The 60948-nt window shown below is 40.0% G+C and overlaps 2 protein-coding genes across 2 annotated transcripts; one reads left to right on the top strand and one right to left on the bottom strand.

Moving 5' to 3' along the window:
• Positions 1-9490: 9490 nt before the first annotated feature.
• On the top strand, positions 9491-42753 carry LOC118786500 (neuroendocrine convertase 2). The gene is made up of 12 exons (XM_036541579.1): positions 9491-10050; positions 11865-11969; positions 21111-21224; positions 21626-21734; positions 22183-22220; positions 26567-26643; positions 28103-28191; positions 29637-29812; positions 31862-32077; positions 34291-34391; positions 35705-35932; positions 41833-42753. Exons 1-12 carry the CDS (start codon positions 9868-9870, stop codon positions 42317-42319), a joined length of 1923 nt encoding a protein of 640 aa, XP_036397472.1. The 5' UTR covers positions 9491-9867; the 3' UTR covers positions 42320-42753.
• A 2837-nt stretch (positions 42754-45590) lies between these two features.
• LOC118786510 (filensin-like) lies at positions 45591-52445 on the bottom strand. The gene is made up of 8 exons (XM_036541592.1): positions 52075-52445; positions 51243-51303; positions 50807-50902; positions 49336-49428; positions 48558-48671; positions 47973-48193; positions 47112-47203; positions 45591-46561 (listed from the first exon to the last, which is right to left on the bottom strand). The coding sequence occupies exons 1-8, from the start codon at positions 52443-52445 to the stop codon at positions 45591-45593; spliced, it is 2019 nt and encodes a 672-aa protein (XP_036397485.1).
• Between the last annotated feature and the right edge of the window lie 8503 nt (positions 52446-60948).

Genomic DNA, 60948 nt, shown 5'->3' with positions numbered 1-60948 from the left:
CACGAGATTCAAACGACAGAATGGCAGCGAGCAGGCTTGGTAGAGTTGTAGGAAAACAATACCTCACAATGAGGCAACAGAAACTCAGTCCTTATGTAGCCAGGACGTGATTGAGGAATGATTCACAGGTGCGCTTGATGAGTGGGTGAGGTTGAGCCGGGTTAAACTAGGTGTGGCTGAGCTGGCTGACTGGGAACGGGTGTGACAGTAAAATCTACATTAAAGTATCAAGCTTTAAAAAATATTACATGTTTTTTCTAAAGGTTACGTCTCAGTAAATAAACAAGGAATTTAAAACCAGTTAAAATAAAAATGAGCAGCAGTACATGCCAGCAACAAAAAAATACAAATTTTATAGGAGGAATCATACAGGTTATTGGAAAGATATATACAAGAGTTAAGTAAATGGACATAATGAAATTAGATCTACGCAGCTGAGAAATATAGAGTGGGCATCATTCATTGTTCTCTCTTCTAAATGAATCACTGTTATAATGGTCACAACATAACCAGGTCTCTCTTTGAGTTTGCAATTAGGACCAATGAAACTGACAGTTAAAATTGCCTGTATATTATAACCCCCCCCAGGCAAAAAAGAGAACTGGATGTACTCAGAGCTCTTAAAGCATAGATGCAATCAGGTAACAAAAGCCCTCAGAGGGCACAAAGATGCGACCTAGAAGTGGATCAAGAGGAGAGAGTAGTTCTGGTGCTTCCTGTGAGCCAGTGTATAACCATATAAGTAATGCCTGCTGAAAAAGTATGTTATATGTTGTACTGTCTGGTGGTGGTTACAGAAACCTGATGATCCCAACACACCTGTGTGTGTGGAATACTACTCAGTGAGATCAGTGCACATTTTATAACAATGATAGTCGACACAACCCATCAGTCCAGCATCAACATTACTGTAAGTGAGGGACCTGCGAGAGCAAGGTACAGGCAGCTTAGTGGGGGGAAAGGATTCCATTTAGATGATTTCGTTGTTTGAAAAGGAAAGATGTGAGTTTGTCTGAACCATGATCAGGTCTTAGGAGACACTGGTTTCCTAGGAAACAGAAGTCCTGTTTCCAGATCCCTCCAGCTCAAACCAAAAAGAATCTGCCATTAGAAAGGCACAAAGAAACACTCCACTATAACCATCCATAAAATATCACCGAACTGTAAAAAACTAGACTTAGACAGGTGGAATGTATTTCTATGGTCAATAGATTTTGAAGAATTTTCAGCTATTTGCAATCGTGTAAAATTAGTGAGAAAGCAAAAACAAGCTTATTTTTTTACCAGCAAAAACATGTGTCGGCAAGCAAAGGGAAGCAATGACTCACCGTAATGGCAGCATAAGAAAGTTTGTAAATATTTAAATGTGACATTTATTCCATAAATAATGCAGGCATTGTGATACATGTAAATTCAGTCCTTGTTTTTTGTTGGTACTTCTTTTACAGCAACGGCCTAAAATATATATATGTATATATTATTCAGTGATAGATTTTAAATTGATCTAATTGGAAATACTAGATGAAACTCCTGTAGAGAAAGATGCACTGTTAATGGCAGAGTCGTCACGAAATTACCAAAGCATTTTTAATCTACTGTGGTGAGAACGTTATCCTTGGAGTCTAGAGGGCGGAAATCCGATGCAATCTTACAGGCCAGTAAAGGTCTGATAAATGCACCCTTCATTTTAGATGACAGGCCCAGACCAGCCAGGAGATGTGTAATCCTGGCCATTGATTTACCCACTGCTTGCCCTCTGATAGGATCGTCTTCCCATTTGTGGAGAGATAGGTGCAGGAGAAGTAGTGTAATCCTTTGGTTCTGTCATCATGAGGAACATTTCATTCCAATGCAATCACTGTTCTCCAATTAAAAGGATTGTAATCAAAAGAAGGATGATCATTTTTTCAGCTTTTCACTCTCTGCTAAACATCACAGAATGGAGATCAATAGTTGCAATTCAAAGCAGCCATTCCATGTTCTTTACGGTTTTACAATGAATTTACAGTGAATTTTTTAGTATTTAAGCTCGTCATTACCGTCTATTCCCAGATGCTGTATTGTGCAAAAGGTAGTGCAAAGCTTCATTGCATCCCTAACACTTTAGTTGTCTTATGGTATTATTCATTAAATTGCCTCTTGCACCTATGTGTGATTTTTCTTTGAACACAATACAGCATTAAATGTTTTGTAAGGGTCTAAGAGATGGAGGGTGCAAAGAGAGAATAAGGGGATGTAAATCAAAACATTTTTGTTTTAAAAGAAAACTTTACTACCCGTACATAGTTCAATGCACCATGCACAAGACAGTCAATGCATTCCTGTGCTATAATTAAACCAAATATAGATTTGTATGTTTTTTTTTTCATTCTATACATCATAATATTTCACACCTGTTGTCATACCGGCATCAAACATGCAGCCAGTGTTACTGTAACAGAAATAAATCAATAGCATATCACTCTTTCAGTTAATCAATCAAGAAACTAATCTATCGCTCTCAAACAAATTGTCACCTTGTGCTGTGCAGTCTACAGCATAAAGATGGCAGAAAGAAAGAAAGAAAGAAAGAAAGAAAGAAAGAAAACACATGGTATTGGGGAAAAATGCATAGGCTTAGTTTACAATAAATATGGATGGACATAATGTGCTACACCATAAGCATGGATTATAAACTTTTGATGTCTGATATAGCAACTTACCATATCTTTAGGGTTGCTTATAAGGGATGAAAAAAACACAAATGCCCACAAGCCCTTGTTACAGACAAATACAATTATGCCCCTAAATATATTGGAAATGTTCTGTCTTTTCAAAGATTCACTTCATTTCCCTCATATTAGAATGCAGATATCCATAGTTACTGGGGAACATTATTAAAATAAGGTTCACAACTGAGGTCGTGTATCTAAAGGACAGTTATTATCAGGGGTAGGTATTTGTTTTCATATTCTTCATGAGTCGATGTGAAGTACAAACCATAATTTTTTTCTGACATAAAACAGTACGAGTTCTACAATGTGGAAATTAGGTCGACAGATTTAGCCTGTCTCAAGAGCAGCGAAAAAATCCATTTGATTCCCACGCAATATTATTGCCACAAGAGAAAAATGAGTGCAAGGATATTACATTTGAAATTATTGTAACCCTTTCTTACCCATGTAAAAAATCACATAAGCAGAATCTGTAGGAAACTAGCTACATAAGCATCTTCATTCTTCATTCTAATTGCAGCTGGTACATTCTGGTACAGTCTGTCAGGCTATACAGTGCACCCACATAGAGACTTGTGTTTTAGGTTCCTGGAGCTATTACTCACTTTCACAAGAACACTGACACATTGGCAGCACTGATAGGCCAGCATTGCCGGGTACTGTCCCCCAGTTACAAATGCTGCAAACATTCTTATAAAGGTCATTTTACCTTGCAAAATTCAAAAGCATTGATTTAAACATGCCATAATGCAGACATGCTTTATTGTTTAGCAGTAGAGTGAAAATAATCACTGGAAATAACCACATTTAAGTGAAAATTATGATAAAATGGTGGCAAAATAATGACAGACAGCATAGCCTGTAATATAAATAAGCAAAATGAAGCAGATGGAATGCACCGAGCTGATACATTTGGAGCTCTGTGATTGGCTGACTTGACCAGTTTACATGATTGAATGCTGGTTCTGAAAGTGATATTGCATTTATTGTATTTCTAAAGCTCTGAATGCATAAAATCCAAGCATTTCCTCAGGACAAAATCATGCAAATATGTCTAAAATTGCTGGAAATTAAATCCAGCAAAGTGATTCAAAATGCTGCCATTTACTGGAAACTGGTGCGAATGTAGTTGTTCTACAGATGTCCCATCTAATCATAGTTTCATTCACATGCCCCCACCACATATTTCACAGCTACCTGGACCTAAAGAACACTGCTGATTTTATCATTGAGGCATTAGATTTCATTTTGGATGTATCTCACCTTGAATACAGAGCATAAGAACTCTGACTAACAGGAGAGATAAAGGTGATTGTTCTATTTCTTTTGGCACCTTGAATATTTTATGTTTCTGTGAGCCTTAAAGAGAGTCAAATAATTTAATAAGTTTCTTCAAAAAAGGCAATGATGAAAACAAGAAATTAGATCACTATAGGGTTTTGCACAAATATAACACCCATTGCATTGCAAGCCACCCCGTTCCTCAACAAATGAAAATGTAATGGATACAGATTGAAAACAAAGACTATATCAGTGGTTAAGAAGGATATGGAAAAAAATTAAAACAGAGTGGAGGTATGGAGGAAGCTGTACCTTGGACAAATATTGGCTATTGTTTTCTCTGTCAGGTCAAAAGGGAGCTTTATCACTGTATGCCATCATGATGATTCAATGCACATGCATAAAACAGTATCAACTGTAATTGCCTGAAAAACATAATGGCATCTGAAAATGCTGTTACTTTTTTTTTCAAGATTTTTTTCAATCCTGTGTCTTATTTAAATTATTTTTGTCATAAGAGCCTCTTCCACCTTTAAATACACCGTAATATGATGAACTATTAATGTCATTTATAGATTATTATCATTTTATTTTGCAAAGGGTTATACAAAGTACTGTACACTGTGCAATTCTCTTATTAAAAATGTTATTTAAAACATAAATTTCTATGTTATCCATTTTAGCTTGACCCTTAAGAATTTTATGTGTTTTATGTGTTTATAACGATCATATCATCCCAGACAGATTCATTTCTTCTAAGCACATGATAGTGCATTTGGAATGGGAAGTTATATGCAACACTTCGGAAAATAGCCATGATGACTCTATTCCATTTCTGTCACAGGCTATGGATTCCGAGGATCCAGTCTGTAACAAAAAAAAGAAGAAAAAAACGAAAAAGAAAAAAAGGGGGTTTCTGAAACTATTTAGAGGGAAAATACCCAAGTTAGGCACAAGCCCCCACTGGTACAATCACACTGTAATGATGAAGTGCTGTTTTCAGCAGAAGGTTAAATGAATAAAGATGATGTGCATGATGTCATTATCCTGCCAGAAACACTAAGATGATATTACCTCCTGGGTAAAAATGCCTGCAACAGCTGAGAAAAATGATTTTACAGTTTACCATTAACCATTTCTTCTTGTTTTGACTGTAGCTCACGTTCACTGGCAGTGTTCTTTGTCCACATTTTAGTTTTAGTTATTATTTTTATTTTATGTTTTCTTCAACAGCAGGTGGAAAACAATCAAACAAACACATTTTAGTAGTGGCATCGATAAAGGCATCTCATGCTTCAATTTGTACTCAAAGTTAAGGAGCAAGGCCACGATGGTTAAATTCAATTAAGGGTGTATGTCTATGTGTTTTTAATATCCAAGAAAGAAATATCATGATACTATACAGGGAAATATTAATATTAATTACTTACATTAATACATAGTTGTTTTGTATGAATTTTGTTTTTTTTTAATCCTGTTATCACATTCCTGACTGAGGATCACTAACAACTGCATGGTTCATTCAAACCAAGGTGACACTAGCGACCAGCTCACCTGCAGTAACTGACCAGATACAACCTGTTGCATCAGCTCCTGTAGAACATGTCATATTCCCAGAACCTCATTGAATATTATAATGCTGTAGTACTATCATGCAGAGGTCAGAAGCTGTGATCCAATTTTTTCGCTCCAATCACTAACAGTCCTGATCCAAACATCACAAACTCTGTAGAACTATAACTTGTTATCTGCAAACAGGAATCAAAATGTCCAAGAAACAAGAGACAAAAGCAAGTTGCTGATTCATAAAACTGATTATGGAAAGTACTGCTGTGTGTTAAATTTCCTGCACAGTCCAGCAAGTACATGTGCCAGTCCCATCCATATGTTTCAAATTTTATTTGCCTGATGTGAAAGTCTTTGGCAAGCTTGAGCCTTTGCAATGTCATCCAAGCCAAATATATTTTAATCCAGCATTTGGGAGTCCGTTTTACAAAGAATACAAACAGTGAAGTTCATTGTTTTGCTCCATTACTTTCATTTGTGGGTTTTGCATGAGGAGTGGTGGCTGCAAGTATGTGGCCCGTGAAATAATTTCCCTCAGGAATATGTAAGTTAAAGTTTTTAATGCATCCAATTTTTCATCGCATGAAAGATTTTGCCCTGATGTCACTCAGTTGGAATCTCTCACAACATATGCTTGTGAAGAACTGAATCAACTTTCTAGAATTAAGCGATGGCGTGCAATTTCACATTAATTTGATTTATTTGCCTTTGTGCGTTGGTTGTACATACACGTGTGCACATATGGGATAATCCCATCAGAAGGTTGCTGCCAAAATAGTTTGTGCAGTTGATATTTTCTCTCATGTTCTATGGGCAATATTTCATGGCATACTGAAAACAGGGGGAGGGAGCTAGCTGTAGTTTTCCATCCAGGAAACATTTCTAACTGAATATCATCGTTTGCTAACTAGTTACTCTCTACTACATCCTAAACAGCAGCATTTATCTGCATTTCAATAGCTAAAGTGAGAAGGACACCCTTTTCTGCTAACTTGTTATGTTTTTCCAATGGATTTTGTTAGGCTCTTCATCAAAAATGCCATTCATTGCTATCAAAGAAAGCTATCAATTACTATTATAAATCTAGGTAGCGAGTGGCATACATGCAGTGCCAGTGAGCATGCAGTCACTGGCTTGTAAGATAGCTACAAGGTATGTAAGATGTGGTATTCACATGTAAAGCACAAATATTAATGCATGCGAGACTGTGCTGTACATACTGCAGTCAGCGTTTTTAATATTGTCAACTAACTGGTTAGCCATTTTGCATTTCCTCAGGTTTTCATTCATTACCTCAGCAGGCAATAAAACAATAGTTCATGATGAACTCTTTTATGATTATCGCTAACAACTGACAGCACTTATATCAAACATGATAAATCATTATGAGTGTATTATGAATATTTCATTGATGTTTTAACTGAGATACATACTGCTTTGTCATCACATACATCATTGAAAGTGTTTCCAATCCATGACTAATTCATGCCAAAGAAGTGTGCAAAAAATGTTGTAAAGTCATGCATTACTTTACAGTATTTTCTAAGGTTTAAACCCATGGTATCCTCATATAAATCCTTTGATTTATCTTTGAATTATATGCCTTTCCTGAAAAGAGTCTGAAGGTTTTTATCCTGTAAAGAGTCTTTGCTGTGGTCTCTAATCCAGATTAGATAATAAAGACATAATCTAAAACATGCGATCCCATTATGTGAGATCAGTTCATCTCATTCTAAAAGATGACTTCTTTCACATGACCGTTGCCACTTATCTTTGGTTTGTGAATGAGAGAGAACATCGAGGGGAAACATGAGACGGCGAACTGTGGAGACGCTACCGTTATGAGATGCAATCACACATCTTCAGAACATTTCAGCTGCTGATCTTTTTACACAAGAGGACTGATGACCCGGAAAGGACCGCCTCAGTTCACACTGTGGTGTCTTTCATTTGCATGAACATAGCTAGCATATTAAGGATCATACCCATGTTTTTGCCAGATTCTGTGCGCGCAGCTACGCCAGCATTGTAAGCTGTTGTAGCCATTGCAGATCTCAGACAAACATCTGCTGCCATCCTCCCAGAGCTTTGTGTGTCGCCCCAAACAGACAATGACTGACAGAGCAGCAGATACTTAATTGGCTTAATAGATGGCAATTTAGCACAGAGAAAAGCAACACCCAAGCCATGGAAAGCAGCAGTGATTCTGATTCAGCTGACGGCTCCAAAGGCAGATGTGTAGCATTGCGTCTGGAGTAATGAAAAATCTGAGATTAAGTGTCATTTACTGTAACCTCTCTGCCGCAGGAATCGCACATTTCACGCACCTTGTCTGACATTTTACTGTGTGTGCTGCAGAAAGGATCTGCTATTCATATTGTTGGAAAGGTTTAAAAAGAGAAATTTTCCATTTATGCTATTGTGTATGAAAAGAGTTTGACATTATACGTTTTGTATTTTTCAAGCATTCCTCTGTTCCCGAGCAAACAGCTGCTTGTCTTTTCACTGAACAGGGTACCACTGCAGATCTACCTGATAAATGTAAAAGTTGTATTAGCATCTACTGTTCATTTTTACTTACTTTTGTTTGTGTTTATGTTGAATGCTTAGCTATAAGCTTGTATTTAAATCAATGATGCTGTACTTACACCTGGATATCTCAACTTTGTTGTGAATTGCAGTTACATCTTATAATGCTATGCACTGATGGTTACCCTAGATAAGGATATCTCTTGATAAATCTCTTGATAAATCAAATCAAAGAATACTACTTCTGCTGCTGCTTCTTATATTAATAATAATCATAGTCAACATTTCAATAATCACCATAATCATTGTTATTGTTGTTGATGTTGTTATTATTATTAACAATGACAATAATGATAATGATAATGAAAGAACTTCCTGCAACAGGCTTTTGCATCGCCCACACCTGTGAGATCCAGGCACAGGCAAATAGATGGCACATCTCATAAATATTGCCTGACTCAAGATGTGCCTCTCTTTCCTGCTTAAAGTGAAGCCGAGGGGGAAATGGGAGACCCAGTCTCCAAAGCTGGGGGACTTTGTAAGGGCTCAGCCACATTAATGTCATGTAGGAGACCTGCTTGCGGAGAACACAAATCCGCCTGACGACCCAATTAGATAATGTGAGAATGAATTGTTACAACAGATACCTCAGGCGGACAGCAACCCTCTAATTTTTTTCCATGATTCACCCTCTGTTTGAGGATTTTGTTGGTGAATGCAGTTCAGCGAGTGCTTGCTTCAATTATATTGCTGTTATTGTTATTGCTGCAATTATATTTATGGAGGAAAGAAAAATAAGAAAACATCAATGCTTGGAATTCACATTCGGTTTCTAAGAGACTCAGATTGAGAGACTCCTCCAGTTTGGGTTTGTTGCTCACACTCCACCCACACACACCCCCACACACATACATGTTGAACTGTTATTTCATGCTGATGTATTGTCTAATGTTTAAGTTTGTCTGGTGAAGTTTACTGTTAGCTTTCTCTCTCTCTCTCTCTCTCACACACACACACACACATCTATCTTTGTGTTCTAAAAACATTACAATTCAAAACTGAGCTCAAAAGCCAGGATTCACTAAAATAAATAAATACATTTTTTGTTATAATCTTTTGTTGATATCACATTTTATATTTAACTGCAATCATATCACTAAATCGGCTACAACAATATGTTTCAGAGTTTTTTTCTTTGTCTTTTACTTATTGTTCTTGCATTTATTTGGTCTGTAAAATCAAATACATGCCCCCGACTGCTTAAACATGTCCGTCACAACCATTAGGCAGTGTAGCCCGGTGAAAGTGATGTAACCACTGTACAGTTCAATGTTTGGGATTTCCATTTTTTCGCCCGTCAGGCGAGCCAGTATTCTGTGTGAAACAGAGGAATTCTCCAGGGTGCTGAAACTACTCTCACTCCTCGGCATCCTCAAGTGACGGCTCCATCTAAACAAGGGGGGTGCACAGCGGACACACCCGCCAGAGCTTATTGGGCAATATTCAGCGGAACGTCACACGGAGAAGACCTTCACGGCCGGGCAGATAAATTATAGATGAAAGGATATATGCATATTTGGCACCGAACGCAAGCTACAGCCTCTCTGCACGCACAACGCAGCGCCGTCGGACCCTCCAACTTCTGTTAATCCTCATCCACAGTCGAGGACGCGATGTGTCCCCAGCGCTGTTAATTCAGTACAATTCGTTCCCAGAAGCATCCCGTCTGTAGAAGTGGAATCCTACTCCAACGCCACCCTGACACAATCGAGGCACGATGCTTGAATTTAGCAGAGATGGAGCTACAGTCATCTTAATACTGCTGCACGCGGTGGTTGCTGCAACGGGAGCCGCGAAAGAGGGCATTTTTACAAATCATTTTCTGGTACAGTTACATGAAGAGACTGATGATGCAGCCCGCCAACTTGCCACGGAGCACGGGTTTGACAGTGTCCGAAAGGTAAGATGACCCTGCAAATATTCTTTCCGCTGAACGAAATCGTTTACACAGCAAAATTAAATTTGTTAAGTTATCGTATCTTTATTTGCAATAAAAAGAAATTTAAAAGAACATTGAGATACATATATGAATTTGTGAATTGATTGCGGCAGCTATGTTGTTTTATGTTTTATGTTTTATGCGCTGCTGAAGAATAAGTAAAAAATATTTTCTTATATTATTGTACTTTTTGCACATGTAAGATTTGGAGGAAAAAACGAATGCCACAGAAATTCCATTATTATGTCTGTTCAGGTGCAAAAATGATTCCTCTCCAGGATCAATAACACGAGTGACATAACTGATGACATTATTTATATAGATTTGTTTTAAATCGTGGCTTGAATAAATTACAGTATATAATACTAGAATATTGAATAATATAACACTGGGATTACAGGAACTGATGGTCACATTTGTGTAGTTTAAAAAGTTTTAGACAACATAATAATTATTTGTGTATTTATATTTAAATGCAAGTGACTCCAACCATATAAAAATGAAATGAAATGCTTAATTGATATGTCAGATTAGCAAATACAAGACTGGAACTGTCAAATTGTCATATGTACATGCTTTGCAAATACACTTCAATTAAAATAAGATTGACTCAGCTTGTAAGCTATGACATGTCTGTAGACTTTAGACTTTGAATACACTAACAGATAAAAAGAGCAAGCAATGAGCTGAAATACTAACAATACTGTTCTAATACTGTAGGGAATCAGAGCCTTCTGAGTCAACAGGTTTTTAAAGATCCCCGGGGGATGATTCCAGTCCAGTCAGATAATGGAAAACTCACAGCAGCCTACTACAGCCTACAGCCTTTATATATGTACATGTTATATATACATGCTCCTGGTCATAATAATATGAGATGTTGTACAAGACTTTTTTTTTCCTGACTTTGAGACTTAAACTGTCTCATTCTATTTGAAAAGGAGCTCATTTTTAATAACAACCTTTAAAAGGCCTCTTTCCACATGCTTTCTTTAAGTGTGGCAGCAATGATTCTACTTTGCCCTCCAACCCCTTGTTAAAGTTAATTCAGTGTGCTCCTTGCTAGTTTAATAGAATGCAATTTACCAGAATCTAATGTGTCCTTTCACAGAAGGTAGATAGCAGTAGGAAACACCCATCATCAGGTACCTTCTGTTGAAAACAACTCCTAATTGAAAAATTGAATTTTAACACATATCACTTCTACCAACATGTTTTGGAGATGAAAAATTTTCTGGAAAACATTCAAAAACAACATATACAAATTCCTCAAAATGACAAGTTTTTATCTATTTACAAACATGGTACCGATTATTAATGTATGAGCAAATTCTCTGTTTGTATCCATGTGTCAAAAACCATAAAGTTAAATTTGTAAATGAATATGAAATTATCCCTCAGACAGACTTGATCTTTCAAATGTCAGACAATACATAATGTATGCACTGAACTGCCACATTATCCAAAGTGTGAGATGAGCACAGTTAGGATTCTAACGTAAAAATCAATTGAACTGTTTCAAATGACAGTTCATATTAATTACATTCAGATTAATTACATTCAAACCTATGACCTTGCTCTCCTCACCTACCAGGTATCACAGCATCATGAGGATAATTTTCATACTGTCAGAGTTTCCAAGGCAAACCAACTCATTGTTTTCCAGGGTGATTCATTGAAGTTGATGTGCTGCCTGGAGACGGTTTCTGTGCAGTAGGGATTTGTGCCTTCCCCTGAATGATGCTGAAGTCCTGTCTTCCTCTCTCTCTCCATAGCTCCCCTTCGGTGAGGGGCTTTTCCACTTCTACCCAAAGGATATACCCCAAGCCAGGAGGAGGCGCAGTCTCCAACACAAACAGCGTCTAGAGAAAGACCACAGGGTGAGTCTACCTCATATCCGGTTCCCATAGAAACGGGCCTGTGTATGGGCTGGTTTGAAACCTGTTGCTACATATCTTGCTGACAGAATAGTACTTTAAACAACATTAAATATTTATCTGAAAATGTGTTTTAAATCATATTATGGGCTGCTACTGGAGAGAAAGCTAAAATCATGGCCACAAAAATAAGAACAGCAAGAAAAAGAATAACACAGAGGAGTTGTACATTTTTTTATCATGACTGTGTGAAAATTGCATCTCAGCTTATAACTGTAAAAACACACACTGAAACTTTCAGCATATTTTCAGAACTTGTAAGGGAAAATATGAGTCCAAATAGTCATTTACCTGAAAAATCCAAACCTTCATGAGTGCCTCTTTGAACAAAATTTGTTGTTCTGTAGATGGATCTTCTGAAGCAAAAGATTTTGTTTACAAATATGGCTTACAATTAAAACAAACAAAAAAAAATCCTTCAAAATGAAAGACTGAGGTGCATTTTGCTGGCAATGTGTGTACAGGATCACAGTTGGTCAAGTGTGGAATTTACAGTAAATTGCTTGCAAAATGTATCCACCTTGAAATACAACAGATAATCTAATGCAATTACAGACTATCAGAGTAACATCTTCCTGAGTGTGTTCACAACACAGAATTGATACAAATGTTAACAACACTGTCATATAGTTTCACAACAAAATAAATTGTAATGAAATATGTAATAAACTATATTGTACTGCTTGATCAGGGATGATATATACTGGATAATCCTTTCCGCACAACATACTGTATTTAGCAAAGAAAAATACAGTACTGCTGAGGCAGGTGGCAAGGTTCATATATCTGCCAGATTCAGGGTCAGGGAACTATCCTTTATTTTGTAATTATACAAAATCCGTTACTGATTGTTTTGCATAATTAATAGATAAGGATCCCCCATTTTTCTTGATTGAATCTAATGGTAAGTCTGACTATGAAATCTTTGTAGTTGGAACAAACAAAGAAAAATACTTTAAAGTTAAATTTAGACATTCAGTATCTTTGATAAACTAAAAAAGAACAAGTCTTTTTGGCAATAATTACAATTATTTGCACAAAGGAAAGGCCGTTTCATTAGACACAGTTACATAAGTCACTCTGGAAAAGTGCATCTGCCAAATAAATAAATGAAATAATTCAAATGGAAACAGCAGCTACTATGTGAGCCTTCCAAAAATTAGCAAGCTTTTAACCCCCTAACCCCACAACAAAAGACCATTAAACATTTAAAGATTAGTCCTTTAGCTTTTGAATATAGGTAGGCCCTGCTGTACTACATTCATTCAAAAGACACATATTTCATTGTTTGTTCCCACGTGTAGCATGTGTACAGGAGTGGTTAGTGGCACATCAATAGTTGACTACAATCACCTCTCAATGCTCTCCAACAGAGCAAAGAGTTTGCATTGATACCTGCCTGGAGATTGAAGGTTTATAGCTGTCACCCTTAGCACCAAGCCGCCCCCCTCTAGACAGTGGGCAATGCCTCTAATGTCATTAATAGACATCCAGGGATAGATTAAAGGAGTCTTCCAAGATGGATCACAAATGTTCTCATGTCTTGCAATGTTATTGACAGCTTGTGGCCACAAAATGAATGATGATTGTGATGAGAATGAATAATATGACATACATCTATTCTCAGTAGTCACATGATCCCAGAGTGGGTTGTCATATTAAGTCCATGCAGCAAGATCCAAATTCAGATCTGGGACCATGGAGCGGGGAGGTGACAACGTTTGCCACTGCCCAGCCCATGCTGTATTTTCAGTTCATTGAGTCACATACCGTATTGTTTTTTTTTTTGCACAATTTAGGCCTATAGCCCTATTAATGGCCTTTCGTCAAATCTTGCTATAGTGCATTACCCAAACCGTGTGTTACTAAAGTGTTTGATAACTATGTCTGACTCACTGAAAGAGATTCAATGCAAAAACACATGACGGTGCTTTAATGGAAGGTGAGTTAAGAATGATGATAATGATGTGACTGGAGGCAGTAATCAGAGAAAATAATCTTTGATTCACGCGATTACTCTTGCTGCCGCTCCTACATAACGTTGCAATGTTTGTGCTTGGTTTGTCTCACACATTATTGCATGCCATCATTACTGATGCTGTAAACATCTGAAAATTGGCAAAACAGGAATCAGCTCATTCACTTCACACACGTGTGCAATAAAGACACCCATAACATCCCCAAAACATCCCATAGCTCCCATGTCATCTCATCAGCCTGGTTTTTCAAAAGCTGGATTTGGTGAATGCATGGACACATGTGCGATATATAATCTACTCTTGTTTTTCTGATGCTTGTCTGATTTTATAAATAAATGTCACCCACTTTGCCTTGCTAATATATTTAGTGGATTTAAAGTAGAATAAACATGAGAGGGTCTCTCACAGGAGTGCCCTTCTTGATTATGTTTAATCAATAAATTTGCATGCACATATTCTTTTTTTTTTGTACAAAGAGACTGGATGTGTTAGCTGTGGAGGGCTTTTGTTTATCACTGTATAGTAGAGTAGACCACATATCTTCCAGGTGATTCAAAATAATAAAGTAATAGTACATGATTCACTCAACATTTTCTACACACAAGTATGATGCATTGGATTATGCAGGACACTAGTTTTGGATTTAAATAAACCAAAAATACTTAACAAATCAATAAACCAAAATACTTTTATTTTTTGATGTTTTTTTCTTTGCTTTTTATCTGTGCATTTATTTCCTCATTGCTATACATGCAAATGATCATAAAACAACTAACCTCTGAATTTAACCATGTGCCTTTCATATCACAAATAGTGACATCATTACTATGCCATTTTAGGTGTAAACCAAAATAACCAGTTGAGTGGAAATCATGACAAATACCTCTTGACTCAGTTCAAATACACTGATAGCTTTGATTCATAAATAAATGTAGGTGTATCTCAGTTTCAATACCAACAGATTATTTCCTTTTTTTAATTTTGTTGATTGCTGAACTTGTCAAACTGTGATTGTGAGGAAGAAAGCTAATGCTTGCATTTATTTGTAAGTGAGAGCTAAGGACAAATTTTGCTTGAAACCAGGGGTTAGAGACAGATATCTGAAGGTTGGAGCCATTATACTGTATTACATCGAAACAGTATTAGCAGCTTTTATCTACTCTTTTTTTTTTCATTTCAAACCTGGAATAAAATTTGCCTCCTTGCTCCAACCCTGGCTCATTGAAGCGAGCCAGTCGATTGGACCTGCAATTTCTAAAAGCAAGTTTGGAAGCATCTTTGTTTGATTCCAAATTGAAATAACTGTAAAATTGATCTCAATAAACATAATAAAATGAAGGCACAACTGCCATGCTTTCTGAGTGAACACAGGTTAAAGAGAAAGAAGGAGCTGTCTGTGCTATTCAGGGAGCAAGGCGTATTGATTGAATTCCTGTTTACTTCCAGGGCTGGGTAAATCTTACTTCCGCAGAGCTCAGATTAATTATCTTGAGTTGCTGTGGTTTTGAGCTGAGTTGAGTTTCTGCTTTCAATATTGACATAACAGGCCTTTGCCGTCCTTTTAAGTGTTGCATGATGTGGCCATTTTCAGGGTTGCCAGAGATGAGCGTGACTATCCGTCCAGCCCTTTGAGGGTGAGCAGGATTAGGGACTTGTTGGCTTCCATTCCCTCTAAAAACACATATGCAGGATCAAGTGCCTCCTTGTAAAAGCTGGTCATGTTCAGAGCGGTTCGAGGGCCTAGGGGGAAGACCAGATTGCCACCTGACATGAGACTCAGCAGGGGCAGGGGGCCGGGGGGTTGGGCATGTTATGAAGAGAGACAGGGCCATTGATGGTCTGATCATGCTTGTTTTCATGGACATACTTAAATTTAAAGCACTGAAGAACAACTATGAGGTAAGAGCAGGAACAAATGATTTTACTGAGGAAAATCCAGCTCCTATGACTGTTATTTTCTTTTTATCTTTTTATATTATTTTTATTTTTCTTATATTATCTTTTTCTGAAACTTTTTTTTTTTTACTTTTTCTCTGCTTGTATTATATACAACAGCACATATTTCTGTGTATATATACATTTTCTTTCTGGATTGTGGATTTAATGGCTCTGGATTTAACATGCAAGATATTTCTGACCCTTGATTCATTCAAAGCTCTCATGTGTATTGCTGAGGTTAGCAGCATGTTATATTGAAAACTGTGCTCTCGACTGTTTGAATTGAATGGGCTGGTGAACAGGCCCGGTGATGATGATTCTCACAGTGAATACATTACAGTCAGAGTGGGATCTTTGCGTTTAAAATAAAAAACATGTATGATGGATATTGCCTACAGACTGAGATGATTCAATTTTAGCTGACACAGATGATTCCGTGCTTTAAATGTATTTGCCAGTAATATAATTTGATTCCATTTATAACTTAAAAGTCCATTGTTGAAATGCAAAAGCTCTCCACTGCTGAAATGCATAGATGGCTGTGGCTGTTACATCCTGTTCAATAACCTCTGGCTCTCTCGTTTCTCACTTAAACATGAACATGTGGTTTTGAAACTCGAAACAAAATCTCAATATGACCTTCTTTCCCCGGAGCATAGGGGGGTCTAACTCCACCGCCTTTGACTGTTTTAAATAATTCAAGAATGGCACAGGAGTGGTACACTCCCATTGTAATGCCAGCATTGTCCCCTCTCTGAATGGCGCACGGGTAATTACCAGCCTCTATCTGCAGTGGCAAAACAAAGGACCGGAGGAAGCTTATCTCGTAACCTGTGCTGCTCTGCATGTCTCAAAGCTTAGACTGAAAGAAAACATGGCGGGTGATCCCTGTTCTGATTTCACTGATAAACCAAGAACAATGTGCTGGATATTTAGAAGCTTGAGACAAATGATCATGATCATTTGCTTTATATGGCTAGTCATGTTTGTTCATAATTTTATTTGTTCCAAAGCTGTCAGTGGAAAAGAAAAATAATTTTTCAACATATTACATGACTTTAAGTTATCCTTTGTTAAGGTATCATTTAAACTACTGTACTTGTATGTCTCCACAGTAGTAAAGGGGCAGGCCACCTTGGTCATGAAGCGACTGGAGATTCTACTAATATTATTCTGTCCGGGCATTGTGGATTGATGAGTAAAATAAACGAGCAGCTGTAAACATTTTCTGGGATCACCGTTTACAGTGGCATGAAGCATACAAAGCAGAAAAATCTAGATGTTGCATGCCTTCCTCAACAATAGCATACTTGTTAGAGTAAGTAGTGTGAATAGGTCAGTCTGTATTCATGATATACTGAACATGTTATTATCAGTATCTTCAAAAAGAAACAGATATTAACCAGCACTAGGTACCTTCCCATCACACTCAGAAGTAAAGGTCTGTGCTAGCCTGCCAACAAGCTATGAGATATTGGACCATGGTCCAATTTTACTCATGGTAGAGCCACAATCCACTTTTGGTACTGAGCAATTCTGTGGCCTCACAAAGTTCATGGGGTGGTGGAACCTCTGACATAACAAGTGGAGACTTGTGGGACCAATTTAATTACATTTCCAAAGATGTTCTTATTACCTGTCATGGTTTTGTTTAACAGTTCATTCTAATAAAAATGAAAGCACTCTACACCGAACTAAATACTTTTTTTTCCACATATTTCTCATATTTGTAATTTTGAAGATAGGATCCAACTAAATTAACCACCTGTACTGTAGAACACACAGTTATATAGCCACATTAATGTCTATCAAATGCCACATTATACAAGGTATGACCTGCTGTATTACTTGGTTGAATACAGTTTCTGGAACAGTGGCATCAGCCCTCCACCCTTGTCATTCATCCATGAAAAACAAATAATGCATATTTTATTCCTGATGGTTCGGGGCATTTGACTTTGACTTTTATTTGAACTCAACATGAATTGTAAGGTCTCTGTGAAAAGACACTTAGCAATTGAAAATTAATCCCGGTTTTTGTGCATAGACATATTAAGCAGGCACAGTATGAATGGCCCTAGCGAGATTCTTTGATAAAGTGATTTCTCCAGTCTTTCCGAGGGGTCATGTTTTCAGACGCTGCTCTCTATTTGCGCAATAAATTCCATTCATTGTCTTTAAGAGATGTATGTATTTGGCATGAATGACGTGTGCCATATGCTTATGTGCTACAATATCTCATCACCTACACATCCCCCCGACTTCCCCGCAAGCGAGAATCTGAAACAACGGTTCTCTATGTGATCAAATTATTGTTTACTCTGCTCTGTGTAACGTAACGTAACATAACATCATTATGGTCACTGTGCTTCCAGAAATAACTTAGATTTAATAACAGCTTATTAGAATTGATGAGAGCTGTTATGTAGCTTCAAGGTTATTCCAAGGCAGATGTTTCATAAAGTAAAATTAAATCTGAGTCGAGTGAGGGGGTCACATTGTTTGCATCACTTCTGCATTTTTGCTTATTCTTCATTGTTCTGTCATAAGAGAGACTGGTAATTTAATAAACAAAACAAGACCGTGCGTGAATAATTGAATTTGCAGTGTAGCACTTAATAGAAGTCATTTTGTACCTGCAGCTGCTCAACATTTCTTTCTTTTTTTGTGAGGCTGTCGTTCTTAACCCTATTCATTTGCCTGACACATCTCTCCAAATCGGCTTAATAATTCCCCATAGAATTTGTCCCTTTGTCTTTTACTGTGGCTGAGTAGTAAAATGTCTATTTCATACACTCTGTCCTCTAAGGGTTCCTCAATTTACAGCAGATACAGAAAATCTGATCTGTTGTTGAATACATTATCCATCCATCAGCAAAATTTAAGATGTGTCCTAATTGAAGGATGGAATCCTCTCTTGGTAGAGAGAGTTTTAAGGAAATGATTTGTTATCACAATGACCAATATTTGTATACTTCAACTGGATGCAGATTGAAAGTAGTGTGTACACAATAAGAAAAGGAACAGTTTCACAGTCTGTCATTCAAAGTTAAGGCCAAAGCACAAAGCAGGAGGATTCAATTCTGTTACTGCTGTAGTGCACTCAGAGTCACTCAGATCCCCATATTGGATTGAATATAATTTTGCATTTTGTTCACTTATACTCGGTTTATCTCACATTAAATCATTTCCTATAGATTTGTTGTGATGACTTAATATGATTCACAGATCTTGGGATTATTTTGTACAAAGGGTTTACTGGCTGTAAAACAGCTCAACTGTAGCTGGCATTCATATGATTGTGATTTTGCTGCTAAAATGTGATCCTGGTTCCCAGATTGTTGCATGTCATGGGATTGAAAGACTGTAATTGTGTGAGCGGTTCCAGATAAGACATTGTTGTGCACTGAAATGCACCAGAAGCCACCAGACTTTTTTTTTTTTTTTAGAATTTATTGAAGTTAATGTAACTACAGAAGTCAACATATTGACTTTGGCCAGATGTTTCCTGATGGCTATTCATTTGTGATACTAGAAATAATGCTGGAAGGTAAAATTGAGCAATATCCATTTTTGCAGATGAGATTATTGAAAGGAACAGTCTTTTTCATATTATACCTAACTGCTCTGTCAGGCTCCTTTTGCGTTATTAAATAACTCAATTTAAGATGCATTACAAATTATATTATTCCCTCCCAAAAATAATATATTGACAATAAAATAATCCAGAACATCCTGCTGAAATCAGATTTTTTTTTAACAATTACAGAAGTTGCTCTAAAATACGTGGCATTTCTTTTTGGGGCGGCAGTGTAGCATAGTGGTTAAGGAGCAGGACTCGTAAACGAAAGGTTGCTGGTTCAGTCCCCGCTGGGACACTGCTGCTGTACCCTTGGGCAAGGTACTTAACCCACAATTGCCTCAGTAAAATATCCAGCTGTATAAATGGATAACATTGTAAAGAAGTAAGTCGCGTTGGATAAAAGCGTCTGCCAAATGAATAAATGTAAATTTTAAATGATCACTTGGGTCATTCATAAATCTCTTTGTGGTGTGCAAGCCACAAGAGGTAAATGCACAATGACAAGCTTTCGGGAGGGTAGCATTCTTTGCTTGTGCAGTGGTGCCACCAAATACATGTGGTCTAAAAACGTACTTACACAGATCTCAAAACTCAGCTGCCATCCTGTGGTGCAATTCAGACAAATGAAGAGCAAGGCTTTACACAGTATTGCCAGCAGAAGAATAGCATAAGATGGATGTCATTTCAAATAGAAGGTGTGTTGATAAATTTGGATGGATACAAACTTTTATATTTTGCCAGTTCAAATCAGACATTGATCTATGGGATATATTTTTGATCATCTCTGAACAAGAAATGAAAAATCCCTATTTCATCTTCGTTGTGTTCTTGCTATGTGACTGACACGCTGCCTCTTGAATTGCAAATGTGTTTTTTAAAATAAATAAATAAATAACTAAAGGTGAAATAACTCAGGCTTTTTTGATGCAAATAGCTGTCTAAGACATTTCGTCTATGAAAGGACATAAGACGTATGTCCAAATATTTTTTTTTATTTAATTTCAGAGAATGCTTCTGGATGACAATCTGTAGTTATTGGTGAATTTGTGTGTGCATATTGTGTATTTTACAAAGCAATTCAGTAAAGTCATTCATGATTTAGGCTATCAGTTTGATTTGGTCCTGGCGGCTTATGCCACATTTCCACACATGAGGAAAAACAGTGTGACGTTCACATCTGCTGAATTTGACCTACTGTGCCAAAGGTTATTTTTAGTTTTACAACTCTTTATGTATTGTTTTGCAGTGTAATCCACCCATCTTCCTTATTGCAGTGTGGATCAATAAGAGTGAAATACAGTGTTACTGTCAGACCAGTGCACTTGTGACTTCCTCTCAAACCCCACTATTGCTCTTGTCAGCAGATGCATGGGGAGATGGGTGTGTAGGTCTTATGTGTCAGCGAGTAATATGATTGGAACCAGTGTGCCAATACCTCACTGGCTCACAAAGGTGTATGAGCACAAGTCGGCAGCTCACCAGAGTTCAGCAAACCATTTGTAGGATGAAGGAGCCTTTATTGATAAAAGAGTACATGATGTACTGAGAGTCTCTATTTATGTTTATGTTTTATGTTTCTGGCAGGTAAAAAGTGTATTTGAGCAAGAGGGATTTGGCCGGAGGAAGAGAGGATATCGAGACATCAATGACATTGATGCCAAAATGAACGACCCATTATTTACTAAACAGTGGTACCTTGTGAGTAACTATCACTCCTTTCATAGAAATTGTATCATTCAATTTAATTTTCTCACATTGTAGCCATTTTGTCTGGTTCTGCACATCACTGTAACATTTTGTATATGCAATTATTGCTTTGGATTAAACACACTTGACATGTATTTTTCCTCATTAGTGAAATTTGTTAGGATTTGCTTTTTCAATATAGTAAACCTCACAGTGACGTGTGGCCAGTCTGACTTGCGGAATATTTGTTAATTTATTTTTTTATTTAGCCTCTCAGTTTGAACTCTCCCCAGGTGGTCCGTAACCACGTACACTGGTGGTGACATTTATATTCCGTGCTCCACACTAATTTGTAATTTATGCGTATGGGGCTCTGCTCTCATGTGGCGCGTCCATATTGTCTGACTGATTAGATTAATACAGGCCAGGCGGATGGCACCCCTGGACTGGACCTCAATGTGGCAGAGGCGTGGGAGCTGGGCTACACTGGGAAAGGGGTAACCATAGCGATTATGGATGATGGTAGGTGCCCCCTTGTTCAATATTGCAATTATGTGAAGTGATATGTGCAATTATGAGTGTACAGACAGCCCCACAAATGTCTCATTTTAAATTGCACTTTCATTGTCCATCTATCGTGGATGCTGAGTAATTCCATTTATTTTCCATGACAACAAATAAAATACAAATGATCTCATGAATTAAACTAATTGGGTTAGGTTTAGTTGGAGGGCCTCAATGGAAATTTAAATTAAATTTTTATTATTGTTGTTATTGTTATTATTAATCACTCACATCTGGTCTAGACCTGATTTGTGAAAGCTAACTTTACTGGTAACATTAAGCAATATACTGGACTGATGCTAATTTCACTCAGCTGTGTTTATTTTTAAACCTTCTTTGTGACTCTACAACACAATCATTGGTTCTATTTTCAAGACGGCTGAGATGTTTATTTTTATCTTTGCAGGAATTGACTATTTACACCCAGATCTTGCCTCAAATTATGTAAGTATGCGGCATCCTCTCCGTGGAGCAAGCTCGTGCATTATTCCTCACTGTTTTGCTGATGTTGCTGTACTGTGAAAATAGAGAACACACTAGCGCAGAGCCTCGGGAGACAAGTGAAGCTGACTTCCAGTTTGATTCCAAACGCCTCTGTCAGTTGTCCAACCTCTATGCATCCTTACAGACACCTGGCCAAGCAGGCTGGTAAGACCATACTTTATGCTCATTGCAGCTTCCAGTTGAAAGTAAAGGAAAAAGGAATTCTGATATTGAAAGGACAGACACCGAGTCTGTCTGTCCAGCGGCATATTGCAACACCATGCTTACTCTTTGATTATGGTTAAAAACATACAACTGTACTTCAATTCTTGAAAGAATCTACTATGTTTCTGCAGCTCAGAAGATGTGCATTGGCAGAAAATGTGTGGCTGCAATTCTGCTGCTGAAACAGAGGTTTTGCATGTCTTACATAACACACCCCAGTCATGTGACCATGTAGCTCTGAATATTAATGAGGGGCTGAGCATACCAGGGGATGTGTGACGAGGTACCTTGGCAGTAAAGAAAGATATCGCACAAGTACTGGCTGAGGAGATCTGTTGGCATCCATGTTGTAGGGAGTACATGAGCCCTGCATTTTGAACAAAACCTGCAGAAATATGAATTATGGTGCACTGCTTTTACAAGACTATTTGAGAATGCTGGGAAGAAAAAAAAAAAAAAAGAATATGATTGATCACCGCCGCTGCAGGGGAACTGAGGCAGTAACATTGTGCTGTTTTTAAATTACCTGTATCGTTATTAGGGGCTTTGCCCTTGTCATGCTTCTGGATGCAAATGACAAGCACAAACCTAAAAATAACTACCCGTGGATGCATGTCCGTGCACCATGGGGTCGAGCTTCCCAGCGGTGCAGGGCTGAAAGGCTCATTTACAGAGCCAGTGCTGCTCTCAACACTCCACACAATACCCCCCCCCCACGTCCCAGAAATGCTGCAATCGGCAGCTACTAATTCCTTTCAGCGTGTGCCCGCGTGTTTGCCAGGTACTGAACATGTGTGTGAGATGGTGCGTGCAGCCGGGGGCGGGTGTTTCAGGAGGCGTCTGTGAGTCAGAGCATCTGTCTGCACGCCCCTAACGAGGGGAATTCTCCCAGCTCATGAGCGGCATCGCGCTCGCTCCGAGCCTATTTAATGGGCGGTTTAGCTCGTGGCGCGATGAATAATTTACGCCGCTGCCACCCGGTTTCTCCAGCGCTGCATTTGAAAGTTCATTCTTGGCCCCCGCTGAATGGCGGCGAGGCCCAGAACAAACACATTCAAGTTTCTTCCGTCTACGATCAGTGCGTTATTAAAAAAAAAGAAAACAAGCTTGGTAGTGTGAAAAAACGGAGTGTGAGAGGTGCAAGAAAGTGCAAGGTGCTGTTACTGTAGATTAGCAGATGGAAATTAAAGCCAGAGAACATCTGTTTTTTTTTTCTCCTCTGCTTTAAAAATCAAAGTGGTGTAATGCATTTACCTCTCACACGACTCAAGTTAAAGCTGTCTTTCTTTAATCAGCAGGTTTGCAGAGGCGGGGTGGGAGTGGGGGCTGGTTACATTTACCCTGTGTTCTTACGCTGCCTAGCGCTCTCAAGGGCCAAATGCTGAAAAATACACAGAACCCAACCAGCTGTCATTGGCCTTTATACTGTTGTTGGCATACGAGTCCCGTTCTCCATCATAACAGAGTTGCCGTGGCAACAAGGTGATGTCAGTTCTTCGTATGACCCACATCTTGCGCTATCCTATGAAGATGTAAAGTGACTCCAGATTAATGTGGTAATTCCATGTGTAGCTGTTCAGATTCATCTTGAGGGAAATTGAAAGCAAATACATTGTGAGATATTTTATACAGGAAATTACATGCAATAGAGCTTTGTGAAATAGGCCTAAAAGTCCACTTGTGTTGTCTCTCAGAATTGTCCTCAAAAGTGTTTGGTTGCAAAATGCATTGCCTGTTGAAAATGAATTCATTACTAGCATCTGTCCTGCTTATTGTAAAAGATGCAAACCCTTGATGCTCAGGCTTCTCTTCTGTTATAAAGTCTCTTTTATCCGACAAACATACTGTATTTAAACAAGTATTAGGCTTTAAATATTTTTACACAGTACCTTATCTTCAGTAAGTAACCACTAAGCCTATGACTGTGGGAGACAAGGCAAGAAATAAACAAAGAAATAAAGCAAAACAAGAAACAACAATCAAAAAGCCTGCTTAAATTATGCAATTACAGTAACCAGAGGCCTAAGGCAATGGGGCAGAAACAGAATTGTATGTTATCACAAACTAGACCTAGCTCTTAACCCACATATAACACAAATGGTTGTGTTCTATGTTTTGGTCTGGTAATACTTTTCTTACTTGTCTTTTTAAATATGTATCAGGTTTCATCAACTCATTATTAACCCTTGCTAGCTCAGGCACCTTACAAATGCACCCCCCACCCACATATTTTACATATGTTCACCCGATCTACATGGTTTTCAGGTATGTGTGGATTTTGAATTCCCATGACTTCCTTTGAGGAACCTCATGACAAGCTGAAGGGCAACATTGTATGAAAGCAGTGTTAACGAAATAAATAATAAAAACGAAGGAACCATCTTAAGCAATGAAGATGGATTGCAGGGGGAAAATAAAGTAAGACAAAGAACAGAGCATGGATTTGCATATGTGCTATTTTTTTTTTTACTCCCAGGAGGATTGAAACTGGAAGTCTTGAACTCCATTTATTCTGAAAGCAAGGAACTCCATTTCTAATCTCACACTGTTCTCTGAAGATTGATGAGAAGGAGCGGAGAAGGACAATTCCACTTGAAAACCTTCTTAGGGAATCTAAGCGCAAGTTTCAGGGCATTTTTCTTCCTGTGAACGTCACTTTAACTTTTAAACACAAGCAATCTTCTCCTTTGTTCTTTTTTATTTGTCTAATGTTTGTGTTCGTCTGCACGATTGGTATTTTCCACGGCTCGGCTAGCTTTTATGAGCACATGTGTCCCTGCATGCCCTATACATTTGTATTTGAAAGCATTTATATATTTGCTAACATGTGTGAAGGAGAGGTGAAATGTGGGAACATTGCACAGATTACGCTGGTCACCATTTGGTGTTTAGTCATCGATTTCCCTGTAGCACTGCTCTCGGGCAGTACTGCGGCAAAGGCCAGTGCCCATTGCAGAAATGATGACGTGCGAGCGCACAAAGGCTGCCCTTCTAGCAAACCTGATGAACCCATCCACCCACACTGCCAGAACCACTGAGCAAGATGGGAAGGCCTGGGGATACAAAGGCGGACACGGGGAGAACATGCGAGCGCCGCGCTCCTGATCGCAGATCTTCCTGCTCCACAAGCCAAGGTTATAGGGTTAAACGTCACTCCTCTTGATCGTGGCCATAAGACATGTCATCGTGCTGCCCCGGTGAAAGCCACTCTGCCTGTCCTTGGGAATCTATCTACAGTGCATTTCTGATATGAGATTATGAGCCGTAAAGGCAGGAAGAGGCAGGAAACGCTAATGGTCTACATCTTCCTTAAATGAATGATTCAGAAATGCCAGCCTGATCTACAGCTCAGGGCCACAGACACCACACTGCGAATGGTTTCCCCTGTCCCGTTGAACGTACAGGATTCCGTTCTGTGCCACTGGCTACACATTTGTCAACTGCGATGGCACTGGGGGAGAGAATATTGGCTCCCATCACTGGGAACAGCGCTACAGAGAATCCCTGAAGTTCACCAACGAGCCTGCTCACAGCGAGGCTGGCTCCAACCCGACCCAGACCGCGTTCTGATGGGGCCTGACGAATTGATAGCTCCCCGACAGATGTTTACGGCTCCTTTCGTCCGCTCTCATGGCTTTTTCGCAGTTTGCTTTACTGTTATCGCTTTTCAGATGCGTGAAATTAAACACCTTAAATAATTGAGGTATCAGTCCCTCTGCTGATAAGCCATGCCGTGCCAGTGCAGTGCTGCCTGAGTAAAGCGTAAAAAAAAAAAAAAAAAGTAAAAGCTTTTTTTCATTATTGTTATTTTCACAAATGGTTACCAAAATTGTTTACGAGGGATAAATCTGACTGTGGAATGTGTTCAGTTTGAGGCCAGTTTGAGATGATAAATACATGAGCTCTCAGCCTTCTAATAGTGTTTTTGCTGGGCTTGGCAAGGGCTTGATTTGCTGACGGGAGTAATAGCCTGTGACGGGGCCGGCTACGTGGGAGAACTTCAAATGTTTGCACTTTCAGTTTTTCTTCCATTCGGCATTGTGTGTTCCTCATGTTCGCTGCTGCTGTTTTCTGCTTTTCAGAATGCAGAGGCCAGCTATGACTTCAGCAGTAATGACCCCTATCCTTACCCCCGCTATACGGATGACTGGTTTAACAGGTAACAGAACAACTGTGTTGTTAGGGGGCCACCTGAGGGGTGGGTGGGGGGGGGGGGGGAAGCAGGATCCTATGTTCTTTGCCATTGTACACATTGTCAGGATAGGGGATGAAAAGAGCTGGAAAGCTTAGGAGACTTGGAGAGGTGTTATGGCAATATAGCGCTTAAAATAAAATGCTTATTCCTCGAAAAATAGCTTTGCTCTTGTTTCAAAGAACTATTTTTAATCACATGGAGTGAATTAAAACTCATGTGGGTGCAGACAGCATTAATCACATCTGCTTGGTCATAGAGTGGATTGGTTTGTTTGCAGCCGTTAATAAAGACACCACAGAAAACTGACACACTTTACAATTATGGTACTATCAAGTATTTAGAACTGAGACAGAAATATTTGCAGAATTTTTCCTACATTTTATTCACCAGTCTATTCTTTGTACAACACCAGCACTTCTTAGGGGATGCCTTATTTGACATGCACCCCCCCCCCCCCCCCCCCCCCCCGCAATGCACAGAAGCCTGTTTGGTGTCATACTCAGCAGGTGAATGTGGCAGCCAAGTGTGCAGCCGGTTACCTTCCGTCTAAGATTGCATTATCTGGCCCCCATCGCTGCCGTCGACAATGTGATCCACTTCCTTCAAGGGCAGCTCAAGGACGAGACGGATTCATTTCCGTGCTTTTCACGCTTCCCTCCGTGCCTCTCCGCAACGACTGAGTCAACAGGAGGCCGATTTGAAACTGATTAATAACATCGCCGTCCCAGCTCCGCGGCGTGTGTGGAGTGCAGGCTAATCGTCTGATTATTTATAAATAGCATCCCGTCTGCGCCCGCGTCTGCCAGGATGAGAGAGCGCCACAATCGCTCAAAGCGCATCTCCCATTGCGCCTGGCTGCATTTGTGGTGTCCCTGCTTTAAGTCCCTCTAAACCGCTTCTCTTTTATGTCCAAATCAATGAGGTATGATGTCTAAGAAATACTAACCCATTGTTCATTTTTAAAGAACTAAGTCATTCCCAGATAAATTAGACAAAAGATACAAGTGTGACGCCGGCACATGTTCAAACCAATTATTCAGGACTGAAGCTCATGGGTTTTATGCAAATAGGCCGCTGATTTCTGGTTACAGATGGCTGTATGCTTCATGGAGCTTTTGGCATCCGTCTGTCATACAAATGTAAGGATATTTTTGGTATTAAATGATTTTACAGAGAATTAAGAGTTTTTATATAATAATCTTGATTGATACTGCAGTCCAAATGATCTTTTCCAGCAGCTACAAATCCTACAAATCCTCATGTTTTATAAAGCATGAATAAAAGGGGTTATGTTTGCTCAGACTTCGTTCGAACAAGAAATCATACTTAATAATAGTTACATTTGAAAATAAAGGGGAAGGTTTCCCATACGTTTTTTTTTTCCTACTGTTAATGTATTTTTTTTTTTTATGATTTCAAAAAGTCATGGAACCAGGTGTGCAGGGGAAGTGTCTGCAGCAGCCAATAACAACATTTGTGGTGTGGGCGTGGCCTACAATTCCAAGGTAGCAGGTATGTCTTGTTCTCTCAGGTACACACTCGCATGTTGACATACACCGGGATTGACTTCACGATCATGTTCAATGTCTTGCAATTACTCCTGATGAATTTCCCCGCTGTCTCTCTGTCCATGGGCAAAAAATTATAGAGAAGGGCATTGGCGGGATTTAAAGGCATCAGACGCTGATTGGTTACATACAATCTCTCCATCCCTGTACTTACTGACCTTTAGAAACTGGCTCTGTAAATTACAGCTCAGAAAAATAAGCACTGACAACTCAATATCTTTGGCCTTGTTTCTTCTGCTTTGCCTCTTGACTTGGTATGAGAGTGTGTGAGCGGGAACCCAGATCTCTGCTGCTGGAAGCTTTTACCAGGCTCAAAGGAAGTGGCAATGACAGCAAGAGGAACATAGGAAAAATAATGTGTATTTAGTGGGAGAATGAGCAGGCTGTCATTAGACCTGAGAACCCTAAGAAAGAGTTTTTTCCGCTCGCATTATTTAAAGAGTCAGATCTCAGCTTCTTACCTCTTGAACTGAAAATTGGCTGTTGAGATAACAGCTACTGCCAATGCACGCTGAGTCCCACAGAAAAGCCAAACAGGGCTGTTCCATGAAAGAAGTGGCCTTTTCGAGTCTTGGCGTAACACATCATCGGGTAGCAATTGCCATACTACACTAAAGCATCATAATTTAGGGTGAGCGCCTCCTCTTCTAAAATTGCAGCATAATGTCACGCTGTTGATGCAAAGCAGAGGCCACTTGCCGTAAGCCAACAGGTGCATCTCATTTGTCACTGCAGACTGCTGCTCAGGGTGCGTGAGAACTTTACATTTATCTTGTATATATTTAATTAGACATCTGAATTAAGGTTGTGTGTATAATTGACCATGGCAAAGTTACTTAGCTGGAGATACCAAGCGTACAGGGGTGTCATGGGGTGGCAGTTTAGCATCGTGGTTAATGAGCAGGACCCGCAACTGAAAGGTTGCCGGCTCGATTCCCTGCTGGGGCACCGCTGCTGTACCCTTGGGCAAGGTACTTACTCACAATTGCCCCAGTAAATATCCAGCTGCATAAATGGATAACATTGTTAAAAAAAAAACTGTAACTGATGTAAGTCGCTCTGGATAAGAGCGTCTGCTAAATCCCGATAATGTAATGTAATAATGTAATGTGCAGTAAGTCAGTGAATTTTGTATGGCTACTATGTCCAACTATACAAGGTTTTTTTTTCAACCAATTCATTCTAGGAGACTTTTGCCAGAATTTTGAACTTCTGAGATATGCTCTGGGATTGGCCTTCACAACACAAGCCAACACAAAGTGGAGCCTTTGATCCAAAGGAAAGCTACCACTAGGCTAACATTGCTTCATGAACTTATAATAGCGGGACATGAGTGCTCTCTTGTTTTTGTGATTTTTTTTTTTTTTTTACTCTTCCTCTCACCTGCAGGCATTCGCATGCTAGATCAGCCCTTCATGACAGACATCATTGAAGCCTCGTCCATAAGCCACATGCCGCAGGTCATCGACATCTACAGCGCCAGCTGGGGTCCCACCGATGACGGCAAGACTGTGGACGGACCCCGCGAGTTGACCCTGCAAGCGATGGCCGATGGCGTCAACAAGGTATCCGGCGGAATTACTTTTCTCCCTCCCCTGTCCTGGGAGCAAGTCATCCTCCATGCAAAGTCACGTCATCTGTCAAGGCACGTTACATGTCAGAGAGGTGTGCTAAGACCGCTGCCACTGGAGTGCACTGACTTCCATTTTTTTTCTGGCTTTGTTTTGGATTTTTCTGAATTTTTTCACCGCACAAATTTACATAATTGGGCCCGGCTAACTGCTTTTTTTCCCCCCGTATCATTCATTTTGCAGCTGACGACGGCAATGCAAAGCACCCCCGCACATTCTGAGCAACTTTTCACACAGACAATAGGAGAACCCGGAGCCAGCCAGCAAAGCAGACGATGAAATAAAAAAAGTAACACTGTGGTTCCTGATTATCCCACGCACGCACTCGAACATGTTTGTGGTGACAATTTTAATTACCCTATTGATTAATCATCAGGCTAGCTGCAGGGAGGTCTGAGCTGAAAGCCAGCGAGAGTGTGCTGCCGAGCAGTTGCAACACGCACACACACACAAATGGATAAAATAAATGAAACTAATCAAGCTGAGCTGTGTTCTGCCCACTTGCAGGGTTAATCACTTATGTAAGCAGCCTGTACCCTTAAATCCTGCTTCAAAGAGAAGACGTGTCCAATTAGAGCTCACTGTTCAAGCTTTATTCTTGTCCCTCTGTAGTTTGGCACCACTCGCAGATATCTCTGTCACACCACAATGAATATGGGACTTAATTTGCATCTCGAATATGGCTTAATTCCCCAATTTGTTGTCTGTGGTAAGGATATATGATGTAAACTTGTCGTCAGGTAGACTGATTCTAGAGGAAAGGCTACCAATAAAGTCCAAGTGCAGGCGCAACATCTCAGTATAATTCAAACACCACTTTGCAATTTAAATTTGTGGACAAAAATAGACACCTCAGCTCGAAGTAGTCTTGGCAGCTCCTCTTAATGTCTGTGAGCTGAAGAGGAAAGCACAGGTGTTGACACACAGCTGAAAAATAAGCTTCAATGGGTGGCTGAAACATAACTCTGTGCAATACCTTTTACATTTAGAAATTTCATGTCAAAAATCCACAAAAGGGGTGTCCATTATGTATTATGTATATTTATATACTGTTATATTCTTGATTTACCTAAAATATGGTACAATTTTTAAAGCTTCCAAATAAGATGCCACACTAACTATTCTCTCTAAAATAATATTTGGATAAAAGGTTGTGGCAATGGTACATAATAATAATAACAATAATAATAATGATGATAATAATAATAATGTATTTAACCAGGTTTCACCATGATTAAAATCTCCTTTTTCATGAGCAATTTTATACAGCATAGAACTGGAATAAAGAGTGCTACTAAGAGTGATAAAACAAGCATGCAGAAGGAATGTGCTCTTTAAACATTCCATATTTCTGTGACCTGTTCATTGAAGTTAATGCACTGAGTTTTTTTCACATGTGTATGTTAATAGAAGTAGCCTGCAAACTACTCTACAGCAGTTACAAAACAAGAAGCTTGTAAGCCAAAAGCCCACCGTCTGTGTCTCTCTCTTAACACAAAGAGCCACTGCAAACACTGTGTGTTGCCCACAACAAGAGATACCAAATGCAAATATAAGAAATATGAAAAGATAACAGTGAGTACCAACATATGTAAGTGACAAGATGATTAATCGGTAAACACCCCAGGCTTACTCACACTCTGATTATCTGTCACTTGGGGACATGGTGTGATGGGATTCAGGATCTGAAGGTTGTTGTTTTAAATCTTTGATTTTACATTCTGTAGTAAGAGACCTTAAACCACGTGCATTCAGCATAAATTCAGGTGCTCAAATCGCTTTCTGAAAAACATGCAAAATTAGTCGAGTCGAACTTGAAAAGGGTGTCTCCAAAACTGATAAATAATGTATTGATACTGGAGGAAGAGGCTGTCAAAAACAAGGTTAGCCATAGGCAAAGCTGTCTACTTGCTCTCTGGGTTTTTAGCTATGAATGCAAAGCCTGCGAATATACATCAGCCTGATGGATCGACTGTCCCGCAGGGCCGAGGAGGGAAGGGCAGCATCTACGTCTGGGCCTCGGGTGACGGCGGCAGCTACGACGACTGCAACTGCGACGGCTACGCCTCCAGCATGTGGACCATCTCCATCAACTCGGCCATCAACGACGGGCGCACGGCGCTCTACGACGAGAGCTGCTCGTCCACGCTCGCGTCCACCTTCAGCAACGGCCGGAAGAGGAACCCCGAGGCGGGCGTGGTGAGTGGATAACCATCGTTGCCCCTCGTCCTCAGTGCGTACTCCTCAAATATGTATAAATATGTTTTGCCTTGTGTCTGGACGACAAATACGAGCTGCCCATTAACGTCAAAGCCGCTGCTAAAGGGTGGTTAGGTTCAAGTGAGGAATAATCTTCGCCTGGGTTCGCCAAGCATGTATCATTCTGCCTGGAGCATGCTCAGCCGGTGAAGTGAAAACTAATCCTGCCTTTCTCCAATAAGAGACCACAGATTTGATTCATGTTTATTTCAACTGTTGTTATGGTTCAGTCCTAATTCATTTTCAGGGACAGGAAATGTTTTTTGATATTTTTTTGTAAAGCGGTAAAAATGTGAGTAGGTAGCTGTTAACGCAGCTGCACAGACCTTAATGAGCTTGCATGTTAATAGAAGTAGATTCATTCACTTCATCCACTTTATATTCATAGATGTATGTGTGTGCACATATAAACACAATCATATTTCCTTTGAACCTGCTTTGACCCCCAGTATGAATTGCACACCTTGTTAGTGAAGGTATTCCCATTCCTGGGGGTGGGGTGGGCAGAAACAACTGCTGAACAGCTGACGTCATGCTGAAATTGGATTTGATTATATCCTTTTATGTTTCATTACATCACATCACATGTTGCAACCAATTTTAACAAAATAGATACATCAAAAAAATCTGTTAGTGTGTTATATTAAAAATATGTATTTAAATGTAGCATTCAGCTGAAATTTAAATGGAGTTCTTCTGGCCGGAAAAAAAAAGTCAATTGATATGATACCCTGCTATTGTATTTGACAACCTAGATCAAGTGATACAAAGGCACACCCACAAATGTGAATACAAATAATATTGTATTTACAGCTCAGGGTTTACTTGGCAGAAATAAAATTAAATCAGTCTGCTTGAAGATTGATTGTCAGCTTATATTTAGGAGATGAATGACAAACATCTGAGGCTTCAGAATGTATATTGTTTCTTACGACTGAATCTATCAAATAGGAGCTCACTCTTTCGGCAAATATCAGCAAGGTCCCACGGCACTGAGTGATGGGTGATGAACCTGCTGATCCCACTGGCAATGACATGTTCAACCATTAATCATTATGCCAGGGTAGAATTCCTCTATAGTGTTATTACTGTGCACATGCATTCAAAATATGTCATCAACTATATTTTGTGCCTTTCAAAAAAAACATAATTATACCTCATGTAACCTTAAAGATTTTTATTGCTATTTTATGGCAGAAAAGAAATGTATTCCTTGAAAAAGCAATTTTACAGTTGAACAGTAACTATGAATGAAATCTTTATATACATGAATGTGCCAAATATTTAACAGGAAACCAAGCCTAATAGGTCAATAAATAAGGTCTAAGTTTACTCTACTTGACACTAAATGGGATAATTTGATTAGCAAAACTACAGAGCACCTTTACTTGAGTATAGAATCATTAAATAAATAGTCATGGTCATGTTTTCATTTCTAAGTGCTACTTATGTTTCATTGTGTTGGCTGAGATTTTCCTTGGATACAGTGTGTCCTTGACTATATTTTTCAAACCACCAGAAAGACTTTTTACTCTATTATTCTACCAGATGTTCACCTACCATTCCCAGAAATGACAGAATTGTAATTTCCTTTGTTGCCGTCTGTTTAGTAATGTGTACGCTACACAAGGGTTATATCCAGGTTTTACTTTTGGTTTAGAGCAAAAATTTTGACCTGATTTTCCAAATGAGCAGAAGACATACTGTCCAAACATGACAGTAGATAGTGCCTAATCCATGTGTGCAAAATACAAGTCTCTGACTGTTAAAGTAACATAATTTATCATTAATTTGGTGCTTTATTTTGACTTTAAAAGTGAAAATGAGAACTATGTATATAGTTTGACAGATTGTTGCAAGCTCATAGGACTCAATGCAACAGCCTTTATACAGTGATATGCAAGCAAGGTTCACCATTTTACAAAATGCAACACAGGGTTGTTAGATCAGGTGTTTTGCTGGATGTGAGATTTTAATTATTTCTGATCATGCTTAGGCTACCAGTCGATAACTTAAGCTTTTGTTAAAAGGCAGGAGTCTGGATTAGCAAGGAAATTGCAGTGTTCAACCGCGGAGGGGCTTCTGAATTGCCAAGGGTCGTCATTGGATTGTCATTTATGTTTTTTTTTTTTTTTGTGGCGGTGTTGTTTCAGGCAACCACGGATCTGTATGGAAACTGCACGCTGCGTCACTCAGGAACATCGGCAGCTGCTCCAGAGGCTGCTGGCGTGTTTGCCTTGGCACTGGAGTCGAAGTACGTACATTGTATGCAATATTTTCCGCAGCAGAGGGACGAGAGACTTAAAAATTTATGAAGCGATTACGGCTGAAAAGCTGAAAGTTACAGGCACAGAAGGGAATTGTTTGCAGTGAGAAGCGCTCCCCTTTTGCGAATTCATTTTGATGAGAGGCATTTCTTAACAGCAGTAGCTGAGGTGCAGGACTGCAGTAGCTGTATCATTTAAAGTGCCCCCCACCCCCCTTGTACAGTAAGACTCAAGAAAAAATAAACCCTCATAAATAGCTCATCTGTGTTGTCTTTATCTTGGTACATATAAAGTGAATTAATGTAACAAGTGTCACATTGGACGTTTGTTGATTAATTTAAAAAATTGATGAGGAAAAAAAAGATTGGCATCTTCGCAGCCAACAATTACTAAGTCCTATCTTGGTTGCCAAAGTACAAATTATGCTTTGTGTGGGTTTGCCTGCTTTCTTTATACCCCACAATGTGCATAAGCATTCCATCATGTTGAAATGGCTTTGGGTCAACGTCATTTTTAATTATGTAATCCACGCATGATCCACGCGCTAACCTCACTTTATAGTGTGCCAGCACACTGGCCAAGAGTTGCCATCTGTGGGCGGCTTGTCTTCAAGCTATATTTTATTAGTGAGTCATGGAACATCTAAATGAATCAAAGATGGAAGAGCTGCAGCCAAGTGTGCTGAAGCATAGGACTCCTCTTAAAGAAAGGATTGCTGACAATAGCCTCCATGCAAATGAAAGAATAGGAAAGTGTTAGGAAAGGAGAGAGAAAGATGTTAGTCGTTATTTCAATAGAGTGGTTAGATGCAACAAGAGTTATGTTTAATATTGTAGGTATCAGAGAAGTTAATATGCAGTTATGTCCTTGAATATATAAGCTGCATAACAAATCATTTATTTTTCAACTTCTTTGCTTTTTTGCAAATGTAAGAGTGGTAGCATTATAGTGCAATTTGCTGGCAATGCTAGAGGCACAAAGCCTGTCTAGTACACTATGGTTTTATAAGTGCAGAATAATGATGTGGGACTCAGGAGAGTAGGGAAGCAGGTCTTGTTGAAAATAAACAGTGATTATCTTTCACACGCCCTTTTTACTGCTCAATTCACTTTAGCTCTGTGGAGTTACAAACAAACCTTGACTCACCAGCCAAGCCAAGTCCTGGATTCTCAAAGCACAGTGCAGAAACATGCAGCTCCAGTTCTTTCTTGAGATGGAACCTCTTAAGGAGAGAGAGCATTACCACATAAAAGCGATAGCCACCCATTACCATAATGTTTGGCCCTCTGATTTTTCCCAGCCCTGACCTGACCTGGAGAGACATGCAGCACCTGACGGTCCTGACATCCAAGAGGAACCAGCTGCACGACGAGGTGCATCAGTGGCGCAGAAATGGCGTGGGCCTGGAGTTTAACCACCTCTTTGGCTATGGCGTGCTGGACGCCGGCGGCATGGTCAAGATGGCCAAGGAGTGGAAGACCGTGCCAGAGCGCTTCCACTGCGTTGCTGGCTCTGTCCAGGAATCCCAGTAAGTGTGAGGGTAAATCCCGTCTTGACAGACCACTGAGCCAGGTCTCACACACTAGGCTGTGCATGCCTACCCTGCGGGTTATAGACAGATAGAGTATTTGCCTGTATTTGCCTCAGACCACTGAGCCAGGTCTCACACACTAGGTTGTGCATGCCTACCCTGCAGGTTATAGACAGATAAAGTATTTGCCTGTCCCATTCTTTAAACACAATATTATAGATCCCCAAAAATGGATTACATGATTTTTTTTTTTTTTTTCAACGCAGCATAAATCTCATACAGGTTTTGCCTTGACATATTGCATAATATTCATTGTTGTTCTATAGAGTCATTATGATGAAAATATGTTGGAACTCAAGTAGCAGAACCACCTCACAGATGTATTTACAGTCCTTCTGTACCTTTGGGCTGGGAGCAGACCTTTGGAGCCCAGCTCAATCTACATATCCATATTTAGTTGATTCAGAGATAGGCTCTCATAATGAATCCTCTAGTTAAATGGTCTGTCATGCCATAGCAACAGTGTCAATTAGAATAAATGAGATGTTGAGGAGGACCCCAGGTAGCAATGTGAAGCAGAAAACAAAAAAAAAAAACGTTCAGAGAATTCCTTTTTTCATTACCTCGAGTTGTGGTCCATGGGAGTCAGAGCCCCAGCAACGGGCTAAATGGCAATTAACCAGAGCCAGAGATACCGACGTGCCACCGAATTTAAATAAGGAGAACGCTGCTGAGCATGTGCTCACTGTGATAAGGCTCTATCACTCTTCCTAATTAATCCTTACAGCCTCCATGCGAAAGGACCTGAAGCAAATGCTTGTGTGTGTGTGTGTGTGTGGCCATATAAAACATCATTTCAGACAACAAAAATGTCCAAGCCTTTATTGCTGCAAACACTTCAGTGTGGGATGCAGCCTAACTCAGGTTTGCTTTCTCAGAAGATGCTGGAGTTTGAGAGTATAGTACACATTGTGACAATGGACCAGAGTGGTGTCCGTTTAATGATCAAACATTATCTGAAAAACTGAAAGGATAAGGCATGATTAAATGTGCTGTAATGGTCCTTCATTACAGCCTCATCCCAAACATTAGGGTGCCTTTGGCTGTTAGAATACAGTTGCATGAATTTTTATTGTCATACTTTATACCTCTGTTCAACTCTCCCTCACCTTAATTGTTGTTTGCACTTGTACAATTTTTAGCAAGTAGCATTATCTCATATCAGCACCACTTCCAATACATAGCTAGTTAATTAGTCAATGTGTTATGTTGTTTCTTTCTTCATTACTTAATAAACTCCCTACAAGTCAACTAAAGTGCACAACCAAAGTGCTACCGTACACAAAGTACTTCCCTGTATAGTTCAGCTATGAGGATGATCAGGATGAAGAAGATACAGTGTGAATGACATTAATGAAGCTGGCCTGGATAACAACACTTCATATGATCTCTACCACTGACACCTGACACCTTGCAATGTCCTAAAGCTATATTCCATCAGCCTCAAATGGCATTGTTCCATCCACACATTCACTGCATGAAGAAATACACAAATGTTTCCACTACATTTAAGTCTGAGTACAAGGTTTCTGTGTGGCGGCAAACTTTGCAATCTGTCTGGCTTTGAATGGCCCTTGAAGAGATTTTGATCTAACAACCAGCTGAGAAAAACAATTTTCTGGACAGCTGCAGAAACAGGCGCGAACAATGAGTTTTCCCATTTCCAAAATTGTGGCGTATGGTAGAGAGGAATTTCAAATGAAATGAAATGAATTCATTTAGAATTGTGGTCCTCATCCTCATACTACCTTCAGTGATATATATGCAAAACAAAAAAAAACAAAAAATTGACTTGAATTCATAAATCACAAGGATAGAAAAGGCTCATGATCTGGTTTGAACACGCCCATGTTCAGCTCACATGACCATGCACAAGCAATCAATAAGTCATTGGTTATTCAGCAACCTGTTCCTTCATGTGTAATTAAATAAGAATAAATGATTTTTAAAAATCAATACTGAAGAGCAAACACTTTGGATATATTAATTATAGTATCCTCAGTGGGGTATCACTGTGGTGCAGTGGGTAGTTTTATAACTCTCAGGCTTGGCCCTCTGTACATTGGAAAAAACCCTACACACACATATGTGCAGGTATGGCTACTAATAATTGCATGTCATTTTAATAATTCCTTTTTCATTTTCCTTACTTACTGTATCTTAATTTGATATTGCACATAAAAGAACATAATCAGCATTACCTTGCATATAATTTTTCCAAAGAATAACTTCATCTCCCAGGAGTACTGTCAACATTATACTATAAAAGCAGGGGCTGCTCCTAATAATGCCATTATGTTTGCTATTTTGCCGGAACCTCGGCTTGCTGATGCTGCGCCCGCTGCACTTCAAAAGAGTAATCCAGGGGTATGTTTCTACACCTAGGAAACAACAGGGCGCACTCTCTGCAGGTCTGGAGCTTTCCTCTGTAGTGCAGGGCTATTTGAGGCTGCCACTAAAGTGCTTTATTGAAGAATAGTGAACAGTGGCCTTTTCAGATCCAGCATTACCCAGAAGAAACTGCCCCTGTGGCTCCCCATTCAGCCCAGGACTCTGACATTTTATGGATCTGTGCAATATCACCGAAACCAAAATGGTGCATTTTCGAAAATGCGTGAATGCACGTAGTCTGCCCGAACATCTTAGGCCAGAAGTTAGCAGAAAACTCTTGACAATGTAGATAAAATAGTACACCCCAGGAAACTGTATCATAACAATTTAAAGTATAACATTATAAATTATTATAAATTACTTTATTTGTTGCCTGCACAGAAGACCATTTTTGCAAAGTGATAAAATGAGCTAATTAGCAATTCTTTACGGTTTCCTATCTAACTTGATCGTAATTGAGAGCTCTTGTGCATATATAGTCCACTTACCATTGCTCCATTTTGTTTTTCTTTAGTAGTTCAGAATTGTGCATTTACTCTCAGTAAGTACACTCTAACTAATTCTAATAAATATGTATGTACTTACTGAATATGGCTGCCTTCCACTTTTTTTCAATCAGCGAATAATTATGCATAATGCATTATGACTACATTATAAGTACACATGAGACCCCTGCAGTCATGGTGATAAAACCTTTACCTTAATTTTATTTATTTATTGTGGACCTTTTTTCCTCTGTAATGATGTGTTAAGCATTGTCAATCTCTAGGTGCATTAAAAAGTGTTTAATAAAGCAGACCAATTTTAGACGCATCACATGGAAATTAAATTGGTTGCTGCATTTTCGTTTTTAATTCAATTCAGTGGTGCAAATGCCAACTTACAACATAATTGAATGTCAGAGATAAGCGTAGGAGCTGAGTACACTTCCTATAAGGCACATTCAGATACAGCGTCTTGTTTTTCTACAACACCATTTATTTACCTTACATGTATGTCAGTCACATACCATTTAGCCTGTGGTTTCCTCTCTTTTTGTCTCTCCAAGGTTTAAAGGCACCTTTGGCAATTTGTCGAATTGGCTTGGTGATGGTTCCCTCATTATTAATGTTTCTGTTCATATTGATAAAATGAAAGTACATTGAAGGTCTCAGTCTGGTTTCTCTTGTAAGAAGTGAACCATGTTCTACAGGTATGCCTTGGTTAACAAAGCCAATGAGAACGTAACTCTTTATTGTAAAGTGAATACTTTTAAAGCAGTTCAAGAAAGTGCACCTTTACTTGCTGTTTAAATGTAAACAAAGTTTTTTTTCATCTAATATAAGAAGCCGACTATGGTATCCCATTGGCCATCTAATTGAAATGTAATGTGAGTGGCTTCCTTGGAGAAGAGATAAAATATAAATCAGTTTCTCTAAATACTAATGTGCAGATCACAAGGAGGGTGGAATCAGAATAAATGAAAAATAAAGTGGAGTGATCAGGTTGGTGCTACTTAAGTTCAGCAACATTAACAACATTAGTAACATTAACAGTTGGAGGTAAGGCAGTTGCACTACATCGCTAGCTCCATGTGGAAGTAGAGCATGAGTGTTAATGCTTCTCAATTAATGTATGATCAATACACATTTATTACATTTGTAGTGTGTTTCATGTTCAAGGCACATTTTTCTTGCTTATTTAATGGTTGATATTTTAATAATAAATAAATCATTAAATAATTTTATTAAAAAATATATATATTTTTGTAATTACCCCATTTCCTGAAGTCCTGGAATCCATCCCAATATTGTATATAGCAGGTTATTTATGTCTTTGGTAGTTAAATTTCTGATTGCAAAGTGACCTTTACAATGACTTTATTAACCAAGGCATAACTCAATTTATTTTAATTATTAATATATTAATTATTTATTTAGTATACTAATATATTAATTATTAATTTGTTTATTATCTGACTTACAATTTACAATTTTCCTGGAATCATTGCACATTATAGTAACAACCCAGTGACATAAAAGGGCACTCGTAATCAACTAAAGAATTTTAAGCTGAAAGCTAATGGTTTAATCAAAATTCCAGTTCAATCAGAACATTTTAATTACAATTCTGCAATATTCCTTCAAAGAGCATTTGAGCATATGAATGTTATTTGCATTTGTCTACTTAATTAGAATCAAATGATTTCAAAGTGTAGTATAATGGTTAAGGAGCAGGACTCATAACGAAAAAGGTTGCAGTCTTCATTCCCCACAGGGTCACTGCTGCTGTATCTTTGGGCAAGGTACTCAATCCACAATTGCCTCAGTAAATATCCAGCTGTATAAATGAATAACATTGTAAAAACCTGTAATTGATATAAGTGGCTCTGGATAAGAGCATCTGCTAAATGCCAATAATGCAATGTAATGCATCAATGGATATGCTAAATATATCTGTTTCCTCATGTTTCTGAGAAGTGAGACTAATGAAATGTTTCACCCACAAGGAAAAGCATGTGATTAACCAAACACTACTACAAAGCATTTCAACTACAGCACAATCAATGCAATGTAATCAATCCTGTTGTTCACACTGATCTCTGCCTTGCTAGTTGTTGAAGATACCATGTTCAGATCATATTTTAGCCTGGCCTTGCCACCATGAATCTTATGTGGCATCCATTTACATGTATGCATTTCCCACCAGTATGTGGACTCGTTTTGCCAGCAATAGAGAACTCTTTAGTTGCAACTGGACAATTAGGTGATCATGATTTTCTTATTGGATGGAATTAAAACTGATGATTTTCATCGTAGTCAAGGACAAAAACGGGTCGGGAACAAGAAGCAGCAGTGCAAAACCAGAATCCAAAACACGAGCAAGGTCCAAAAACAGGCAAGGGTCAAAAACAGTAAACACAGAACGGCTGAGTGCTGGCTTGGTATGGATGCAACAGACAATACCTCACAATGAGGCAACAGAAACCGAGTCCTTACGTAGCCAGGACTTGATTGAGGAATGATTCACAGGTGCGCTTGATGAGTGGGTGTGGTTGAGCCGGGCTGAACTGGGCGTGGCTGAGCTGGCTGACTGGGAGTTGGTGTGACACTCCATTACAGGCACTTCTGTATGACAGCCCCTGAAATACTCTGGGTATCTGCCCAGCAAACTCATTGACAAATAGGAAAAAAGTCATGGAAAATAAACTTTTGACAGTGAAAAAAAAACATGCCATTTTGCAATGTTATATTTGGTCATGTAGATAAGAACAGATGAAGTAAGTCAGTAGCTGTTTACTGTATTCCTGTTTGACTACTGTAATTGACAAAAGACTGGTTGAGTAAATGGATACGTGAAATGTGTATTTAATTATTGTCCTGTATGACCTTGACCTAAATATCATAGAAATTGGTTGTCAATTCTTGATGCGCAATGATATGGTGGTCTTCCTTCTCTTTCTGTAGCAAATTTACATCAGACAAAAGTCTGGTCCTGACCATCACCACTGATGCCTGTCAGGGGAAGGATAACTTTGTACGCTACCTGGAGCATGTGCAGGCCGTCATCACTGTCAACTCCAGCCGCCGTGGAGACTTGAACATCAACATGACCTCACCTGCGGGCACCAAGTCCATCCTGCTGAGTCGCCGGCCTCGTGATGACGACGCCAAGGTGGGCTTTGACAAGTGGCCCTTCATGACCACCCACACTTGGGGAGAGGACCCCCGGGGTACGTGGGTGCTGGAGGTGGGATTCAAAGGCGACCCACCCCAAAGAGGCGTCATGAAGGAATGGACTCTAATGCTCCACGGAACACAAAGTGCCCCTTACATAGACCAAATTGTACGCGACTACCAGTCCAAGCTGGCCATGTCCAAAAAGCAGGAGCTGGAAGAGGAACTTGACGAGGCTGTGGAGAGGAGTCTGGAAACCTTGATGAGTAAAAACTAGACTTCTGCATGTCAGGTCTTTTTTTTTCCTCCTGCCCATATCCTGCCCTCTTCTGCTGACAATTTAGAGTCCCACTTTGTATTTGTTAGCCTTCCTTCAATGAACGTGTCTTGTAAACAGATTATAACAGTGCAATTTCTAGACTATCTCTTCTATGTCTCCAGATGAAATGAAAAACTGTTGGCTTTTCTTTTCTGTTCTATTTTTACTCCTATATAAAGAACATAATATATATATATTCTGCTGTATGTTATGTTGTTGCTTACCCGGGCCTCCAGATGAAAATGAAACTACAGCTTGTGACTGTAAATTATTTCCTGTGTCATTCTACTTAAAGTTTAATATCTTGCAAACAGAGGGGTGATATTTTTTCATTATATTTTTGTGATAAATATTGTTTACATGAAAATGGACAGGAATGTTTGATCAGTATTGCGGGCCATGGACTTAAAGCATTCTTTAATACTCTTCCAAAGGAAAATGAATTCAATCAGTTGTTAAATCACTTAAATAGTTTATAACAGATAACATTCCCAAATTTTCTTATTTTTTAGTTGATAAAATGTATCTAATCACTGTGGAATAGGAATATTGACATTCCATGTCAGGAATAACACTGACATGAACTTGAAACATATTGTAATTGCAAAACATGCTACTAGAGAGAATCTAAAAGGTATAACATTGATGGCCATATTTTTGAAGTAAACGGAAGATTCAAAGACTACACATGGAAAAAGGCTAAACATCTAAATATACTTACAATGTTTGTCATTCCAGCACATATCTAACAATAATCCATAAATGTCCTTAAATCCTCACTTTTCTGTATTGGAATGATTTTACCTGGCAGCCTTTGGCCCAATGTGCGGTCTGTTTCTGCTGTGACAGTAACCCACTGATCTTGTAACACTCATCCCCAAACCTTTGCTTCTGGTTTGGTTTTCAGTAGATGAACTTTCTTAAATACATACATTTTACTTATACGTTTAAGGACTGAAGGAGGACAAAAGTTTAAATGTTTTAGTTTGTATTCAACATTTGTCTGCATATGAGAGACCTTTTCATAGCATTCAATGTAGTATTGTTACAATAAAAGCATAATAGTGGTAATAGTGGGCTATTTTGAGCAATCATGCACGACAGTCATGAATTCGGTGTAAAGACAGCACTTCCATGTTGCACATTCACATTGCCTTAGTTTTTTATGAATCCCTTTGAATACAGTAAAAGATCATAGTCTATTGGTGAAACGTTTAACAATAGCTTATTTTTTTTCCAACTCTCGATACCAACCCGGGTATTTGGGAAATGAACAGAGAAGGTGAGTGGCAGTGAAATAGTAATAGGCTGGTTGTCAAGCTGAATGTATGCGGGGTCTGTGTATACTGTACCTGCCTCTTTGGCCTGCATATTAACTTGTGCAGATACCTGAAGTTTCCTCGTTATATTCATTATTAGTTGATGAATGAAAGACCAGTTGGATCAAGCTGACTAGTTATCTACTATGTTGAACAGCTAGCAAGCTATATCTTCTCTAACTTGTAGATATCCTCTCTCACAGCTGTTCACACTAATAGTTGGCTATCTACAACTTTTATGTAGCAAAGCATCTTGCAGTTGTTAACATAGTAGCTGGTGAATTAGCTAGTCAAGTTTGTGCATACTGTAGCTTGTTAGCCATCCAAAGATATCTAACTACTTCCATGACTGACATTGGCAACATTAGAGATAGCTTGCTGGAAGGAAGCTAGCTAAAGAAGTAATATAGCTGCATAGCTAGCATGTTTTTTCAGTGCATTTTGACAAAATATGTACCTTTGTGTGGTATCAGCTGTTAAAGTTTTGTAAAGGTGTTGTCATATTTATTGACACCACCACCAAAAACTAGCTAATTAACTAAAGTACTCCTATTGGGGCTGGAAAAATTAAAATTTGTGTTCTTCACACACACAGTTTATTTTACTTGCAACAATTGTGACAACTGTGAAGAAGCCTCCCGATATTTTGAAAAATGGCAATGTAACTGAATTTCAGCCACAGAAAATGAAAAAGTATTAAAAAGTTCAGTGACAAACTGATGCAAAATCATATTTTTTATAAGGTGTTATGACTTTGAAGTCTTGGGGAAGAAGTTAGTGTTTTGTGTCTTAAAGAGATGAAAAATCCTGTCAGATATCAAAAGGCTTGTTATGTTTCACATGCAGACTAATTACTTTTTAGACACTTAATTAAAGAAATTATATATGATAGTGTCAGTCTTTTCTTCAACATATAGTAGCCTATGATAATTTATTTACATTTATCCAGGTCCAGCCTGTATTTCTGCCAACCGATTACCATTGAACTTGCTTGACTGTAAATAGTTTTGCCATGTGTCCCATAGTATCCGCGGGGAAGTGTCAAGGAGTTTAATGGAATGCTCATGAGTAGTGAAGTTTCGAGCAAGTTTATACATGGTTCAGATTACTTTCACCAGTACCATTTCAAGCTGTGCTGAGTGTGACATTGAATTATTTTATATCTATATGGTTCTGTCTATGGAAATGGTTCTGTCTTTAAGAATGTTGGTGTGGAATAGTGTCCCTGACATTAGTAGCTACTACTATCATTAGCTATTATTATGGAGACTGAATTATTGTTAATATTCATATTCATACATTTGCCTGAGCCACATAGATCAGTATTTGAGTACTTTTTCATTATTCACCAACACAGCTATTTGTGAAATGTCGATCTGAGATCAGCAACATGGAGATGGCATCGTACAAAAACACATCTCGGCCATTTTTTTGTAATGAAACAAAGCAGTGAGCTTGAGACATTTTTTATATGATTTTTTTATTAAAGCAATTAATACACAGCAACACTGTGTACAGGTAAATCACTGGCATCCAATTGAACAAATGATAACTGATTCAATGGGTGGTAAACTGAAAACTTAGGGGTTGATGGGGGTTAATAAGAGGGTCATATAGCATCCATGGGAGCAGCATATATGTATAAAATATTTTTTTCAAATTAGAAATCACATCATTTTATGCAAAATTTTGATTTTTTTGTTTTTTTTTTTTTCTTTTTTGAATAAGTACCTTTAGGTACCTTTTTATCTCCCAGGTTTTCAGACATTAAAGGCAAAAAGGTGCATGTGTAAAAAAAGTACAACAGTGCTGTAAAACAATGCTAGCAGCGGCTGGAGAGAAAGCTAGCTGGGGCTGGTGGGAGGAGGTGTTACGGGTGAGGCAGGAACATTAGGAGGACCGAGGTCTCCTTATTTCTTCTTGCTGGTCTTCTCGATCATGGTCTCCACAATCATGGCCGTCTCCTCGTAGCCACGGACGTTCTTGTCTTCGGAGATCTTCTCTATGGACTCTACCATCTCTACCTTCTCATAGCTCATGGAGTCTGCAGGCATGCTGGTCCTGGGGAATGGCATGGGTGGTGAGACCCTGCGTCTGCTGCTGTCTGGGATTTTGTGCTTGTTGTTTTGTGGCCCCAAAGGCTCGCTGGGGCCTGGGGTTGGGCTGGGACCCCTGGGTGGGTGCGGGGCTGGGGCAGGACATGGTTTGGGACCCAGGGACATGGGCTGGGGTTCTCCGTTGCCCCCTCTATCACCCCCCTCCCCGTCTTTTCCTCCTTTCCCCCTGTCTCCCTCCTTTATCTCTCCCTTGTCATGGTCACCCTCTCCTTTCCCATCTTCTGGGGCCGCAGGGGGGGCCGGGGGCATTGGGGGTGGAGCTGGTGAAGGTTCTGGCACAGGGACAGGCCTATCATCTTCGTACATGTAAGGGGGCGTCATGCCATTCTGGATGGTGACAAAAATATGTCCAGCTGAGGGCGTGGAGGAGTAGAAGCAGGGATCCATATAGCTGCCCTCACCACTAACCAGCACATAACGCCCTTTGGTGTAGAAGTCAGCGATAGGCTCAGGCTTCTTGTACCTCCTCATGCGATCCCTCACGATGTTACACAGCGTGTCAAAAGCCTTGCTGATCTGGCTTCCGTCTGGCACATCTTGAGGGGTGGCCTGGTAAAGGACAGAGTGCTCCTCCTTCTTCACTTCCCCCTCATCCTCATCAGCGCCCCTCACGTCCCCTTCTGCAGGATCCCCACCAGCTCTCTCCTCCTGCCCACTGTCCACCATGTCCTTGGGGTTGATGTCTTTCTTCTTTAGGGCTTTCTTAGCCAGGTTCTTCTGGCGAGGTTTAACACTGGTGATGTCTTGTATGGCCTGAGTGATATCTGTGAAATATACACCGGCAATATCAATCATTTTTTATTCACAGGTCATGTAAGTCCTCAGTCAAGTTATTCACAGTAGTCATAGTTAGAATCTAACACATTTCAATGATATATATTATTGAAATGTGAACCATATTACAAATAATAATAAGTGCATACATACATGTACATATAGTTAGACAGATGAGACGAAGAGATACAGTAAAGATTTATTCGGTTAAATCCAGGTAAGTAAATGAAAACGATAACTTGAAGCTGGCTGTTCAAAAAGTCAGTGAGCGTCAAGGCAATCTGCAGGGCATCTGCCTTTTAGAAAATAGAACACTTAAAGGTTGCCCTTGTCTTTGTCAGTACGCGCACCAGGATTTCAGCCCGAGAGCCGGGATCCCCCGCCACTCCCCGTCTGCCCGTCATGAGTGACAGATCACTGAAATTGTGGGGAGCCTCGGGTCCAGAAGCAGCCCGTGGCTGCCCATTCACTCGCTGCCAGGTGCATCCGCTCTCTGCAACCCACACACATCCTCGCTTGCAGTCTCACCCACAGCCTCACCTTTTCCCCTGCTGGTCATCGATGGGGTGTGGGTGTAGCTGTAATTAGTTGTGAATAAGGTGATGGGAGTACCAATTATCGCTGAATTCAATCTGTCAATGAGATCAACAGAAAAAAAAAGGGTTTTGATGTGATCTCACAAGGCGTGTTCTTAGCATGTAGCTCCGGATAATTGTTCGTAATGAACCACCACACTGGTAATATGACCTGACAGATTAGCATAAAGATTATGGTTACCAAATGGTTTCTGCTTCACTTTCCTGTATAAAATGAAAGACACTCATATTGCAAATGAAATGCTAAATAAAACTCCCAAAATATTACCGCATCTATGTGCCATTTATTGTGTACATGATTTACACCCCTTGCTGTGTTAGTGTCACGCACAGTAGTATAAAACTAATTGTAAAGAAACACTGCCTCCCTGTGGCCACACTCAAAAAATACTTGGCAATATTCTTGTCAGGAAAGTTCAGTTGTCACACAAAACATACTCAGGCATATGATTAAGAAATCAGGCTGACTTTAACCCCTCTCTGCTCACACATAAATAAATGCCTCTTGTCTCTGTTCCTTTAATATCACTTTGGACAGGACAAGTCTGCTGTCGTCTTGGAAGACAGCAATCCACTTCCTATTGTGAATCTGCTTAAACTAATGGGACTCTCTGTACTGGGAAAAGGCGGTCAATCAAACAATGATTAATTGAATGAGGTGGTTTAAGGACCCTGGAATGAATGATGGCTGAAATGAAGGCCTACACACATCATTGAAGAAAGCAGAAAATCTCTGCCCGATCAGTCCAAATAGATAAATCGAGAAGCAAAAACAGTGTGGCAGAGAAGTCCGCATGGGCTGTACCTGTTGTCCTCGTTCTCAATGATCCTCTTGTGTCTCTCCAGCTCATTTTCCAGAGAGGTCTGGTACATCGCCAGCTGGCGGCACTCATTGGTGTACTTCTCCAGTGAGCGTTCGGCCTCCTCAATCTCCTTGCGCAGAGCCTCAATCTGCTCATTGTACAGCTGGATCTCATCATCATAGCTGTCCTGAGTGCTCTTGATGGTCAGCTCCAGCACAGAGGTCTGCACGGACAGCAGCAGAAACAGTTGTGAGAGCTTGAGGGCAATTGCACACTCTTACGACTTTACACAGTATGCAGCTAGTCCAGTTTAAACTCAGTGTCTTAACTTACTGATGTTGTGCACATTATGTGCAAACTCTAACAACACTCCAGCACATATCAGGAGTTGACTATATGCTGCTGAACCACAGTTGGAATTCTATTGCACATGGATGAATGTTTTTTTTAAACATCTATGAATATCCTTAAACTTAAAATGTCTTTTGTAGTTAACATGTTGCACATTCAGGTTTGCTGCCACCTAGAGGCATAATGCGCTCCTCCAGAATGGTACCTTTCGGTTCATGGTTGCCATGGTAACATACCTCCGTCTGCAGCCTGTGCTTTTGTGATTGCAGCTGACAGAGGGCACTCTTGTACTCCTCCAGTTGACTCTGTAGGGTGGGAACCCGCCTCTGGGCTATGAGTTTCTCTTGTTCCTAGAGGTGGAAAATAAGAAGGCAAACTTAACTCAAAGGCCAGTGCTGAGCCCAGACTGGCTCCAGAGGAAGGGTGTCATAATCTGAGTGATTTGTTCACATTCATCACTTTCACAAAAAAAAAAAAAAAAAAAAAAAAATCATCACTCATCACTCTTCAGCTCTGCTCAAAAGTAGGGACTTTCTGTCACTAGCAAGGTCAGTGTGACAGAGAACTAGACATATTTATCTGTATACATTTTTGTATGTGATATGAAGAGGATGTGGATGTTTAAAGAGGGGAAATTATCTGGTTTCCTCGCCTTTCTCGGTTATCAATTTTAATTTTCTGTATTCATAGAAAAATGCAGATGGGTTAATAATGGCTCTGTGTGTTGCCAGGAAGACAGGATGACAGAGTTTCTGTCTTATCTACAAGATTCTATATGTTGTCAAATGTGATGTAATTATGGAGCAAGTAACTGTTATTATGTCTGTACTCACTCAGTTGATGAATGTGACAAAATAATCAGAGAAATCATCAAACAAAAGAGCACATACGCAAATGCTCCCCTGTATTTCATTGGCTCCGCTGAGATTTAAGGCTCTTGTTATGCAATGCAATGCAATTCATCAGTCTTTCCTGTCAGATTCAATGGAGTGAGATGGCGTAGTGTACGCTTACCTCTGATACGTTCACAGAGACGCTAGACAAGAGAGGGATGTTCTGGTTGATCTGATGGAGTATGTTGACGTAGGTCTGAATTTCTGCAAGGTTCTATGGGGCGCACACAATGAAAGAGCATAGTCAATGAAGGTTCCTAGTGGTGCCTAGTGGGGTGCCATCCACAACAAAAGAAGTCACTTTTATTTACCACCAAGTGAACAACAAAAGAATTGGCTGAGCATTTGTGGCAACATACCATTTTGGCACATTGCACCACACACGTAAAAACACACTTACACAGGATATGCCGTTGGAATTTCAACTAACTGTTGAGGCCCAGAGTCTACTGTTGCTTGTCAGTAGCAGCTCACATCGAGCGTTTCACACCGAGTACCACAGTGACATCTCCCTACCATGCTACTCATGCATATTTGATGGTGACTGTCAGCTGTTTCTAATCAGTTCACCTCTATCAGATTGCAGCCCATCAACATAAAAGATGCATTCTTGAATAAATTCCCCCACGAAATGCTGTACCAGAGGTGTTCCAGTTGGACAGCTTATGAATTGTTTATACAGAAGGTGACCTGCGAAGCTCTCTATGACGACTCTTCTGTTAAAAATGCTTTATTGAATAAAATATGTCTGATTGATTTCACTGCTGTTACATCTGGGACCTGTAGTTTGCCAGGCTAGGCTATGGAATGTTGTTGTTCAGCTGTTGAGCTCTGCAGTTCTGTGCTGTGTTTTCTGGTTCCATTATCAGGGAATCTCTAATAAATACCAGTGCCCTAAGGTCACATCTTGCAGATTTTTTCAGAACTCTTGACTGCAGACAGCTCATGACTCATGAGTTTGAACTAGCTTCACTTTGCACCAGCTTCAGGTCAGATTTTTAGTGTGTATCCTTATTTTCTTGGCACACACTCTTCTCCAGGGAGGCCAGCGTAACACAGATTTTTATATATTTTACATTAATTTAGTTGGACATTAATATTTTACTGTAACAATTGTATCTTTCACAGAGGTACAACAATCCCCAGTCAGAGGATTTGAACCTGAACCTTCCAGTCCAGTTCCCTAGCTGCTATGACACTGGTAACAATAATGGGGACTTGTAATTTCCACAGCAAAGAAAATAACCTTAGCTCCTTGCATAGGACTCGTCCTACGCATTAAAAGTGCTGCAGACTAGCTAAAACTGAAGGTTCACTTGGTAGTTGGACAATGCACTTGCTCGGAGCTAATACCGCTGGGTCATTTTGATTTCTCAGCAGAATGAACAGAAATGCAATATACATCCATAATGCAGCTCTGAATTCATCTTCCACACATAATGTGAATGGACAGAGGCATGACTAAGACGGATGTATATGTTCTGTATGCACAGTGTAACCTCTGCATTAAAAGTGCATCTATCTTTTATTATGTGCTTATTATAATTATCCATATATCCTGAAACAATATGCAAGCTTTTTGCGAATCTAACCTTTCTGTTTCTGTCTTTGGTGGAGTTGATGTCATCTTGCAGAAACTGGGACTGGATCTGAAACTCGAGGTTTCTCAACAGGGTGGAGTCAGCCTCCTGAAATACAGTTTAACACAGCCGATTGGATATGGAAAAACAACCCACTGTCCAAGTAAGAGCTATGCAAGGTTTGTGCGTGAGCGCTTGCAAAACAATCCCGTGGGTTAGGTTTGTAACTTTCAGGAAAATGAACAGTGTAAAGAATTCCGTAATATTCCCAATAATTACCATTTACTTCACTGATGGTGGAACAGCCTTTTTAATGCGCATACGGTGAAACAGATACATGAAAAATCATTCGTTTCTAGGCAATGTACATGCTTGCGGAGAACAGCACATCTGCGGTGTTCTCTATGCAGATATTTTATGTTCTTACTCATGCCTGCTTTGGGCATACCTTATTGAGTTGCTCCAGCGTGCCCCTCAACTGCTGCTGGTAGTCGCACTCATTGCGATACCTGAGAAAAGCGAAAGTGGCAGCATAAAACAGGGTTTAGCTTCAAAGGACTCCGCTGAGGATAACTGCACCAGCTGCTGGAGGCATTTTTTAGGCATACATCAGCTGGAGGAAAAGGGGGAATTTTGCATGCAAGGCTGCCAAGTAAGTAGCCAGGCAGCCTCATCTTAGATAAATAGCCCCATGTTTTGTTTTCTTTGTTCATTTGTTTTGGCCACAATCTTAATGCTTCAGCTAGATGTTTCGGTCTTCGAGTCAGGCTATACTGTCATCTACCATTGGGCCTTATGTCCACTGTGTCAGATCATTCCCTGATCCAACGTAAATAACGAGACATATATTTTATGTTGGGCCGCCACACTCTGTTTTCCACTGACCTTGTATCTTATCAATCATGGGCATTGAAACACTGACTGGTTCCCTACAGTCTGCTCATCTGTCATCAGTAACAATATGACAGAGTATGTGTAGGTTTCTGTTAGCACATTTGTTTGGATTTTTTGCATAATTGTTGACAGCCTTGTAATATTTCAGTGGACCTCTAATGGACATTGACTTGGTCCAGCTCTCGTTCTGTGCTGTTTCCTACTTACTGATGCTCAAAGCACTTAGTTACATATCCACAGTAAATGATAATTGTGAGGAAAACCATAGTTCACTTGTAACATAAAGCAGTCCTACAGCAGTGGCTCTTTGAATAACGGCTATCAGAGCATGACAGGTCCCCCCGGCGCGTCCTTCCTCGTGCTAGCCACCCGTGCTGCACACTTACTTGCAGGTGAACTCCTCCAGCATGCGCTCTGCATCCTTCAGCTCACGCTCCAGCTTGGCGCGGTCAGAGAGCAGCTCGCGGATCCTCTGCCTGTTGAGGCCGATCTGCTCGGTGAAGGCCTCCTCCAGCCCGGAGACCTCCTCCATCCTCTGCAGAGTCTCCAGCTGCTTCCTGAAGACGGCATTGCGCTGCTCGAGTACGCGCGCCCGGTTGATGTACTTGGCGAAGCGCTCGTTGAGCTCCTGCAGGCTCTCCCAGCCCTGGACAGCGGACCCCGGGCCGTAGTCATCGGGGCTCCTGGGCTCCTCGAAGACGTCGGAGCGCTCGTACTTCTCCTTGCGCACCTCGTGCCGGTAGCTGGTCTTGAACATCCTGCTCGAGCGGTTCTCTCCCACTGCGGAACCGGTGATCCCCTCAGCGCCTTTAGTGTGTGAAAACCAGGGTGTTCACCCTCTGCTGCCTCATTCTAGACTAAACGCTGACTGCCGGGGCTTTCTGCAAAACGACAAAGATAATCACCTAGTCATGCCCCCCACCACGCATTCCAGAGTGAGTCCTCCCATTGTGGCTGGTGCTACAAAGGCACTGTCACTGTTGACTGGGCAAAAAAATAAGAGAACTCTGCTGTGTCAAATGATTCATTATGACATTGTTTTGTTTGTACTCAGCTGTTTCTCTGTTTCATTTTTTTTTTTGTGGGGAGGGGAAGTGGGGGGAATGTTTGCCTCTGTAGCCCGTCACGTGTTGCCGTGCTAAAAAAGCTAGCCACGCTCTTTTTAGGAATGCCAAACAAAAACACGCTGGCATGCATGAGAGCCGCAGCTAGCTGAAACAGGTGGCCTTCTTTTGTCCGTCCATTTGTTCTCGATCGGTTTTTACCAAAACAAACAAACACGCGTATCTTTCCACTACAGTGAATGTTTTGTTCCATTTGCTCACAAAAACATTCCGGTGATATGTAGGTGTATATCTGACACATTACTTCCCATGCAGAACGTGGAGATGCTTGGTAGTGCAGTAATGAAAGGTTCACGGCTCAGAGTTGTCTGCAAGCAGGAAAACATTCGTGGTATCACATGATACGAATAAGATACAATCTGGGACCTCGATTCACTGAATGACCGGTGACATTTTACTGCTGGCATTTTACAGGAGATTCCAACAATACAAGCCAGGGACGGCTTAGAGCAAATCCACGGGGCTGTCAGTCCCGGTGTCTCAGGATGATTTCATGGTCTCAAATGTTGAAATGTTGAATGTTGAAACAGCATATCTATGCGAACACATATTAGAGATGGCTGCCATTCTTCATCACAAAGCCAAAAAGTAGCACTTTAAAGGAATCACTCTCCACTCACTATAAATGGTTTTGAGTTCCATGAAAGGTGCAAAACAAATGAAATCTACTAACTACCTCATTAGGACACCCTAGGATGGAATACGAACCATCCAATGTTATTGTGGCCCTGCCCTGCAAATCGCTGTACAAAGATAGACTTCTGCTTTTCTGAGCTCAGGGCTTGCATCAATGATTGGGTGCAATAAGATCTGGTACAATATGACACTGTGACGCCTTGTGAATTTTCTGTTGCAGAAAGTAATTTGTGGGGTAACTATGAAAGCTCATGACGGAAAGTGTCCCACTGGCCACAGGAGACTGCACAGCATGTGGCATGACATGACCACTTCTCCCTGGAGAAGACCAAGAGATGACGCTGCAAGGTAAATGAAGGCTCTGCCGGTAAGCGTATGCTGTCAAGTCTGAGGTAGCTCTGAGAATAAGGGGAACAAAAACCCCAGCACAGCTTAAAAGGACTGCTGCACAGTTTGTGTGAACAGGGACTGAAAGGGGTGCCAGCAAGTGACAATCCAGCAGCTAAGGAGCAGACATTAATTCAAGTCAGAGAGGTGCAAGAGCTTCATTAGGTCAGCACTTTCAATCTGCTGCTAATTCAGAGCCAAGGCGTGATCTTGGCTTTTGAATTGGCCATTGAGATTCTGCATTATCTAGCCTTTGCAGTATTTCATTAGGCTCTGGAGCATAAATCATACCTTCCTGTTGTGCATACATAAGTATTGATTGAATGAGCTCCATCATCAAAGCCAGATTGTCCTATGAATATGTTCAGCATTTGAAATAGCTTATCATACCTGGAACATGTCTCATGTTCATTTACCAAATGAACATCCACAAGGTATCACCTTTCATTATTTTACGGTACACCAGGAATTCTCAACCTGTATTTGTACATGCTGATTTTCCTTCCAGCTGAGCTCTCTTGATTAGGATTCATTAAGCTGTTGATTGAAAACTGATTTAAATTTAAGATTGCATCAATAGAGGCAAATACCTTTTTATTATTCCAGCAAATTACCCTTCATTAATAATTCTGAATACTTGTGTGTATGACCAATTAAGGGACTCAAGAAAAAGAGACACATTTACTTGTGATCTGTTGTTGGAAGAACAAACACAGCTCTGACAAATATTGTCCATAATAAAGAGCTCAGAGCAGATACTAGCCAAGCAACCTCAAACCCAAATCAGTATTCCATTGACCCTAGTCAGGAGAGCTCAGCTGGAAGGAAAACCAGCATACACAGTGAATCTCCAGGACAAGGGTTGAGAAATACTGCTGTACTAAGGTTGTCCAAATGTCACTGCAAGAAATGCGCTACCAATATTCAGGTTACAGTTTACAATACATAGTATACATAACATGAACATGATGCTTTAATTAATATAACCAGCATATAAGATGTGTGAAAAGAACAAGAAAATATGGGTAAAAGAGTTAGATTAAGATCATTAATAAATGGTTAATGAAAAAATCGAAATCATATTTTTTATATACTTTTGTCTAAATTGTGTACAACTGTATATAAACGATAACTTGTTTTTATTATTATTATTATTATTATTATTATTATTTATAATAATAATAAATACTCAAGAAAAAGTAAAGCAGGCTTGATACAAGAGTTCACACACAAGCATGGCAACTCAAGACTGAGCAACTAGGTAGACAAAGGGCAGGGCTTAAATATACAACACAGGTGGAAGACCTTTCACCCTATCATAGGTTTAGCACTGCAGTGCTGTTTTGCTACATTGATATCAATGCAAAAAATGTTTGGCATTGTGTTTCACATTGTTGTTAATCTCAAATCGTCCTTGTAAGATAGCTATTGCAACTTTACAATAATGCATTTGTTACAGGTTTGGAACAGCAGCCATACAAATAAAGGATCATGCTGTGAAACATCTGCACAGAAGATTGTCCTTGCAAATTGTAAGTGACTGTAATTATCAGCCTGGCCTTAACCACTGCAGTTATTAATGTGATATCAATGTAATTGAACTACCCACAAGGCAACATGTTTCCCCTTGAAGTTTTACACCCTGCTGAAATGGAATACACTGGCAACAGCTGGTGATTTGATCAATAGGAACCACTGAAAGTATTTTCAAAGTTCATTGCTTTCCTCTTTTTACATCTTTATATTGGGGGTGATTAACTAGTCATATTATTCCATGAGTAATTTCTGCACTTTCTAGCACTAAATTTGCATCCATTGGATGACGCTTCAGAAGTTAATGCCATTTGCTGTAGGATTACACCAGTAAAAGCCTTAAAGTAAATATTGATTAAGGATCTAGTGGAGAAATATTGTAAAGCCACTCATTTTTTAGTAACCAAGTTGTATTTTTTTCCACATATACTCATCTCCTACCTGTTAAGATAGCTATTGTGCACGTCTACTTTACCAAAATGATAATACTTGAGGTGTTCCCTTCACCTAATCGAACAGAGGAACAGATTTAATGATTGGACAAACACCTCCAGCTGCTATTTCTTGGCCTGTGGAAAGCTGTTCTCTCCCTTCCATATGAAGCAGATGTAGGAGTGCATTGTGCATAAACCATTAACATTATTCTCATGATCCAATGGTGAATAATTGTTTGCCTTTGCTCCAATAATCCTCAATAATTGTTTGGTTTTGCTCCAAAACAAAGGCTCCCAATTGCAATGAGAACTTGATTTCTTGCCTGTCTGAAGCTAAACGTACACGAGGAGAACATTGCTAGGAATATCTAAAAAAAACTGTCTAAATGTGGATATATTGTAGCAAAATGTGTTTGTCCATTTATTGTTGACCCACATCTTACCAGGCTTTGGCCAATGCCCCCGCCCCAACTCAAATAGCATATGCAACCACATACAACCATACAATAAATGAACTCATTAAATGGCAAATTACGGTGAATATAATAACTCTACACACCCTTATGAAATTACAGATTTTTGAAATGTAAAGACAGAAATGACAACATAAATGTCAGACTCTTTCCATCTTTAATGTGACCTTCCAACAAATGAGAAAGAAAGAAGATTTAATTATTGGAAAAAAAAAACTACAGACACCCTGATTGTATAAGTCTGCACACCCCGCCCAACTAATATTTTGTGGAAGCACCTTTTGCATTTATTACTGCAGCAAGTCTTTGTGAATAAGTCTCTATTAGCTTTGCACATCTCTATAAGACTTTGGAATCTTATCCCACTCTTCTTTGCAAAAAAGTTCAAGTTCCTTCAAATTGTGAGGGGATCTCCTGTGTACAGCTCTCTTTAGGTCATTCCACCGGTTTTCATTGGGATTGAGGTCTGGGCTCTGACTGGGCCATTCCAAGACTTTGATTTTTCTTTTCTGAAGCCATGCCTTGGTCGACTTGGATGTGTGCTTTGGGTCATTGTCATGTTGGAACGTGAAATTCCTCTTCACCTTCAGCTTTCTGACAGAGGCCATCAGGTTTTGTGTCAAAATATCTTGATATTTGGATCTATTCATTATCCTATCTATCTTGACAAGAGCCCCTGAGCCAGCTGAAGAGAAGCAGCCCCAAAGCATGATGCTACCACCACCATGCTTCAAAGTCGGTATGGTGTTCCTTGGATGATGAGCTTTACTGGCTTTGCGCCAAACATATCTTTTACAATTTAGGCCGAAAAGTTCAACCTTTGACTCGTCAGACCGTAGCACATTTTCCCACATGGTTTGGGTTGACCGAATGAATCTTTTGGCATAATTTAGATGGGCTTGGATGTTCCTTTTTGTAAGAAAGGGTTTCTGTCTTGCTACCCTACCCCATAGCCAGTACCTGTCTGTAGCTCCTTCAGTGTTGCTGTTGGTCTCTTGGTAGCCTCCCTGGTAAGTTTTCTCCTCGTCCTCTCATCAGCTTTGGAGGGTCATCCTGATCTTTGCAATGTCTCTGTGGTGCCACATTTTCTCCATTTATTGATGATGGTTTTGACAGTACTCCATGGTACATCCAGTGCCTTCAATATTCTTTTATATCCCTCTCCTGATTGGTAATTTTCTACAATTAGTTCTCGCAGTTTCTTTGGCAGCTCTTTGCGGACCACGGCTCTCCCAGTAGGATGCTGTCAGGGCACAGGCACGGACTCAAACGCAGACCAGGTGTACTCAGGTTCCAGGTGGTTCATTAGAATGGGAAATCGCAGGCAGGTTCGTAGTGGCAGAATAGGCAGGGTGAAAAACCAGGAAGGCAGTCCAAGGCAGTATAAACAAGGAGCAGGGATCAAAAACAGGAACAGACTGGGTCAAACCAGGCAGGCAAGCAGATCAGGCATTCAAGGCAGGGCGGCAGGCAGGGACGATGGATATACACATTTTATCAGTAAAGGGGTTGAAGCTGAAGCACAAACATCCTCTCATGCTGAGCCAGGAAAACAAGGTGTGTAAATGTCTATATGAGTTCCAAGTTACGTGAACATGATATGGGCAGAGCCAAACCATTAGCAATGATTGCTTAGTTGTGCCTCCCCTTGGCTAGCGACACCAAACTAACCTAGCCTCATGTTAGCCAAAAAGTTTTATACAGTATATTATCAGTCTGGTAGTTCTACAAAGGTGATAACACCCAAGGAAAGTTTTATGACCAATCAAACATTTTTTTTCTGATCATGTCATACATTGACAGGTAAGTTACCACAGCTTCCATAAACCCTTCCTTCCTTCTCCAATTTCCACACTTTTAAGCAATGTGTAGCCCTCACGTGCAAGAAAAAAATGCATGGAAACAGTCTATTTAGAAGTATGTCTTTAACGGTTTTTTGATGGAGAAGAATCTGGGCTCAGCCCCTGATGGTTAACAGTTCAGCCAACGCCCCTGGGCAAGTGGAGGCGATCGGGAAATCAGGTGGGCAGGGACAGGGCGGAGAGCGGGGCAGGGCTGGAACACATGGGAACAGTAAACAAACAAAAGCACATGGACGACACTGACAGACAGGGAGAAACACAAAAACAACAGCTAGGGGGCCAAAGACCTGACAGATGCAACCCCAAATATTCAAGCAAATCCTACAGCAACAGCTGAATTTAATCTAGGTTTAATCAGGATCGCTTTCATTGATGGCAGGTGTATGCTGTTTACCTACAGGCATGATTTTGAATATGATTAGTTAACTTTGAACACAGCTAGAGCCCCTCGTATGAAAGGGTGTGCAGACTTATGCAATCAGGGTGTTGTAGTTTTTTTTTTTTTTTTATTTAAACTGTTTCTAATCATTAACTATTTGTTTTTTCTCTGGATTTTTGTTTGTTGGAAGATCACATTACAGATGAAAAAATCTGACATTTGCATTGTTGTTATTTCTGTCTTTATATTTCAAGGCAGGAGGTGCTTGTTCTGCCAGACATCGGCGTTTCACCTGTATCTCTCCCCAGTGGTGGAACGAACTCCCTGTCCCGCTACGGACAGCTCCTTCACCCCATTCCTTCAGACGGGGCCTGAAGACACACCTCTTCAGACTCTACCTGGACTGACCCAGCACACAATTGCTGCTCCCCCCAATCAGTGCTGTCGTAAATTGCTGTGCTTTTTAAATTGTTTCTTGTCACCGCCTTTACCCTGACACTCATTGCGCTGTTTGAAGTTGTTGAAGTGTGCTGTTTGAAAGTGTATCGTATTAGTTGCCCCATACGCTGTAGTTGTACAAATCTGACAGTACTGTGTCCCCAAACAGACCTTGCTCTCAGCTGAGAACTGTCTCACTGTGGAACTGTACACATCCTGTCCCCATACTGTCGCTATACTTACTGTATGCACTTTTGTACATCGATTTGGATAAAAGCGTCTGCTAAATAAATAAATGTAAATGTAAATGTAAACATGAGGGGGCATGTTTTGATCTGTCTCCTCTGATCATCACAATTCATAGCAATATTTGTTTCACACCATATTGGAATCAGCTCAAATACTGGCGAGGCAAGGACTGGAGCTACAGGTCCAAAACTAAAAGGCAGCAAGTTGGCATAATTCAATATTTTCCTCTCTCTATATATACCTTATATTAGTCAGCACTGCCTGTGTTGTTAAAGGAAACAGGTGGCCAACATTCTGCCTTGATCTCCTTAATGGTCTTTGACTTGGATGAAATACAAGGTCAAAGCTGTCCTTTGTCTAGAGCAGGGGTGTCCAAACCTCTCCTGGAGGGCCACTTGTCCTGCATGTTTTAGATCTCTCCCTGCTCCAACACAGCTGATTCAAATGATCAGTTTGTTATTCAGTAGCTTCAGGAGTTCGTAACGAATTGATCATTTGAATCAGCTGTGTTGGAGCAGGGAGAAATCTAAAACATGCAGGATAAGTGGCCCTCCAGGAGACGTTTGGACACCCCTGGTCTAGAGGAACCACAGATAGAGAAACCTGATGACGGGCCAATGTAACATTCAAATACTCCATGAGTTATGAATGTGTTTTCTGGTAGTATAATCATTTACTCGAAATGAAGTCAGGACAAATAATTGGAAATGTCTCAAATAGTCAATGCAGTACTTTATTCTCACCAGATCACTGTGGCATATGCAGGTGATTCCATGATGATTAGGAACAGAGGCAAGTCATACCACAGGACTGACAACCAATGACCTGGAAGTAGTTACTTCTATTGGAAATGATGGCACAGACGTTTATCACCATAAAGCTGGTGAGATAATTTAGAGAGCAATGCAAAACAAACATGCAACGATAGGAAGCCTTTCTTTGCACCCGTAAAAAAAAAAAAAAAAACTATTGCTGATTCAACACATCAATGCAGGGATTACCATAAAGCTGTACTGAAAAAAACTGGAAATATTGCGCTGTGCTGACGCTCTCAGCTTTGTCTCAATAAGTACACACCAGTTGTGCTGCAGAAAGCAAGGAAAAATTGGAGCAGTACTCCATTCCTTTCTGACTCTCAAACGTAGGCTTGTGGCTGGCCAATCAGCTGAATCTCCACAGGGCATAATGTTTTCTCTTGTAACTGCCATGCCATTTACGTCACCCTGTGGGAAATGATCTTAAAATCCCTAATACATTTTCCCCATTTTCAATTTAGAAGCAACATTGGCATGCCAATCTCAACCCACCGCAACACACCAAGAACTGGGTGTAGCTCATGCAATTATCCTAAACACTTACACACTAACAATTATTTTTCACACAAGTTGCCCCATGTGCTACAGCCAACACAGCCTCACTGCTGTCAGGAACCCTGTGATTGACTACATTTCTGAAGGTTACTCAGATGATGCCAGCAAAGCTACCCCCATCCTCCACTTGGTGCTTACTTCGTTGTACATAACCTCTACAATCCCTGGTAAAAGGAAGCTACTGTGGACAAGGCTCAGATGGAACTGTAGGCTGCATCAGCTGTAGGTCTCAGCATGCATTCCTTATTGGATTTTACCCTAGAGGCCATGAATGACCAAATTCAGGGGACTTTGTATGTGCGTCCCCTTAGGCTATTGTATTACTGAATTATGTATTTGACAGTGATGCTATCAAACTCAGGCGTCCCTTACTAT

This window comes from Megalops cyprinoides, chromosome 1 (genome assembly GCF_013368585.1).
Source record: "Megalops cyprinoides isolate fMegCyp1 chromosome 1, fMegCyp1.pri, whole genome shotgun sequence".
Lineage (NCBI taxonomy): Eukaryota > Metazoa > Chordata > Actinopteri > Elopiformes > Megalopidae > Megalops > Megalops cyprinoides.
Note: the sequence above shows the minus strand (reverse complement) of the source record. Positions and strands in the feature narration are given on the sequence as shown.

Bases quoted from the DNA above. Each gene is read 5' to 3' on its own strand.
- LOC118786500 (XM_036541579.1), top strand. From the start codon at position 9,868: ATGCTTGAATTTAGCAGAGATGGAGCTACAGTCATCTTAATACTGCTG. The intron at 21,225-21,625 runs GTGAGTAACTAT...CTGACTGATTAG, and splicing joins TTACTAAACAGTGGTACCTT to ATTAATACAGGCCAGGCGGA. The intron at 29,813-31,861 runs GTATCCGGCGGA...ACTGTCCCGCAG, and splicing joins TGGCCGATGGCGTCAACAAG to GGCCGAGGAGGGAAGGGCAG.
- LOC118786510 (XM_036541592.1), bottom strand. From the start codon at position 52,445: ATGTTCAAGACCAGCTACCGGCACGAGGTGCGCAAGGAGAAGTACGAG. The intron at 48,672-49,335 runs GTAAGCGTACAC...TTCCACCTCTAG, and splicing joins TCTCTGTGAACGTATCAGAG to GAACAAGAGAAACTCATAGC. The intron at 46,562-47,111 runs GTGAGGCTGTGG...TATATTTCACAG, and splicing joins GATGACCAGCAGGGGAAAAG to ATATCACTCAGGCCATACAA.